Below are 72,089 nucleotides of genomic sequence, written 5' to 3' on the forward strand. Positions count from 1 at the left end.
GTGGCAATCTGCTCCTGTAAACATTACAGCCTTGGAAACCCTATGGGGCAGCTCTACCCACTCCTGTAGGGTCGCTATGAGCCAGAATCCACTCCACGGCAGTGGGTTTGGTCACTTTCTACACAAAGGGTTTGCACTAGACTACTAACCTAAAGGTTCGTAGTTGGAACCTACAGAGCAGTGCCACCCAGGAAAGGACTGGTGATCCTTAGTAAAGATTACAGCCAAAAAACAAACAAAAAAAAACCTAAGGAGCAGCTTTTCTCTACAACACAGGAGGTGCCACGAGTCAGAATCGACTGGACGGCAATGGGTTTGGTTTTTGGTTTGGATCATTTCCTACCACTTCATCAAACAAAACTGCGTCCTTCGTGCCCTGGCTGGTTCTAAGTAAAGCCTTAGAGGATGCTTCCTAATTCAGTGTTAAAGGTAATGATGTATCCGCATCCTCACTCTTAAATCCTGCCCCCGGACCTGCTAATCTTCGGTGATTGAAACCTCAGAGCTCCCCTTCTCCCCTCTCTCAGCTCCTGGGAATACCTAAGGAGGTGAGCGCCTCACCTTTCTAGTCCCTCGGTTCTGAGGCTCGGGCATGCGCACCGGCCGCGCCGCTTGGCGGCGACAGCGTGGGTCTCTCGCTGGCACCGCGGCTCCGGGACCAGTCGGGCTGGTTCCGACAGCTGGGGAATTAACCCGTCCCGCCCATTCCCTAGCCTCGAGCCGCGCAGACTCCGCGCCTCCGCCCTTGTTCCTCGCAGCTTCCAGCTCGTACGAGTGAGAGCCTCTACAAAGGGCTTGAATGAAGCGTCCGTGGCTTTAGTAAGTCCTAAACCACCAGGGGATCCCGTCTTCCCACAAACCAGCGTCTCTCTGAGGAGGAGGGGCAGGCGGCGAGGAGGCGAGCCATCGGTGTCGCCGGCGCGCGCAGCAACTGGGGCGGCGGGGAGAGGCCGGGCCACCGCCCCCTTCCCGGCCATGCACCGCCTCGCCCGCGGCGGCTCCAGGCACCGCGCTCCCCGCCCGCGCGGCACCGGCTGTCGCGGCCACCAGCTCCTGTGGCCGCCGGCACCGGCCAACGAGGTGCAGCGCCGGCCCAGCCCCGCGATCCTCTTCCCCGCGGGGACCCGCCGCCCGGGCCGACCCCGCGTCAACTTTGGGCCGGAACAGCAGCAACTTTGACAGTGGCCACAGGTTTCCCACCCCGCTTCTACTCGGCAGCAGTGGCCTCGCGGGTCTCCGGGGCTCATCCGCTCGGCGTCTGGCTGTTTGCAACCTGTTTCCAGCTAGCGGGGAGCGGGAGTGTGGCTGCCAGCCGTCTGGGGGAGGGGGACTTGTTTTTCCTTCCCTCTGGAGACCTCGGCTCGCAACTGGATAAAGCAGCATCGAAAGGATGTAAATAGGCAGAGCAACTGTTACCAGGAAGGCGATCATCCAAGGCAGGGAGAAGCGTGGGGCTGCGTCCGGGCTTTTCCCAGGCGCAACATTAATCAACAGTCAGGTGTTGGTGGTAACTTTTCAAGGTCAGCCACCGGGAGCAGCGGCTTCCTTCTCGGACCCTTGGGGGTACTCAGCGCTCGGATTGGATTTGGAGGAGGAAATGCCAAAAAAGGAAGAATTTTAGGGAGGGTGTGACCCCACGACCCATCCTTCAACCTCCCCTTAGTCTCTGGCCCCCCACTGCCTGAGCGGGGGTGAGTAGTGACATGCGTTTAACTCGCAGCAGTAACTTAGGCTGCGGGTGTCGAGCCTAAGCCTCAGTTGCGCTGCCGGGTGCGCCCACGCGGAGCCATGCGTGTCCTGGGCGCTCCGCTCACCAGCGCCTTGCGGCTGCTGCTTCTACTGCTACTCCAGGTTTCTGCGGCTCCTGCCCTCGGGGCCGCTCCGGAGTCCGGGAATGAAACTTGTGTAGGGGAGAGCTGCTCACCTACACTGACCCAGAGCCACAGCAGGGACGTTTCAGGGACGGGAAATTCTACAAAAGACGTTCTGCGAACCCTTGCGCCCTGGGAGAGGGAGGAGCTGGAGGCAGTGGTGCGCGCGGTGCCCTCCTGGGACCTGTCGGCGGCCCGGGGCGGTGACCCAGGTGTGGCAAGAGGGGCGGAGGCGGCGGCCAAGGGGCTCTCGGGACCCCTGACCAGGGCGCCTGGCACCTGGAGGCGGAAAGGTGTCTGGAACCAGGAACCCCCAGGAGCTCTGGGGAGGGGCTATCCCACAGCCCTGCGGCGCTTACTGCAGACCTCAGAGGAGAAAGGGAAAGGTCCTAGGGGCCCTGGCATTTCGGTGCGCAGCAAAGAGCACACTGTGAGGACAGAGCTCGGAACCAGCGACCTTTTTTACCGGCCTAAGAGAGCCGGGAAGCTCCAGGGTCCCCACCGCGAGCCCCCACCTAAATCTGTCAGTGGACCCGCGGGGCACGAAGGGCGGACACTTGCCCCTCCAGGCAGGGCGCTGGCCCAGAATGGGTCTTCGAGTGAAGGGGTCCTGGACCGCGGCGGACCCCGCCGGGGAAACAGCACGAACCGGCGCGTGAGACTCAAGAATCCCTTCTATCCGCTGACCCAGGAGTCTTACGGAGCCTACGCTGTCATGTGTTTGTCGGTGGTGATCTTTGGGACCGGCATCATCGGCAACCTGGCGGTGATGTGCATCGTGTGTCACAACTACTACATGCGCAGCATCTCCAACTCCCTCTTGGCCAACCTGGCCTTCTGGGACTTCCTCATCATCTTCTTCTGCCTTCCGCTCGTCATCTTCCACGAGTTGACCAAGAAGTGGCTGCTAGAGGACTTCTCCTGCAAGATCGTACCCTATATTGAGGTAATGCCTCCCAGGGGGTCTCTAGCTGCTGGCTTTACCGGTTTCCAGCATTCTAGTATTAAGAAGCTTCTACTGGGCACACCTGCCTTCCTGAACCCTTCACTTTTTCTCGGGATCCCTCCTCCATTTCTCTTTTCAATCATTTATGCACGTATGTATAAAAATAGGGAACTTTCCACAGGCACCTGCAAACTCATCTTCTTCCTGGGGTTGTGAAGAAAAAAAAAAATCACATGATGTATACAATTGTTTGGATTATAAATCTGTCTCTCAGAATATGGGGTTAGGTATATACCTGATGTGTCATCTGTCAGATACTTTAGGGTTAACAGCCAGTCTGCTGCTGTCTTTATCAGAGCCCATTAAGGAAAAAAAAAAAAAAAGAAAGAAAAAACTTCAGCATCTATCTCCTAGATAACTTGTGCTCCAACGTGACTTTTCCCCAAGCAGATTACTGAATTAAGCACCAAGCTGCTAGCTGCATTTTTTCTTTACTTTCTTAAATACCAAAGTTGGAGCAATATGTTATTAAACAAAGGAAATCTGCCTTTCTTGTCAGTTGGCCTCATAATATAGTAATGAACTCCCAAATTAGTTCAACTGTCTTTGGCTGTCTTCCATGCTATCCTATCTAAATTCTTAGGTCATTTCTTGTTTCTTTCTCCTTTTCAATTTCTTCACCATTTTATTTATTTCGTCTGGATGAATGAGACATTGGCCATGCTGGTGCAGCCTGTTTAACGCGCATGAAGTGTGTACTCTATATTTGCCATTTGTTATGGGTATAAGAGACTGATTGTCTTAAGGAATTGACTCTAACATTAGAAAATTTCTTAAGAAGAAAGGGGCATGTGATAAGTTCCAAAGCTTTGGAGATAGAAACCTTTCTAAGTAAAATCTTACTATCGGATCCTACAGCTAGTGCCTGAACTGTTGTTGTGGTGGTTGGAATTTGCTCTTTAAATGGCCTCTCTTTAAACACCAGCTCTTGGAAGGAGCCCAAGTGCTTCACCGCCAGTTGTGTTGTTAGCCAGCTGGCCCCTGATTTTCTCCATTCAGACTGTCCATTTCATTTATGGAAGCAGAAGAAGGGAAACTGTAAATATTCCAGAGCCCCTGATCCTGTCTGGCTCCAGGGCCAGTGACACCATGTTCAACATTGTTCCAGGGCCTAAAGCTAGGGGTAAGTAAACAGAAAACAGTACTGACTTAGAAGGACCCAAGCAGGAGACAGTAAATAAGACTCTGTTATCCTAACAAGAATCAGAGGCAGTAGCATTCCCTGCCTGCTAAATCCGCTGTTGCTGCTTTACCAGGGGCTAGACCTTCTCCTGTTGCCAAGCTGAAGTAGCTCTACAACATCAAATATATTTGGTGGACAGCTCATTTCTGAATTGCGGAGGAGGTAGCTGGATTTGTGTTAGAGACTATGTGTCTATTTACCGGTTGCCTTTTCAAGGTCAATTTCATTTGAAGGTTTCTCTGTTTGTTTGAATAATGTAGAAGAAATTGGCTTGTGCAAGAAAGGGACTAAAAGACTAGACAGTGAACAGGAGAGTTACCCCAATAAAAAAGAAATGCATTGGTTTGTGGTACTGGAAATATACTAGAAATGTAGAAACTTTTGTACATTAGAGTGAAAAAAATAAAAAGGGGAAAAAAAAGAAACTGGGAATTAAAAAAAAAAAAAGCCCAATTCCTTGAAAGAAAATAAACAGGAAAAGATAAAAACTTCAGATAATTTGATGAGATCTATAAATTATGAGTGATGGTATTTATTATGTATGTGTTCTAATTTTCTTTCTAAACATGAATACTTTCTTCCATTTGTATTTACTTTTTAATTTAATTTTCTACTTAAACATTTTTTCACCTTTTCTTTTATTGTTATTATCTTTTTACGCTCTGTATTTTTGTTTAATTTTCCTCCATCTTTATGGCCCTCTCTATTTTTCAATTATTGGTTCTGGGTGTTATTTTTCCTAGAAAAGCAAAGGTTTAGGAGGAAAAATCCACTATCTTTTTCCTTGAAAAACCAGATCATCTTATGCATTTTTACTGTTAAAATAGTGAAAGAAAATCTTAAGATTCCGTATTTCTGTACTCCTATCTAACCCTTATTTCTCTGAAATAATTTTATAATTTTTAGTAGGTGTGTGGAAATATTTTGAGAATAGTAACAGTAATTCCTGATTCCTGAGAACAAGCAACACAGCCTAAATCTCAAGAAAAAGCATTTTTGCCTCCAGGAGGCACTGCTGTTTTCACAGAAATCAGAGGAAGTTTGTGTCTGTCCCATGTTGATGCTCAAAACGCCAGAGCCTGAGATGGAGATGTGTTTGCGGGAAGTTTATTGGGGAGTGCCCTCAGAATCAACACTGTTAGGAAACCAAGGAAGCAGTACCAGGCAAAGAGAAGTTGAACTGTGACACAGTCACAACAAAGACCTTAGCTGACACCTTGGAGAGCTCTGAGACTGGGGCGGCCCAACAAAGTGTCCTGAATTGAGGCAAGGATTATTGTGGTTAGTTGCCATCAAGTAGCCTCTGACTCATGGAGATCTTTTGTATAGCGGAACAAAATGCCATCTTCGTGACCTTTGGTGTGTTTGAGCCCATTGTTGTGACTATTGTGTCAATCCGTCTTGTTGAGTGTTTCCCTCGTTTTCCATGATACTTTACCAAACATGGCTTCCTTTTCTAGTGAGTGATTGGTCTTTCCAAAGCAAGAAAGATGAAGTCTTGGCATCTACCCATCCATCTAAGGAGCATTTCAGTCACCTTTATACTGCCTGTTGGACTAGTCATTAGATGCAGGCTGCCCCCAGAAAGAGAGTGTGGCCTTGGGCTGGGTGGGTATTTTTAGTCAGGGACAATTCCCAGAGAGGGACATAGCTGAGAGCTGCCAACCACCAACAATTGCAGCAGCTGGGGGAATGAGTGCTTCATTGTTGAAGGACTTTGGAGGTAAAGGGAGATCTGGGTGGGAAACTACAGCACCCACTACAATGGCTTTTGAATTATCCTGTTGAATTAGGACCAGGCAGCATTCTCATCCAAACCCCTCCTTTTTTAAAGAGAAACTGTGGGGTTCAGAGAGGAGAAATGACCATCCTACCCATACAGACCTAGGCAGTGGCACAGTAGTTAAGCACTCAGCAGCTAACCGAAAGGTCAGAGGTTAGAACCCACCCACTGCTCCGTGGAAGAAAGACGTGGCAGTCTGCTTCTGTAAAGATTTACAGCCTTGGAAACACTGTCCCACTGTGTCCTATAGGATCGCTATGAGTCAGAATCTACTTGACATCAATGGGTTTTAGTCAGCAGCAACCAACACTTCATGTTGATATTTGCTGATTAGAGAAACATTCCGGGGCAAAGGTGTATCAAGTGAATGTTTTCTTTTTCTCTCTGTTCGTTGGTATCTTTTAAAAAAGACTTTCTATATATACTGGACATGAAAAATAATAATCCCAGTGACCATCATTTGTTGTATACACAATAAGATTTATGACTTCTTTTGTTCTTCAGTTTCATCATCTCATAAATTGGCAGTAAGGTCCATAGTTGGTAGCTCATTAAATTTTTTAAAATTTTAATAATTTGAGGCAACTATACTTTTTAATATTCCAAACATAATTATTTTAATGATCAAATCAAGTTGTATAGGTCACATTTTATTTTCTTAAAATTGCAAAGTATTTTAGGTTGGAGAAGGACATTACAAATATACCACATATGTTCAAACTTTCCCTCAAACCCCCCCAATATCTTTCCTCTTAGTCCCAAGACTTCCAAAAATTATTTAACATTTTATCTTCTTTCATATTATCTAGGTTTTTTCTTGTTCATTTTTACTCATATTTATTTTATTTGTTGGTTCTTCCCATTTTTTCCCCACATACTTATTGACTTATGATGCATGGTTTACCGTTTTTTTTCCAGCTATTTTACCTGTTACAAAATTCTTCCTTTTTAGTTTTTCCTACTTATTTTACATTTTTTATCCATAACTTGTTATTGATCTCTACGATTTTTCTCTCCCATCTTATTTTGTCTTCTTTTTCTTCCTGCCCCAGTTCCCCCCCACCCCCCCCAAATCTTGGGCATTGGCATAACCTGAAGTGAGTAGTAGAATTTTGGGGAGAGTCAAGCTTGTGTTGAAAAATAGATGTTTCCTGAGCAGAAACTATAGACTCTGCAATTTGCATTCAACTCTTTTTATTTCAAATTGTTGGCATAAGACTTGAGGAGAGCACCCAACTTCTAGAATCTATTGCTTGACAGAGAGTTTTATGATATTTAATACTGCTATGAGTGGGAATGTGCTGTGAATTGTAGTTGATAGCTGTTCTCTTTGTATTCCAGGGTTATGATGTCTTTGCGGCCTATTGATAAGGTTTGTGAGGACCAAGGGAAGGTGGAATTATGGGGGATAGGAGAAAAGGGAATCTGGATGGATGGCAGCCATTCTAATGGACACATCATTTAATCTAATTTATCAGATAGTCACCAGGCAAAACTATACTAAATCAATAGTTGTATCTGTAAAGAAAGAAAGAGAAAATGTACATGTTTGTGTGCACATTATTTGTGCATGATTTGGGTGTCTGGATGTGTATCATGATAGGGAATGGTAGAGAAATTTTCTACCACCCATTTCTTTAGGAACCTAACAAATGGGTAAAGCCAAAGAATTCAGGCATTGAAGATAGTAACTGGGAGAGCTCTCTGCTCATACTTGGTGGAATTCAGTGAGTCTTCTAAACCGGATCTGTTGTTGTTGTTAGGTGCTGTCGAGTCAGTTCCAACTCATAGCAACCCTATGCACAACAGAATGAAATACTGCCCGGTCCTGAGCCATCCTTACAGTCATTGTTATTCTTGAGCTCATCGTTGCAGCCACTGTGTCAATCCAGCTCATTGAGGGTCTTCCTTTTTTCCGCTGACCCTGTACTTTGCCAAGCATGATGTTCTTCTCCAGGGACTGATCCCTCCTGACAACATGTCCAAAGTATGTAAGATGCAGTCTTGCCATCCTTGCTTCTAAGGAGCATTCTGGTTGTACTTGTCCTAAGACAGATTTGTTCATTCTTTCGACAGTCCACGGTATATTCAATATTCTTTGCCAACACCACAATTCGAAGGCGTCAATTCTTCTTCAGTCTTCCTTATTCATTGTCCAGGTTTTCCATGCACATGATGTGATTTAAAATACCATGGCTTGGGTCAGGCACACCTTAGGGCCTTAGCACCTTAGTGCGCCTGACCCAAGCTCAAACCAGATCCACCGCTAATATTTCTCCCTGTTTGAAATAATTCGGGGTTTCGGAAGATCTAGGCTCTTCTTCAGTTTAAAGAACTCACACTTTCAGAGTGTGAGGTAAAGTAGAAGGCTTGAAATAGTTCTGAAATAATCTTAGATATAAGTGAGTTTTTTTGTACTGGGATACAAGCATGCAGGAGTGGGGAAGGGGTGAATAAAGGAAATGCATCTTACCAGGGCCTGTGGACCAGGGATGATTTGGGACATTTCTAGAGTCTTCTTGATGAGAAGGGCCAGCTCCTCCAACGGCTTTAGAAAGGCTGATTTTAAGCTAGGTGAAATAAATGGTTTCATTGCCTTAAATTGTTGTTAGCACTGACAGGTGAGAAAGGAAGGGTGTGGGAGGCTACAGATGATACTACGTTACAGGTATTTTCTCTTCACAGAATCTCCTGGAAACCCTACATTCACATAATTTAGCACGTTTAGCATGGTGCATGGAAAATTACTTCAGTGGTGGCTCACCCATTCAGTATTCTGATGATGGACTTTTAAGTGGAAACATACAGTTTTATGAGCAATTTGAAGGTTACTAATGATGTTCTCAGGGAAAATGGACTCAATGTATGAGAAGGGTGCTTAACAAATATTTCATGGCTTCCCATTAATCTCTTTTTAACCGTTTGCTTCATTCCCGTGCAAATGAAAATATTCAGCTGATGACAAGCAGAAAAAGGGAAAAAGCAGGTTTGTGGAGTGTGCTTTTATATATAACTCCATTCATGAAAAGTTGTCTGGTGAAGTTTACTGAGTTGGGGTCCCATTTATGAAATGAAGGTTTTATGAGATTCAAATGTGAAATTCAAATAATTTCCTTAACTTTTGACGGTAATAAAAAAATGTTATCCTTTTGTTAAATAAGACTGTGTGAATGAAGTAAAAAAGAAACACAGATTTTGTTTTCTTCCCCTTCTAGAAATACTCGCTGGCCTTCAGCTTTGAAGGATTATATATAAAACAGCAGCACCCAATAAGTGATTGAGGAAGAATTTGAATAATTCATTATTTTGTATAATCCTTTTCCAGGCATGTCACCATTCATTCATCTGTTTGCCATCCATTCATTCATCAAACATTTATTGGGCTTTTCTTCTATGCTGGGCACTGTGTTAGGGCGGGACAAGACTGGGATTGGGGAGGGGAATAGAGGAGAAAGATTCCAAAGATGAATAACATAGATGAGCTCCTGCAATTAAAGTTACAGAAAAGCAAAAATAGTGTTCTATGGTGTGATGAATGCTTTCATAGAGGTTTACACCAAGTATTTTAGGAGTTCATGAATGGCCCTGCGATGACTCAGGCTACAGTCATACTAGATTATGACCAAAGATGAGAAATTCAAGGGAGAACTGCACTCCCTACAATTCTTTTTCAATTATATTCTTACTCTTAATCTTCATAAATGTTCACAGGCCTAGATGCATGGTGGAAAGTTACAACTATAAAAATCACTTAATTCTTGCTTTCTCGTTTCTTCTGTCTTTCCTGGGATCGGAGGTGCACAATAATAATTGGCAAGATATTTGGGCAGACAGAACAGTCTTAGAATTTTCTTTGAAAATAAGGAATTTATGTTAGTGCTTGATATGACTATCTCTGCTTTGAATTTATTAGCCAGTAAGGACATTAAGGGAGTCCCTGGAGCCATAAAAGTGCTCAGCTGCTAACCAAAACTTGAAAGTTCAAATCCACCCAGAGGCATCTCAGAAGAAAGGCCTGGAAATCTGTTTCCAAAAAATCAGCCATCAAACCTGTATGGAACACAGTTCTACTCTGACACACAGGAAGTCATCACGAGTCAAAATCAACTCAACGGCAACTGCTTAAGGACACTAAGTAAATCAAATTTTAAAATTGTATTTAAATGAATAATTTGTTTAAAATGTAATGACAGTATGCTAAATTGAGTCCTTTTCTTCTGAAAATATTGATAACATACATATTATTGAAGTTGACATTACAGAACCTAGGAAAGGAGGCCAATAGGGAGATCCTTTGGAACCTATTGTAGAGCAGGAAAAAGTGAAGTACAGAGAATGGATTTCTCAAGAATTGGATTCATCTGTGAAGCTCATGAGTCAACCCAAGGCTGAGTGGGTGTAGGCCTACCTTCCCTTTCACCCTTACATTGCATGGTCCTTAATAGGATTGCCCACTATAATGGCATTATTTCTGTGTGTTGCCACCAGATTCAACAGTGTCACATTGGAAGCACGTGGACTTGTGTCTGGGATGTGACTGTTGAGGAGAGGGATGGGCAGACAGCTATATACCTGAAAATTTTCCACATAATTAACTAAGCCTTGTGGCCAAGACTCTCTTTTTTTCCCCTCAGTTTTATTTATTTTGTTTTTATTGTTGAGAATATACACAGCAAAGCATACACTATCAGTTTCTACATGTACATTTTAGTGACATTGATTATATTATTCGAGTTGTGCAACCATTCTCACCCTCCTTTTCTGAGTTGTTCCTCCCCCGTTAACATAAACTCACTGACCCCTAAGATTCCTGTCTAATCTTTTGAGATTCTGTTGTCACTCTGATTTGTTGTCACTCTGATCCCATATAGATAGTTCTTAAAAGCACATAATGCTCAAAGCAGACCTTTTTTACTAGTTGAGCTAAATTATTGTTTGGTTTTAAGAAGACTTCAGGGGATATTTTTGGTTTAAGGTTTTAGAGATTATTTCAGGGCAAGCAGACCTTTTTTACTAGTTAAGCTAAATTACTGTTTGGTTTTAAGAAGACTTCAGGGGATATTTTTGGTTTAAGGTTTTAGAGATTATTTCAGGGCAGTAGTTTCAGGGGTTCATCCACCCTCCATGGCTCTAGAAAGTCTGGAGTCTATTAGAATTTGAAATTCTATTCCACATTTCCCCCTTTTGATCAGGGTTCTTCTATGGAATCTTTGATTGAAATGTTGAGTAATGGTAGCCGGGCACTATCCGTTTTTCTGGTCTCATGACAAAGGAGGCAGTTGTTCATGGAGATAGTTAGCTACACATTCCATATTCTCGTGTTCCTGACTCTCCTTCTTCCTGTGTTGCTCCAGGTGAATAGAGGCCAATTGTTGTGACTTGGATGGCTGCTTACAAGTTTTTTAGACCCCAGGCATTACAGAACACACTAGGAGATAAAACAGAAGCATTAAATATATTATTAGACCAGTCAACGGGGATGTGCCACAAAACCATGACTCTAAACCTCCAAACCAAGGAACCAAATCTCATGAAGTGTTTGTACATAAGCAGCCTCAACAGCTGCTCTTTTTTTTTTCTTATCATTGTTTTATATATCACACAACATTTGCCAATTCAGCATTTTACAGGTGTACAACTTATTGACAGCAATCACAACAATCGGATGTGCAACCCTACCCTTAGTCAAGGTGATTTTTTCATCACTGTTAACCCCCTTTTTTCCCTTCCCTCCTGCCCCTGATAACCACTAATAAACTTGGTCTCTGTACATTTGCCTTTTCTTATCTTTTTGTTTAAGTGAGGTTATACAATATTTGTCCTTTGTGATTGAATTATTTCACTCAGCTCAGCATAATGTCTTTAAATTCCATCCATGTAGTAGCATGTATCAAGACTTCATTTCTCCTGCTGGCTGAGTAGTACTCCATTGTGTGCATGTGACACATTTTGTTTATCCATTCACCTGCCTATGGGCAATTAGGTTGTTTCTACTTTGGGCTATTTTGAATTGTGCTGCAATGAACATGATGTACAAGTCTCTTTTGGAGCCTCTACTTTCAAGTCTTTGGGGTATATACCTATGATTGGAATTGCTGGGTCATATGATAGTTTCATTTTTAGTTTTTTGAGGAACTGCTGCCACACTGTCTTTCACAATGGCTGTACCAATTTGCATTCCCACCAGCAATGAATAAGGGTTGCAATTTCCCTTTGATCCCTTTGTAAGGGTTACATCCTCACCAATATTTACAAATTTTTTTTTTTTTTTTTTTAATTTTAGGCATCCTAGTGGAAGTGAAATGGTATCTCACTGTGGTTTTTTGATTTGCATCTCTGATGGCTAATAACACTGAGCATCTTTTCATGTGTTTGGTGGCCATTTGAATGTCTTCTTCGGTGAAATGTCTATTCAAGTCCTTTGCCTATTTTATGGTTGGATTATTTGTCTTTTTGTTTTTAAGTTGTTGAAGTTTTATATATATTTTGGTTATTAGATTCTTATCAAATATGTGGTTTCTGAAGGTATTCGCCCAGTCTGCAGCTTGTCTTTTACTTTTTTGGTAAGCAAAGATTAACTTTTAAGTATCCTAATTAAAACAGTATTCTTTGTGCCAGAAGAGATGATCTCATACAAAATTTCCGGGTGGAATGGCGAATTGGATTGCTGCAACCTCAACTGTAGAATCATTCTATTTGGAAAATATGGGTAGATACTTTTCATAAAACTTCCATAAAGCACAGGATGTAATTATAGTGCCAAGAATATCCTTGAGACAGAATACTTTTAATTTTTCAATTTATGATAGTTTTCAGTCTTATTTGTCATCACAGTTGAATGGTTCATAGCATTAATGAGGCCAAGGTCATTGATTTGATCTCTGCATGGAATGAGTCATTTTCATTAGGTCTATGACTATACCTACGGCTGCTGTTTTTAGCACAGTAGTCCCTCCTCCATTACTCATCATCAGGGCCTTTCCTCTTACCTTTTCTGTCTTCTCTTTGGTTCGAATTCCTCCTGTACAGGAAAAGCATCTGGTTAACCAATTTATTGCAAATATGAGATTAGAGATATTTGCCTTTTATGAGAGGATTGAATGAAGAAAGAGCACTTCCTTAACAGAATACCAATGGTGCAATTTTAGTTTAAAGCAGAGAAATTTTGTCTTAAAATGTGGTTTCTCTATATCATTCAAATAGTAATTAACCTCATTGTTGTCAAGTCACTTCTAACTCATAGCCACAAATGAATGAGGCTAACTCTAATTTTGGTTTTAATTTGGGCCCACCATCATGCGAATCAATATCATTAGTCACAAGGAAAAATAGATGAAAATGTGTAACTTTTCTTTGGAAATTCATCTGAACCTCTTTGTGAACAACTGAAATTTCAGTCACCTTGAGAATGAGTGCTGTTGTCTTTAGATGCTGTAGAATCAGTCCTGACTCATAGCGACCCTATGTACAATGGAATGAAACACTACCTGGTCCTGCGCCATCCTCACAATTGTTTCTATGTTTGAGACCATTGTTGCAGCCTCTGTGTCCGTCCATCTTATTGAGGGTCTTCCTCTTTTTTGCAGACCCTCCATTTACCAAGCTGGATGTCCTTCTCCAAGGACTGGTCCCTCCTAATAACATATACAGGAGAATGATTAGGACATCATAATAATACTGAGTATAGAAACCCGGATTTTGGGAGTAATGTTACAATATCTAAATTTCTTAAAAAAAAATTTCTTAAGACCTGTTAATTCCAACAAATAGCTTAATCTGCTAGAAAAAATGATGCTAATCTTGCTTCATTTGCATTTTTATTCTAAGGAGGACTTGACAGATTTATAATTAAATTATAATGTGTTAGACAAGTTGTTAAATGATTTTTTTTAGTACAAAAAAGAATGTATTGTGCTACAGAAGTCGTAATTGATAGGAAAATTTAATTCAAGGTGGGACCATAAAGGTAAAAGAAAGGATTTACAGAATCAAGACAAGTTTTGGGATGATATGATAGCCTTTAAATAGTCTTAATTGGTTATAAAATAAGCAGGAGCGTGTTAACAAGATTAAGCAAGAGGAAGGTGAAGAATGAGGCAACAATGGCAGCCAATGCCCTCAAAATATTTTTTTTCCCATGAAATTGGAAATCGTGTATAAATGAAGTAGGCTAGGTATAATTGAAATAAATGGATTTAATGAAGCCAAAGGTATGTGGTTGTGACAGATTAAATCTGACATTAATAAAGGTAGGAAACAGCTCTCCATGACTTTGGATGAGTGGCTGAGAAGAGCTGTTTCCTTCCAGAGATGTGTGAGTGCTTGTAGGGGCGAGACACACGTCTCTCCTCCTCACACTAATGGAAGTGCGTCACTGCCATCTAGTGTGATTTGCTCTCCCTTTGAAATGGAGACCTTTGGATAAAGGTCATCTCATTCGCAGTGGTCTGATAACAGCAGCTCTGATAAACATGGCCTCCCCACTGGTGCTCACAGTGTCTATTTGGTGGAGAAGTTGCCCAAAGTGCTGTAAGAATAGGGATTATGGAAAATGCAAGAGGAAGTGAAAGTTATACAAACTCAAGCCACTTGGAGTTTCAAAGGAAACTCTACCCTGTGCTCATCCTGCCTTTTTCCTGACTGATTGTTAGTCCTGTAACCACTGACTTACAATAGATTATCATTCATGGCCCAAATGAATGGGCTTCTTTAACAACAATGCCTTTGTTTGGAGGGTTACTTGTATACAAAGGATAGCACATAAATAGATGTCCTTAACATTTTTTGAGTTAAAATATAAGTTAGGCTAGGATGCAGTTGTCATGAATCTGGGTAGAAATTTCCCTATTATATAAAAAATCAGTTTATTCCAGTACCTTCACTGTACTTAAGCAAGTAGATTCAATTTCATTTGAAGGAAATTTTGCATGGAAGTAACTTAGTCTCCCCCACCTTTCCCTGCACCCCAGCAATGTTATTACTGATTTGTACCAGAACGTTAGCAAAAGATACTATTATTTACTCAGTAGAAGTCATAGATTATGTGATTTGTGTTGGTCTGTTTCACATCTGGCTTACTCTTATAATTGTTTCTTCTTTCCTTGTTCTTTCCTTGTTTGTCTGCAATAGCTTCTGAGAAATGGAACAGTAGCTAAGGCACGATCTGAGCGGATTAGCATTTTTCATAAAGCATTGTGTGTTCTTACTTCATATCATTTTGAATGGACTGGAACTTAACATTTTACTTGTGGAAACAAACTAAATATGGTGACCCAGGTTTCCTCATGGCCTGATATTTGTATTGAGTTAGTAGCTTGAACTGTGGGGAGAATGGAACCCAGTTGTACCTTGTTTTATACTGTATCCTTTCTTCCTTAATTATTGTTTTGTCTTAAAGTTTCTTGTTTTTTTGTTTGTTACACTTTTAACAGAAATCTAAGAGCGCATTGGCCTTGAAGTTGACTGGCGGTGGAGCCCCATTTCTTCTCATTATGGAAGAAGACTGATAGTTTCCCTTTGGGTTTTTTCTTAAAGTCATTGTTGCCACATACCTTGCTTGGCTTGGTGGCATAAAGTAGCTCTTTTAAAATTCTGAACATAGTTGCTGAGCAGGAATTTGGGATTCATAAAAGTAAGTTTAACAAAAGAACAAAACATTCGAAACCTGGGGTGTATCTGTTCTCCTCATAACCACTAAATGCAGTTTTGTCAGTGATGACAGGGGCTAGGGAAAGAGCCATACCATTTCTGTGCAGGTGGCTACATTTTGTCTACTCCGTTACCCTGATCAGGCTGCGTGCGTTTTGTTCGTTTGTTTCTGTAACAAAATTTAGAAGCTAAATCTAGAAGCAATTTATAAAAACTTTGATTATTTAAAAAAAAAAAATATTCTGTATCTTGTATTTTTTTTCTTCCCAGTGGAATTTTTATTTTTATTGTGCTTTAAGTAAAGTTTACAAATCAAGTCAGTCTCTCACACAAAAATTTATATACATCTTGCTATATACTCCTAATTGCTCTTCCCCTAATGACACAGCACACTCTGTCTCTCCACCCTGTATTCCCTTGTCCATTCAGCCAGCCTCTGTCCCCCTCTGCCTTCTCATCTTTCATCCAGACAGGAGCTGCCCACATAGTCTTACGTGTCTACTTGAGCCAAGAAGCTCACTCCTCACCAGTATCATTTTCTGTCCTAAAGTCCAGTCCTAGCCCTCCCTGTCTGAAGAGTTGGCTTTGGGAATGGTTCCATTCTTGGGCTAACAGAAGGTCTGGGGACCATGAACTCTGGGGTCCTTCCAGTCCCAGTCAGACCATTAAGTCTGGTCTTTTTACGAGAATTTGAGGTCTGCACCTCACTGCTCTCCTGCTCTACCAGGGATTCTCTGTAGTGTTCCCTGTCAGGGCAGTCTTCCCAGTGGACTTTAATGGTATATTGTTTTCTCAGAGTCTGCGATAGAGGAAGAGGTATATTTTACACAGCTCCTTATAAACTGTCTGAGAAAACTGAAGCAAGAAGATGAAAACTAACTTCTTATGGTATCATATGTCACTTGAAGTAACTGGGCCATTAAATTGAGTCAGTTGCAGTTTGATTGTAATTATTATAAACCTTTCCTGATTACTTCAAAATTAAGTCTAGTTTGAGTTTAGTAAAACTTTTAAAGTATAGGATATAATGAATGATTTTGCAGTATGAACAATTTAAGCCCTTAGGAATTATTTTCAGATACTTTATGAATCTCCAAGTTAGCAAATATCTCTACAACATAAATTCGATCCTTAAAATTCATTACAATATAACAGAAAATTTAAGTAACCCTTTTAAACAGTACATAATCCTATATATGAATAAAGTAATATATAAAGCTGATGAAATTCTTTACTGGGCCATTTTTTTTTTTGTCCTATACAGGAGCAAACTTTTTACAACTTTATAAGAATTACTGTGTGTGTCGAGAACAACAAAAAGCACACGGAAATCTGAGTTCTGGGTGGTCCCCAAGTTGTTTTGGTTTTGTGCCCCATCCTTGCATCCCACAGATTTAAATATGTGCCTCAGTTTAAAATATAAATTACTACTGTCCTGAGTGGCTAACAAATAGTTCAAACTGCCAATCCCAAGGTTATCCTATTCTAATAGACTAAATAGGACAAAGTTGATTTGCAGTGAATTAGATTATAGCCCTTGAAATACAACTACATCGTGGGAGATTTTACAGTTTTGCCAGCATGTAAATCTAGTTAGATGTCTGTAGCAGTTTCCCTTAGAGACATTTTGAAAGTGTGTTTACATTTCTTCCAATCTCATTAAATTAGTGGTTCTCAACTATAGTGTCCGGTCCTATACGGATGAGTCCCAGATCAAGGAAGTCACAGCAGGCAAGCCAGGAATTGTGCATAGTGAGTCTCTCTGTATGGTAAACTGTCATGAGTCGTTCCACCTGTAAGTTAGGGAGTGCGTGGCAGCAAGTGGGGGTAGTCATGAAAGTCTGCCTTGGATTTCAAATCTCTTGAGGACAAAATCTACATTTAATCATCATTGTTGCCAGTAGCCAGCATAGATAGTATAGATAGTATGGAGTATTTTATAAGTGTTCTTGCTCTCACTCTGTCTCTCACTCTTGCTCACTCCCTCACTCTCTCCTCTTCTCCCCTCTCAGTGGTTAAGCACTAGGATGTTTAAACAAAAGGTAAGCAGTTTGAATTCACCCACCAGCGTCTGGCAGGGGTTGAGGGGGGTGGAGACGCAGCAATCTGCTCCCATAAAGATTACAGTCTAAAAAACCCTACGGGGTAGTTCTACTCTGTCACATGGGATCACTGTGAGTTGGAATGGACTTGATGGCACGCAGCAACCACTATATATATATGTATGTGTGTGTGTATGTATATATTTATATAATATATATGTGCGTATGTATCTATATATAAGCTGTATGTATCTGTATCATTGAACTAATCTAGTGTATGCGCCCTCGCTCTCTCTATATGTATCTATATACATACGGATGTATATAGATATGTATATACATGTAGTCCCTGGGTGATGCAAACAGTTAAGCACTCAACTACTAACTGAAAGGTTGGCAATTTGAACTTGCTCAGAAGTGCCTGAGAAGAAAGGCCTAGTGATCTGCTTCTGAGAGTCACAGCTACTGCAGACCCTATGGAGTACAGTTCTACTCTGCCACAAATGCGGTCACCATGAGTCAGAATGGACTCGATAGCAACTGGTTTGGTTCTTTTTGATAGGGCCGCTGTGAATCGAAATCAACTGGATGGCAATGGGTTTTGGTATATACATATATACGACCCACCCACTGCCGTCGAGTCGATTTTGACTATATGTGTGTGTGTGCGTATACGTGTATATGCATATGTACACGTATATATATATTACATATACAACCTGTTGCTGCCGAGTTGATTCCAACTTATAGTAACCCCATAGGACAGAGTAGAACTGCCTCACAGAGTTTCCAAGGAACAGCTGGTGGATTCAAATTGCTTATCTTTTGGTTAGCAGCCTCCCTCTTAATCACTATGCCACCAGGGCTCCATTCCAAGGCTGTAAATCTTTACGGAAGCAGATTGCCACATCTTTCTCCCATGGAGCAGCTGGTGGGTTCGAAGCACTGACCTTAGCACCACCAGGGCACCTATATATATGTGTGTGTGTGTATGTGTGTGTGTGTGTGGCAATGATTGTGTAGATGACACAGGACTGGGCATTGTTTCATTCTCTTGTGCCTAGGTTGCTATGTACATAGGTTGTATACAGTTGTAAGGTGCCGTCATGTAGCTTCTGACTCATAGCAACCTGTGTACAATGGAATGGAACACTGCCTGGTCCTGTGCCATCCTCACAGTCATTGTTATGTTTGAGCCCATTGTTGCAACCACTGTTTAATCCATCTCACTGAGTGTCTTCGTCTTTTTCACTGACCCTCTACTTTACCAAGCATGATGTCCTTCTCCAGGGAATGGTCCCTCCTGATAAGATATCCAAATCATGTGAGACAAAGTTTCACCATACTCATTACTAAAGAGCATTCTGGCTGTTTCTAAGGTAAATTGGGGTCCTGGTGGCACAGCGGTTAAGTATTTGGCTGCTAACCAAAAAGTTGGCAGTTTGAATCCACCATTTGCTCCTTGGAAACCCTGTGGGGGCAGTTTTACTGTTTCCTATATGGTTGCTATGAGTCGGAATCAACTCGATGGCAAACAGGCTTGGATTTAGTTTTGGTTTGATTCTGGCTGTACTTCTTCCAAGACAGATTTTTTCATTCTTTTGGCAGTCCATGGTATATCCAAAATTCTTCACCAGCACCGTAATTCAAAGGCATCAATTCTTCTTCAGTCTTCCTTATTCATGGTCCAGGTTTTGCATGCGTATGAGGCAATTGAAAATATCATGGGTGGAGTCATGTTCACCTTAGTCCTCAAAGTGACATCTTTGCCTTTCAACACTTAGGTCTTCTGCAGCAGATTCACCCAACTCAATAATATATCATTTGATTTCTTGGCTGCTGCTTCCATGGACATTGGTTGTGGAGCCAAGTAAAATGATATCCTTGACAACTTCAGTATTTTTGCTGTTCATGGTGATGTTGCTTACTGATCCAGTTGTGAGGATTTCTTTTATGTTGAGGTGTAATGCACACTGAAGGCTGTAGTCTTTGATCTTCGTTAGTAAGTGCTTCATGTCCTCTTTGCTTTCAGCAAGCAAAGTTGTGTCATCTGCATATTGCAGGTTGTTAATGAGTCTTCTTCCCATCCTGATGCCATGTTCTTCTTCATATAGTCCAGGTTCTTGGGTTATTTGCTTAGCATACAGATTGAAAAAAGTGTGGTGGAAGGATACAGTCCTGACTCATACCTTTCCTGATTTTAAACCATGATGCCCTTGCTCTCTTTGAACGACTGTCTCTTGGTCTAGGTATAGGTTCCTCATAAGCACAATTAAGGGTTTTGGAATTCCCATTCTTTGCAGTGTTATTCATAATTTATTATGATTCACACAGTTGAATGCCTTTGCATAGTCAGTAAAACACAGGTAAACATCTTTCTGATATTCTCTGCTTTTAGCAAAGATCCATCTGACATCAGCAATGATATATCTCATTCCATGCCCTTTTCTTAATCCAGCTTGAATTTCTGTCTGTTCCATTTGATATACTACTGCAGCTGTTTTTGAATTATCTTCAGCAAAATTTTACTTGTGTGTGATATGAATGATGTTATTTGATAATTTCCACACTCTGTTGAATCGCTTTTCCTTGGAATGGGCACAAATATGGATCTCTTCCAGTCAGTTGGCCAGGAAGCTGCCTTCCAAATTCTTGGCATAGATTAGTGAGTGCTTCCACCATTGCAACCGTTTGTGGAAACGTCTCAATTGGTAGTCTGTCAATTCCTGGAGCCTTGCTTTTTTGCCAGTGCCTTCAGTGCATCTGGGGCTTCTTCCTTCAGTACCATAGGTTCTTGGACATGTGCTACCTCCTGAAATGGTTGAACATCAACCAATTCCTTTTGGTACAGTGACTCTGTGAATTCCTTTCATCTTCTTTTCATGCTTTCTGCCTTGTTCAATATCATTGAATCCTTCCATATTCCAACTTGAGGGTTGAATTTTTTCTTCAGTTCTTTCAGCTTGAAAAATGCTAAACATGGTCTTCCCTTTTGATTTTCTAACTCAAGGACTTTGCACCTTTCATTATAATATTTAACTTTGTCTTCTCGAGTAATCCTTTGAAATCTTCTGTTCAACTCTTTTACTTCATCATTTCTTCTATTCGCTTTATCTATTCTACATTCAAGAGCTACTTTTAAAGTCTCTTCTGACATCCATTTTGGTCTTTTCTTTCTTTCCTGTCTTCTTAAAGAACTTCTTTTTCTTAGGGTATGCTGTCTTTCCTGTCGTTCCACAATTCCTTTGGTCTTCAGACTTTAGTGTTTACTTCATCAAATCTGTTCTTGAGATGGCCTCTAAATTCAGGTGGGGTATACTGAAGGTTGTACTTTGGTTCCTGTAGACTTGATATAATTTTCTTCAGCTTCAATTTGAACTTGTATATGAGCAATTGATGTTCTGCAGTTGGCCCCTGGCCTTGTTCTAACTGAGGATGCTGAGCTTCTCTATCATTTCTTTCCACAGATTAGTCTGTTTGATTCCCATGTATTCCATCCGGTGAGGTCCACAGGTGTCGTCGCCATTTATATTGTTGAAAAAAGGTATTTACAATGAAGAAGTCACTGGTCTTACAAAATTCTATCATGTGATCTCTGGCATAATTTCTATCACCAAGGCCATAATTTCCAACTACCAATCCTTTTTTTCCCCAAATTTCACATTCCAATCACCACTAATTATCAATGTATCTTGATTGCATGTTTGATCAATTTGAAACTGGCAGATGTAAAAATCTTCAAATTCTTCATCTTTGGCATTAGTGATTGTTGCCTAAATTTGAATGAAATTTATATTAACTGGTTTTCTCTGTAGGCATATGGTTATTATCCTATCATTGACAGGGTTGTACTTCAGGATAGATCTTGAAATGTTCTTTTTGGTGATGAATACAATGCCATTCCTCTTTAATGTGTCATTCCTGGCATAGTAGGTCATATGATTTTCAGATTAAAAATGGCCAATACCAGTCCATTTTAGGTCACTAATGCCTAGGATATCAATCTATATGCATTTCATTTCATTTTTGACAGGCTTCCAATTCATAGATCCATAGTTTGTACATTCCATGTTCCAAATATTAATGGATTTTTTGCAGCTGTTTCTTCTCATTTTGAGTCATGCCATATCATGAAATGAAGGTCCTGAGAGCTTTACTCCATCCATGTCATTAAGGTCAGCTCTCCTTGGAGGAGGTGGCTCTTCCCCTGTTATTTTTTGAGTGCCTTCCAACTTGAGGAACTCATCTTCTAGCCCTGTATCAGACAGTGTTCCACTGCTATTTATAAGATTTTCACTGGCCAATTTTTTTCAGAAGTAGACTGCCAGGTCCTTCTTCCTAGTCTGTCTTCGTCTGGAAGCTCTGCTGAAACCTGTCCACCCTGGGTGACCCTGCTGGTATTTGAAATACCAGTGGTGATACTTCCAGTATCACAGCAACACACAAGCTACCACAGTATGAATGACAAACTGACAGACGAGTGGTGGTATATTTATATTTGAACTAATCTAGTACTCTACCACTGACACAGTGTTAAGCCATAATCGTACTGCAATGGGATAGTCTATGGATGATCAAGAACCGTGACACTTAACTCTGCACTTTGGACTGAAGCTGCTGCTTCCCTGCTTGAGCACTCAGGCCTTGACTTCTTTTGTCCATCCTGTACCCTGCAAGAATGCTATAGGTTTCTGCAGTTGCCCAAAGCTTCTCTGGACATTGACTGGGCAGGAAGTGAAGGACCTTTTTTGTTGTTAACTCTGGTCTACAAAGAAAAGCAGAACATCAGTGTTTGAAAGAAAGCTCTTCCTTTGCATCTGTTTTTTGATGCCAATCCCTTCAAAATGCTCAGTATGCCTTCAATATCTTATTTTCTCCAATAGTTAAAAGTGTCTGCTTCCAGCTTTCCTCTGATCTTGAAGTTAAAAGTGTTTACAGTTCTGCTTTGTTGCTGTTATTTATTCCTCCCATTGCAGTTTAATTAATAAGAGATTGCATCTTACTCATTTCGTCTCTCAGGACAATGCTTCAAAGAACCAGCCATCTAAGCCAATGCTTAACAGCTTTACTCCCAAGAGCATATTTCACAGTGATACTGAATTTTAGCCTTCAGATATGGTCATTACATGCTGAAGATCTGGCATTCGCGATACAGTTTAATAATTGGATATAATTGCACCATTCATCTTGGTAGAATTTTTAATGGGCTGTACATAAACAAGTGTATTTAAAAATAAGATGGATGGAAATCTTTTTGTGTTACCCCAACATTTAGTAATTTTAATTGCATGGAGAGAGTTCATATTTGGGTAAGCAGAAATTAGGCTGCCGCTTATTATTCAGATGATTTATATAATTTCTAAGGTGGGCAGCTACTTCTTTACAAATGTTTAAAGCTTTCTATAGGGTCACCATGAGTCTAAATTGGCTTCCAGGCAGTGGGTTTTTGGGTCATACATAATTTGGGAAAGTACTGAGCAGGGCATTTATACTTTTATTGTTCTTTTACGGCATAAAATCTGGTGCGTAAGTGAAATTACAGAAAAATGTCTGAGGCGCTAACTCTGCAGGCAGCGGCAGCTGGCAGGGGTAGATGGCTAGGGCTGGCATCTGAGCTGCGGTTGCTGTTGGTGACTGCACTGCTGCGTTTAGGGAAGCATTTTTTTTTTCCCTGAAACTTCCTTCAGCAACTCCTTTGGCCTCCCTAGACAGTTCACTGTGATTCAGCTGGATCCTAATTGTCAGAAAGAAGTAATGTTTGAAAACAGGAAGCTGGATGCAGGATCTTCTGGTAGTTTGTATATGAAACTGGGTTAAAAAAAAAAATTAGGTTCCCTCAATCCATGATTGTCAAGAGGAATAAAAAAACCAAACCCGTTAGGTCCATTCCAACTCACGGTGACCGCATGTGCTACAGAGTAGAACTGAGCGCCACAGGGTTTTCTTGGTTGCAATCTTTACAGAAGCAGATTGCCAGGCCTTTCTTTTGTGGCACTGCTGGGTGGATTTGAATCGCCAACCTTTCACTTAGTAGCAGAGAACAAACTGTTTACACCACCAAGATTCCTCCTTCAAGAGGGATCCAAAACCCATTGCAGTAGGGTCAATTCCAACTCATAGTGACCCTATAGGACAGAGTAGAACTGCCTCATAGGATTTTTAAGGCTGAAATCTTTATGGAAGATTGATTCCATATTACAAAGAATATTGAATGTACCATGGGCTGCCAGAAGAATGAACAAATCTGTCTTGAAAGAAGTACAGCCAGAATGCTTCTTAGAATCGAAGATGGTGAAGCTTTGTCTTACTTACTTTGAACGTGTTATCAGGAGGGACCAGTCCCTGGAGAAGGACATCATACTTGATTGGTAAAGTAGAGGGTCACTGTAAAAGAGGAAGACCCTCAACGAGGTGGATTGAATAGTGGCTGCAACAATGTTGTACATAGGGTCGCTATGAGTCAGAACTGACTCGACGGTATCAAACAACAACCTTTATGGAAGCAGACTGTCACGTCTTTCTCCCGTGGAGTGGCAGGTGGGTTCAAACCGTCGACCTTTCAGTTAGCAGCCGAGTGCTTTACCACTGCACCACCAGGTCTTGTGCAAAGGGGATAAATCCCCAAGTATTAGAAGACTACATATCAAGCATGTCTAAGGTTCTGATTTGGTACTAAAGCTTTTAGATGATAATGGAAATATGGCTGAAGTAAAACACAGTGTAGAAGAATTCCTGAGGCAGTCGTTGGAGCACATGGTAATGTTGCTTAAATTTTATCCTGGCTTTTGTTATCTTGTGAGATGAAATACACAGCACATAGAAAACAGCTTTTGCCTTTCAAGGGAGTAAACGTCTTCTAATTAGGAGTGGGTGTTCAGCTCAGCCTATGCTGTCTAAGGAGCTGGCAGGCTAACGCTCCCAATACATGCCCGCCCACATTCATTTGTTGTTATCTTTCATGAAATGCTTTGTAACCAACTTTGTGTTAAATATACAGATGCTGGTGATAATTGGTCCAGATTTGAGATCTCAAGATTTAAATTTAGGAAGACTAATAAGAAAAGAGATGCTATACCTTGTGTACTGCGTGCTCTTTGTAAGGAATGATAGAACACTGTGGAGCAGACAGATGTCCCGAGCCTCTCACGGATTGCCCTTCCCCAGAGTCTTATATTTTTATATTACTGAACTTTTCTTTTAATAGAAATGCTATTCATAATTTCAAAAGAACACACAGCATAAAACCTTTGTAGCTTTGTATTTGTGGACTGACTCAGGATGCGTAGCGATAGAGAAGTGTACACAAAGATTGCCTTGGTGACAACTGCAGAAAACGCCTTGCTGGGGATTTGGGTACATCAGATAGAAAAATTTTGTTTGCTTGTTTTACATTCTTGTAGAGAAATGAATCAAAGCATTTGAAAAACTGGTATATAAATATAAAATTTTTTTAAATCTATAGAACAAAATAAAAAACACCGTAATTTTCATATATCGCAGTTTGATGGAGACCTTTAGAAAATGGCAGAGCTTTCTCATATTTTCATTCCAAGCATGGCAGTTACTGACATTAAAAAAAAAAAAAAGGATCGTAGGAGAGTTGCACAATGTGGACCTCAATTTTAGAATGATTTTGAATCTCTAGCATAGATGGAAAACGAATTTCAGTCAAAATGAGTAACTCATTAATTTGAAAGATAATTTTAAGAAGGTGAATATAGAAATAGCTTTTTTGAGACAGTCATCTTACATTGATATTTCTTATACTGTTGTTTATGGGAGACTTCACAAAGACTTTTTAGAAAAGGAATTATGGTATTAAGCTCAGTCATGGCCTTTTTTCTTTGCACTGATTGAAACCTTTGCGAGTTATAGTTTCTGTTCATTTTTGCTTCTCATGCGCTTAACCCCTCATTATACTTTCTTTTCAGACTGTCTCTACTAACAGTTCTGAGAGTTGTTGGGGCGTGGTTGCCATGTTCTTATTTTGCATGTTAGAACCAGGAGACACAGTCTGTTGTGTAGTGTGTAAGAAGGGGTGACTATTTCGTATTGGAACCCTTGTAAACTCCATGTATGAGGCTAGTTGCCGTGGTTCTAGGGAGAGTGACAACTTGAATGAAGCAGATAAATAACTAATATTTTGAGTTTTAAAATTGTTGTGACAAATGGTCTTTCTTCAGTCAACACAATCCTTTTGAGTTCTAAAAAATTACATATGAAAATGATATTTAATTTTTCTTCTTTGCCCCTTTGCCACGACATGACCCACAGCTATGTTCCCTAAACATTCCCACCAGCAGACAGGGGAGGGTGGATACACAGCCCAAAGCATCCCATCCACCTAGGGAGTTGTCTTCAAGTCAGAAGTTTTATCTGAAATGCCATGACCATTTTATATTTTTTTCTTTGTCCTTGATTAAATATATAAATGATAACTACATTTTCAGGTATTACATTACTCTACATTTGATAAACACACTTATTTCATGATAGATGTAATTTATCCTAAGTCTGATTCTGTAACTTCTTTCCTTCGGCACATAAGCTCGTAGTACTCATTGCGTTTTCATATTGGGATTTTTAATTGTGAACTCATGTTTTCTTAAATGTCATCTGTGGGATTTCTCTGAGGCCTGGTTTTTAAGTACATTCTTCCAGAGACAATTTGTGTTTGCTTCTACCAGGTGCCTGGGATGACTTTAAATTGTATATTGGATTTTTTTCTGAGCCATATATATTGTGTGAATTCTGTCCCCCAATACCTTGTAAGTTCAGGCACCTGGTTAGGAATTTGTCCTTTTTTTTTCTCCCCAACTCACCCAGGCCCAAATCTGTAGCACAGACAGGTCTCCCCTATTTCTCTGTACTTTTTTCTGCTACACCCCTGAAGGTGTCACTATTTGGGGAGTTCCAAATTCATAAGGGGATCTTTGACCAGCTCTCCACATATGTTGGCCCTGGTTGTGTCTCCTACCTCTATGTACCTAGTCACTTGGCCCCTATTCTTCTAGCTAAAACTGTCTTGAATCCCTCACCAGGATTAGCAGATGCTTTCTCATTGGTTTTGGTCTCCAGAGAAGTTCCCTTCCTTGTTGTCCTATAAAAAATGCAATTGATAATAAGATTAAAATATTTTATTTGGCATTTAGGAGAAATTGGAGGATATCTCTCGTTACCTAGCCACTTAGAAACAATACATTCTTGAATGCTTGCTCTGCGTCAGTCAGGCACAGTCCTGGTCCCTGCGCTGGAAAACATGGCCATCCTTTTGAGTAATGAAAATGGGATCCACTCAGCTCTCCTTACACCTTGTCTAGATCTCCAGGTGACAGGCACTTTCATGGCAACTGAAGCTCTTGGAATCTCCATGTTCTCATCTATGAAATAATGATATTAGACTAGCTGATCACTGAGCATTCTTCCAGCTCTAACCATCTTTGACTCCTAAGCCACTAAAAACTTTTTTTTTCTGCTTTTATGCTCACAATGGGTAGTGCAAACGGTTAACACACGTGGCTGTTAACCAAACGGTTGGAGGTTTGAGTCCACCAGAGGTACCTCAGAATAAAGTCCTAGCCATCTACCTCCACTGAAAAACATTATGAAGCCTGGTTCTATTCTGACACACATGGGTCACCTTGAGTCTGAATCTACTCCACAGCAGCTCGGTGACACAGGCTTTATGCTTACAGTGATTCAGCTGAGGTCACCAGCCCAGTTCCCCATGCCTTGTTTGTTCCAGGAAATTGTTCTTTCTTTTTTTGTACTGCTTTACCAATCTGGATTTCCTAGTGTTCTGATCTTCCACAGACCACATGAAACAAATGTCTTCTGTGTTCCTCCCACAGGTTGCTTCTCTTGGAGTCACTACGTTCACATTATGTGCTCTGTGTATAGACCGCTTCCGTGCTGCCACGAATGTACAGATGTACTATGAAATGATCGAAAACTGCTCTTCCACAACTGCCAAGCTTGCTGTCATATGGGTTGGTGCTCTCTTGCTGGCACTTCCAGAAGTTGTTCTCCGCCAGCTGAGCAAGGAGGATTTGGGGTTTAGCAGCTGGGCCCCCACAGAACGGTGCATTATAAAGGTCTCTCCTGATTTACCGGACACCATCTATGTGTTAGCCCTCACCTATGACAGTGCGAGACTCTGGTGGTATTTTGGCTGCTACTTCTGTTTGCCCACACTTTTCACCATCACCTGCTCCCTAGTGACTGCAAGGAAGATCCGCAAAGCAGAGAAGGCCTGCACCCGAGGGAATAAGCGGCAGATTCAGCTAGAAAGCCAGATGAACTGCACAGTGGTGGCTTTGACCATTTTGTATGGCTTTTGCATCATTCCTGAAAATATCTGCAACATTGTCACAGCCTACATGGCTACTGGGGTTTCACAGCAGACGATGGACCTTCTGAATATCATCAGCCAGTTTCTTTTGTTCTTTAAGTCTTGTGTCACGCCGGTTCTCCTTTTCTGTCTTTGCAAACCCTTCAGCCGGGCATTTATGGAGTGCTGCTGCTGTTGTTGTGAGGAGTGCGTTCAGAAGTCCTCAACAGTGACCAGTGATGACAATGACAATGAGTACACCACAGAGCTTGAGCTCTCACCTTTCAGTACCATACGTCGTGAAATGTCCACTTTTGCGTCTGTTGGAACTCACTGCTGAAGGACAGATTTGGTTTGTTTAGATTTGTTGATTTGTTTAATTTTAATATCCCGTGACCGTTTTTACTTCCTATTTTTCCTTACAGGGAAAAACATGCAAAAAAATTAACTACTGTAGAACTGGTTTTGCCAATTAATATTTGTGCTTTAAAAAATGTTTCTATTTAGTTATTTAAGGAGAGCAAGGAGGCTAATAGGTTTAGATCATTTTATCTGGTACGGTGCTAATATTTTATTGGAGAAAATTTACTGCACCTTAACCTAATTAATTGCTAGTTTTCTTTCTTGCTTTTTAAAAAAAATATTATCATTGTATATTGATGATAGCCATGTGATTTTACGGGCAATTTTATGTTTGAGTTGTGATTGGAGCTATGTTGTATATGGGATTGTGAGAGGATTTGTAGTTAGATGCATTCACAAAGTAGCACCAAATAAATGACACTTTATTCTTTAACCTTATTGTCAATCTGCTTTTAACCAAGATTCAATAAATTTTTTAATTGCCTTAAAGACGCAATTACTGGTCCTATTCACAATTTAAAATTGGCTTTATGGTTTCATAATTACGCTTTCCTTTAAGGCAGGTAATCACTATGTTATAAAGAAGTTTTCCTAATAGTACTATTTTATATGCATGATTCATAAAACTATATTGTATGTTAAAACGAAACTGTATTTTTAATAATCAGATATAGATGTAAATTACTTCCAGATATTTATAAAATATGAATAAATAGCTGAGTAGGAAGAAAGTATCTTTTTTTTTCTATTATTCACCTCTGAACTAGCATATGGAGCTTCAAGTTTTCCCGTGAGGAAGTATGGACAGAATCAAGGGCTAGAAAACAATGCATGTCAGCAGATTTCCTCTGAATGCTGCCCTATGAAGCATGGTGAATCCTAGGTGAAGCACTCTGAATTCCAACTTTTCTCCTTTTACAAAATGAACTTGATTAAATCTTTATAATTTAATTTCTTTAAGTAGGATGGAAATACAATACCCGGTGCTGTTGAATTAATTCCAACTCACAACAACCCTTTAGGACAGAGTAGAACTGCCCCATAGGGTTTCTGAGGAGCACCTAGTAGATTCGAACTGCTGACCTTTTGGTTAGCAGCCGAACTCTTAACCACTGCGCCACCAGGGTATCTGAAAGTATATGTTTACATGCCTTGGTCGACCAGTAACCAGTTGCCACTGAGTCTATTCTGACGCATGGTGACCCCATTTGTTTAAGAGTAGAACTGCACTCCATAAGGTTTTCAAGACTGTGTGGCCTTTAAGAAGCATATTGCCAGACTTTTCTTCTGAGGTGCTTCTGGGTGGGTTTGAACCACCAAACTTTCAGTTAGTAGTCCAGCACTTAACTGTACCACCCAGGGACTCCTACATGTCTTGGTTAAAACAAAACAAAACAAAAAAAGCCCGCTGCCATCAAGTCTATTTTGACTCATAGTGACCCTATAGGACAGAGCAGAACTGTCCTATAGGGTTTCCAAGCAGCGGCAGGTGGATTCGAACGGCCAACCTTTTGGTTAGCAGCCAAGCTCTTAACCACTCCCACCAGGGCTCCATACATGTCCTGGTTAGAACCTTCAAATACTTAAATACTGCCTTTAACTTGACATTTCATAAACTGCCAATGAAAGACTAACCCCCTCTATTAGAATTATTTGAATCCCCTTTCTCACTTCTTAAAGAGTTCAAGTTGCAGTTATCGTGTAGGATGCCTGCATGGGACGCATGTATAGACAAGATGGCAGAGACAGTGACCTAGTGATGCAATGATATTTAAAGCTACCAAAGAATATGTGTGGTTGTAATGTCTTCAGAAAACTTGTATAATGTCTTCAGAAAACTTGTAGTATGGGGAGCCCAGTTTTGTGACTGAGAACTGCCCTCTGCTTTTTCTGTTTGTCGTTTTCTGTACTATTTAGCATAAATGAGCCAGGGCCTTCTTTCTTCTAGATTATAACATGATGGTATTTAAAACCACTAACCTTTAGTGCGGAAACCCTGGTGGCGTAGTGATTAAGTGCTACGGCTGCTAACCAAAGGGTCGGCAGTTCGAATCTGCCAGGAGCTCCTTGGAAACTCTGTGGGGCAGTTCTACTCTGTCCTATACTGTCGCTATGAGTTGGAATCAACTCGACGGCACTGGGTTTGGTTTGGTTTTTGTTTTAACCTTTAGTGCCAGAAAAATTAAAAATCACTTGACCCAAACTGTTCATCTTCTAGATGAAACCCAGATTCACCAAGTGACGGTTCCCAGACTCCCTCCTTTTTCCAGTCCAGTACTCTTGAAAGAGATTTTTTTTCTGCTCTCTCTGTTCTAAGGGATTTGAGGGAGATTAAAAACAAGGCGCCATTGTCTTCTTTCAGATGCCTGTAATAGGTTTTTGGAAAACTTCTCAAGAGGATATCTTGGCTAGGTTTCGACTGCTGAACAGATCAGCAGTTGTGATTCCACAGTATCTCTCATGGTAGTCATCTTTATAAATCAAGAACCAGTGACTGAGTACATGGTGTAGAAAGAGCTCTGGGCTGCTACCTGTGGCAAGTAAGGGTGAGTAAAGTTCAGTCTCGGGCTTGACAGAACCAGGCAAGAATAAGACAAATACATATACGCCTATAATATAAACCAGGATCTGTTAGGTTCCATAAAAAGATAAAAAGTTCTATGATAGTTAAGGAAAGAGAACAGATCAGAGATCATGAAAGGATTTATGAGATAACAGAATGGGTAGGATGTCAGAAGGCATTGATGAGTTGATAACCGTAGGGTGGAGAGTGGACACTCCTGGAGGAGAGAGTAAATTAAACAAAGGAAGAAAGGAAGAATCATAGGGGACCATTAAAGAATAAATGGGTAGTCCAGTTTGGGTCCTGTATTATGTACTCATAGAAGCCTAGTGGAAAATAGTACTGAAAATACTGAAGCCACATTATAAAAGGGTCATGTTTTGAAAGAAGTTGCAAGGAGTCCTTCAGGAAATAGGGATTTGTTTTTAAGGATTTTGAGTATTGGAGTAGAATGATCACAAGTTGGCAACAGTTTAAATAGGCTGGCGAGGGGGGGGGGGTGGGAGCTGAAAGGGAAAAAACTAAGAAGAAGCTAATCTATGGGATTGAACCACAATGGAGGCAGTGGAAATTTAAATTTCTTTTTTTCCCTCATGCTTGCCTTTCTTCCTTTCAGTAATTGCAACATGTACCTTCTTATTGAACCCTACCTCTGTTAAAGTAGAAACTGATAGCTCAAACAAAGCCTCCCCAAGTATAAAAGGATTTGGAAGTCTTTTCAGAGCCCTGTGTTTTCCATGAAAAGCAAACTCTATAACTACCATGCTTTTTGTGTTGTTAACTTTTTTTTTGTTCCACTTCTCTTCAGTCAAGATCCTGCCCACTGTCTTCCCAGCCTTACTTTAGAAGAAGAAATTCATGTCTAAGATTAAAAAAAAGATTAAGCCCAGTAAAATGTTGATTGATGAGAAAACTCTTGGAATAGTTTTTGAGTTACATTTTTGTAGTTTCAGGATAAATAGTCGATGAAAATCTTTTTGAAACACATTCATCTGTATATACCTGGAGAGTTTGAAGATTCACAATTTTGAGGTCTTTTTCAAATTTATGACTTCATTTACATTCAACTCAAAGTTTATTAAACTTCTTTGTGCCTGACGCCAGGCTAGGTAATGAGAACAGAGTAATTTAACAATTCTTATCCTTAAGATTCCTAACATTGAGTAGCTTATACTCTGGGATTAAGAAAGATATGTAAACAAATAAAATTTAGTATGACAAGTGCAGTGTGCACTAAGGATGAGAACAAAAAATGATAAAGTGATGGGGCGTAAAGGGTTGGGAAGAAGGAGGTAAGGATGAAGGCTTTACAGAGTAGAAATACGTAATGCTCACTGTTCCATTCTGTAGATGAACTAAGTGACTTACAGGATCCAGAATTTGTGTTTATTCCAGGGGAATGCCTATAATTATTTTCTTGAAATATATCCCTAATAAGTCTTTTTTCTTATTATTTGCATCTTTCTCAAAAGATCCACATGAACAATTACGGTGATATTGGTTTTAGTGTATTATAAGAAGTATGTAAGAGGTATTGGATGCTGAGCATTGGTTAAGTAACAGCTTTTCATTATAATATTCCAGGTGATTTATTCCACAAATATTTAGCGAGTGTTGCTATATGTCAAGCAACATATTGTAGGTGCATGTGATACAGCTGTGAACAGGACCTACGAGAATCCCTGCCCTCTCTTTACAAAATAAATTAAATACGTAGTATGTTTAACAGTGAAAAGGAACATGGAAAATAAATTTTTTTTTTTTTTTTTTTTTACCAGGGTATGGTGAGGGGTTATGAAGAAGACCTTACTGCAAAGGTAGTGTTGAGTGAGAACTGAAGCAAACAAGGAAGTCATGTGGATATCTGGGGGAAGAAAAGCAAGAACTGGCAGTGCAAAAGCTCTGAGGAAGGAACATGTCTGATAGATTTCAGGGAAGTAAAGTAGCCAGTGTGAATGGAACAGATGGAGGGAGGGGAAGAGAAATAGCAGAAGAGATCAGAGAGCTAAAAAGAGGATGAATGATGTAGAATCTTGTAAGCTATTGTAATTTTATTCTGAGCAAGACACCGTTGCATGGTTTTGGGTAGAGGCGTGGTGTGAATTTTTTTATAACGATTTTATTTTAAAAATTAAGCTGTAAGTTTTATTAAGATATAATTAATATACAGTAAAGTTCACCCCTGTTAGCATACAGCCCTACCACATCCAATCGTGTAATTGGCACCATACTCAGGGTATAAAAGAGTTCTTTCTATAATCCCAGGTAATTCCTTTGTGCTCCTTTGTAGCCAACCCCTTTCCTCCACCTGCAGCCCAGCTACCGATCTGTTTTCTGTCCTTGTAATATTGCCTTTTGCAGAATGCTATAGAAATGGAATCATTCCGTCGATGCAGCCTTTGAGCCTAACTTCTTTTACTTAGCATAATACATTTGATATTTACCCATGCCGTTGTGTGTATCAATAATTTGTTCCTTTTTATTGTAGAGGAGTATTCCATTGTATGGATGTATCACAGTATATTCATTACCCAGCTGAGGGACTTTTGCATTGCTTCCAATTTTTGGTGATTTCAAATAAAATCACTCTAAACATTCATGCACAGATTTTTGTGTGGACATAAGTATTCATCTTTCCTTGGTAAATAGCTAGGAGTGGGAATTCTGGCTCACATAGTAAGTGTATATCTAACTTGGTAAGAAACTGCAAAACTGTTTTGCAAAGTTACTCTACCATTTTGCATTCCCAGTCCCACCAAAAATGTATGAGAGTTCCACTTTTTCTACATTTTCAGCACTACTTGGTATTGTCGCCTTTTCTTTCTTTTTAATTTTAGCTATTTTTTTTAATAGGTGTGTAGCGGTATCTCATTGTGGTTTTTGCATTTCCCTAATCAATTTTATTTAAAACATTTTTAACCTTGCTTGGGAAGCCATGGGCTTTTGTTTATGGTAAATGTATATATATATATATAGGTAAATGGTAAATGGATATATTTACCATTTCTGGCTTCATTTCTTCCTGAAGACACATGCTACCATTTTGTATCATTTCCCTTCCATTTGAACAACTTCTTTTAACATTTTTTATAGTGCAATACTGCTGGCAATGAATCCTCTTCACTTTCTCAAATCTGAAAATGCTTTCTATTCAACTTAATTTTTGGAAGATATTTTTGGTGGATGTGTAACTCCGGAGTGAAGTGTTTTTCTTTTGGAACTGTAGAAATAGTATTCTACTTCTCTGTTGTTTGATCTCTTTTGTTGCTGATGAGAAGTTATATATTTTCCTATAGGCCCTTGAAGCTCTGTTAACTTTTTTTCCTCAAATGCTTTCTCCGTTCTTCAGTTTGTATAATTTTTATTGCTCTGTGTTCAAGATCACTCAATCTTTCTACTTTCATCACCTTTCTGTTATTAAGTGCAGTGCTTTTTTTTCCCGTAGATGTTATATTTTTTAGTCCTGCAATTTCTTATATTTTAAAAAACAATTTCTATTTATTCCTGAAATTTCTTTCTTTTACTTCATTTTATAGCATATTTTCCTTTCTGCCTTGAGCATAAATAGAATAGCTGCTTTAAAAAATCCTTGTCTGCAAATCTGAAGATTTAGATTATCCAAAGTCTTTCTCTATAGATTGTGTTTTATCTTAAGAATTGGTTTCATGTTCCTGTTTTGTTGGTGGTTTTTTTTAAATGTGTGTATGTTGAAAATTTTCATATTGCATCCTTGCTTTTGAGAATGACATATTGTAGAGACTCTAGATTCCATTACATTACTCGGCACAATGATGGTTGTTTTTTCAGGCATCTGATATTTCTGCGCTCAAACTACAAACTTTGTCACTCATGAAAAGGGACGGAGAGAAGCATCTTAAATCTCAGTTGAACTCTTAGCCAAGAAGCTTGGAGTCTGCCCCACATATGCATGCATAATTCAAATACTTAGTGAAAATGTGATTAGTACCAAGAAAGAAAACTTCAGGGTATTCCGAGTATATAAGGGAAGCTAACCTAGTGGTGGGGTCAAAGAAAGTTCCCTCAAGGAAGTTCAAGGGTTGGGTTGGAGGTGGGGAGGAGGAACAGCCCAGGTAGAGGAAAGAAACTTTACCAAGGCTTTGTGGGGAGACTGAGAAGAGCAAGTGTGGGATCCAAGAGTAGGCAGGTAGGGCTGACATGCAAAAAGCTGGGGAAGCATAGAGTCCCGAGATCAGAGTTTGTATGAAACAGATTCCCGTTTATCCACAGTGGGTTTCTGTTATATAAATAGAATAACTTCACTTTCTCAGTGTTAGACTCTCCTTCTGTGGTTCACAGGAGACCACTCATCACTGATGTTAGAAAACTGACTTCCTGCATATTTGAATGTCACAGCCTCACAATCCTAAGTCCTGATTTTTTACCCTATTTACTAGGTGTGTCTTCCACATTCTCACCCCCAAAATTTGCAATCTGAAGAGGGGTAATAATTCATTGATTGCAGAGATTATATTAAAATAGGAGACAGTTGCTACTTTTTTACTATCATAGTTATGAGATCTTTGATTCCTAGAACACTAGTGTTTAATCAATTTTCCATTGTGTTCTATGGATTTGTAGAAGATTAGAAGTCATTGGGGCTCAAGTGCTCAGACAGATTTTTTTTTTTTAAGTATAGTGTAATGAATCTCAAAGTGATCATTCTTTTGAACTAGTAATATTTTAATCAATTATATGGCTTTTCAATGATATTTCCATTTCCTGTTAGTCCAATTGCTGGACTAACTATTCTAATTGCTGAAATTCAATATTTTCTCTTGAATTTTAAGAGAGATAAAGAATTCCCATGTGGTACCTTCTGCAAATCCAAAACAGCCTTCTGAGTTGAATGCCTTGCTATTCAAACAGGCATGAAATTGGCTTGTTCTACTCTTCTTATATATACTGAATTTATAAGTCAAATCATAACCCAACCCAGTGCTGTCGAGTCGATTCCGACTCATAGCGACCCTATAGGACAGAGTAGAACTGCCCCATAGAGTTTCCAAGGGGAACTCTATGAGTTTCAAATCATAGAGATTTAAAAATTTTTTCTATTTAACTGTAATTTACTTTCCTTAGTTGAAAAGGTTTATTATAATCATATTCCCTTTATTTGTATTTGTATTTATAGGGTTTATAAACTTAGGTCTTCTAGGATTTCTGTAATCAAATAAAGTAGTTTGAACTTGATAAAGTTTGGAATTTAGTCTCAGGCAGATTTTGAAACATAAATTAACAGTTTCTCTGGAGAGTGAGAGAGAACATTTGGAGAGCCCAGAATCAATGAAGAGATTGCGATGGTTGTGAGCAAAATGTTCAAAGGATTTCATGAAAGCAGCATAATCATATTTTGTCTTATAACCTCTTCTACTACAGATATTCCCGAATATCTGATTGTTTCTAGTTCTGTTTACCAAGAGGAGTAGTGATAGAATATTCTGTTTACCAATAGAACAGTGACCTGAATCCTGAAGTGTTTTGGTAATGGTGAAGCTGTGTTGGAAGGTATAATTACGTACTTTGTGGTTGTTAGATGCCATTGAGTGGATTTTGACTCATAGCAACCCCATAGGACAGAGTTGAACTGCCCCATAGGGTTTTCTGGAGCTCTGGTTGCACAGTGGTTAAGAGCTCGGCTGTTAACCAAAAGGTCAGCGGTTGGAATCCACCAGGCACTCCTTGGAAACCCTATGGGGCAGTTCTACTCTGTCCTATAGGGTTGCTATGAGTCAGAATAGACTCGATGGGCAACAGGTTTGCTTTTTTCTTTTTTTTTAGGTATCTTTACAGAAGCAAGTCACCAGGTCTTTTTTTTTTTTTAAACTATCATAGTTATAAGGAGCTCTGGTGGTACAGTGGTTATAGCACTCACTGCTAACCGAAAGATCAGCAGTTCGAACCTACCATCCATTCCGAGGGAGAAAGATGTGGCAATCTGCTCCCATAAAGATTACAGTATTGGAAGCCCTGTGGAGCAGTTCTACTCTGTTGTATAGGGTCGCTATGAGTCAGAATCGACTTGACTGCAGTGGGTTTGATTTTGGTATCATAGTTAATATTGACAGATGCAATGACTATGTCATCTGGGTGGATTTTAACCACTGACCTTTTGTTTAGCAGCCGAGTACTTAATCATTTGTGCCACCAGTCATTCTAAAAACTCATCCATGTATCTTTAAAAACTATCTACATCTTGTTTTTATCACGTCAACAATTCAAGTACAAAGTATAACTATCCGAAGGACAGTTTGTGAAGATGAATGTACTCTTTTGTGAATTATCAGTGTGTGAATGGGAGTGACAATATGAATCCCATCTGAGTCCCTTGAAGTCATATGGCTCATTTTTTCCTCTGCAAATATGCTCTTATACCATGTAATTAGGCTAATATGGGCAGAGTTTTGTTTTATTAATTTTTAGTCTTGATTCTGGAAGGAACACTTTTTCTTGTTGCTGTATGCTTGGCTTTTGCTCTGGTGGCTTGGTTTTGGGCAGCATTCTATCCTGATTCATTCTCATTTGAATTCCAAATTGATTGAACAAACCCCACATTAACAGGTTGTCATTATTTTATGCACATAATACAGTGATTGTAAGAGAAGTGTGGCTTCAAAGTCCACCCAGGGTATCAGACGTAAATGGGACTTTTGTTGGCTTTGGGGGCTGGATTATTTTTCTTTGTCTTGCTGATTTTGAGATTGTTGGACAGAAATTTAACTTTTTTTTTTCCATATTGGCAAAGGATAAAAAAATCTCAAAAATGTTTCTTTAAAAGGGTTCATTGACTTCCGTAGAACTTTGTTTCTGAATTAATTTTATCTCCTGAAAACCTTCACGCAAGACAAACCAGGCATTTATATGGTACTTTGCAACAATTAGAAAGTTCGCTGGTTGGGGCTGAGTTTTGGTCACTCAGTTAAAATAGATGCTGTAATGCCAGATGATTGTCTGATTGTTTAAACCCTGCTAATAAAGGATTTTAGCTGAAAAGTCTTTGTCTTAGGCAGGCCCGAGAGACCAGCTGCATCTGCCCCTGGGAATAAATGCTTTTGTGTAAATGTCCAGGCTGGCTCTGATATCTGATCAGCCGCTCTTTGTATCCCAACCTATTTCTACATCCTTACAGTGTGTATATAGTGCTGGGTTTTGTAACCTGCTTGAGAAAGTGCCTGAAGGCAGGGCATCCCCCTACGCTTCACCTTGGGATTATTGCATCTGGTGGGGGAGAAGCATTGTGTAATTAAAAACACAAAATGACTGACCTCTATCAAACTGAGTTGTGACCATGTCTTTGTTTGCAGGGCTGCAATTCCCTGTCACTCAGGTGAGCTATCTGACTTGGATGCTTTGATTGATCAAAGTATCTAGAAATTTCCTACAAATGCAGCCACAATGTCATCAGGCCTCAGCCACTGAAAAAGGAGAGAAAATATTTTTCGTTTTTAGAGCCTTTTGAAGAGTTAAGAAACTCATACAAAGCCAGCTATGCACATGCACACACACACACACAGACACACATGCACACACACACTACTGTAGACAACGATATGACAGTGCATGGTTAAATGGGTGATACTTTTTCCTCATACAGCAACAGGAAATGCACTTTGAAATGCAATGTCTTTCTATTTAAAATCATGATCTCAGAAAGTCACATTTTCATGTAATCGATCCTCACCTTACAAAGCACTAGGAGCAGTTTTTCTCAATAAGGCTGCTGCTGGGATTTGGGGTGAGACAGTTCTTTGCTGTGCTTGACTTTCTCAAGTATTGCCGCAGGTATAGCACACCTCACCCCAAGACCTACATACCAGTAAAATCAAGTCATTGTGACAGGACAAAACTCTCCCCTCCTGCCTCCTCCCTCTACATTTCCAAATGTCCCAGCAAGGTGTGCAGTGGTGCAAGAGCACACATATTCTGGCGAGTGTCATGTTTTGAAAAATAAAGCGGCATAACCATTATGCATAGTTTGCCATGTTTTATAAAAGTTAGCGTATGAAAAGTGAGAATATTCAGTCCTTAAACAATATTTTGTTGTTGTTGGGTGCGGTTGAGTTGATTCCAACTGGTAGCAACCCCAGGTGACAGAGCAGAACTGCCCCCTAGGGCTTTCTTGGCTGTAATCTTTACCACAGCATCAACAGGTCCTTCTCCTGTGGAGCCACTGGGCTGGTTCCAACGGGGGCCTTTTGGTTAGCAGTGCAGCACTTAACCATTGCGCCACCTTAAAACTGTATTATACATGTTTTGTTGTTGTCAGGTGCCGTTGAGTCAATTCCAACTCATAGCTACCCTATTTACAATAGAAAGAAACACTGCCCAGTCCTACTCCACCATCACAATCGTTGATATGCTTGAGCTCATTGTTGTAGTAAGTGTGTCAATCCATTTTGTTGAGGGTCTTCCTCTTTTTCGCTGACCTTCTACTTTACCAAGCATGATGTCTTTCTCCAGGGATTGGTTCCCCCTAGCAACATGTCCAAAGTATGTGAGACGTAGTCTCGCCATCCTTGCTTCTAAGGAGCATTCTTGTTGCACTTCTTCGCAAGACAGATTTGGCTGGCTGGCTCTAAACAAAAGGGTCAGGCTTCGAAATTGTCACAAGTTGTGGATTGAGGAGGCATTTCAGACATTTGGTATTTATCAGAACCACAGTAGGCACATAATTTATATTGAGGCTCTGTAGAATTGCTCGTGAGTAGAGGATTTCATGTAATATATGCTAGAAATAAAAGCCTCTGGCTGCAATAAAAATATGGTTAGCATCAATAATGAATAAAAATCTACAAAATAAGTCTTCCCTAATATACAAATATTTAAAGAACTCATGAAAGACCTAAGTGAGTCAATAATAAATTTAAATAGGTTGCCACAATATTTTTCATGAGTTTATGATCCTATATTGTTCGTTCTTCTCTCTAGGTAATAAAAATATTGCCCCATCTACCTCCTCCCTCCCCCTTCTATAAACGGTTGGTCACACTCATGTCTTAACCTCAATTTTTTCCCCACTGAATCATTCTCTCCTCAGTTAGGCATTCAGCAAGCAGTCTTCAAGCATTAAACATCATTCACCTCATTTCTGACAGGCCTTATGATAAATTAGAGCCTAGCCAGACGTTAAAAAATACATTGACCAAGAGAAGTTGTAAGACAAGGAAGAAAAATTAATCCATATCCCTCTCTGAAAGCAAAGAAGAAACCACTTTTTGGAGTAGGCCTTGTGCTGAACAAAGCATGGGGTCTTCAAAGTACCTGCCAGTTTCAGTGTCCCTCCTGAGGTAAGAACACTACAGTACATGTTGCAGGTTACTTGCCCACATTCTCCATCTTGGGCAGCCAGGGAGTTTATGGGGATTTTTTCCCTGAGCTCCAGAGGTAGATCCATTCACTCTTATTCCACCCCAGAATAATTTGTTTAGGTTTGGCCACTGTTATGGATTGTATCACGTCCCCCTAAAAAAATAAGTAGCAAGAGAACTAGATGGTACCCAGCTACCACTACCAACCATTCTAATCAGGGCTACAGCAGATGGACTCTGATAGAATAGGAGAAAAAATATGGAACAGAACCTCAAATTCCTGAAATGATAATAATAAGACAGACTTACTGGACTACTTGAGGCTGGGGGACCCCCTGAGACTATTGCCCTGAGATACTCTTCAATCCTTGAACTGAAACTAACTTTTGAGGTTACCTGGTAGCTAGACAACAGATTGGCTCACAAAATAATGGAAATCACCTGTAAGTACTGTGCTCCTTTCAAAAATCACTTTTATGAGATCAAACGGTCAACAATTACTTTAAAACAAAGATGAGAATGTAAGGGGGCAAGGAAACTAGATTAATAGAAATGGAACAACCAGGATGAAAATAATGAGAACATTCACACATTGTGAAGAATGTAACAAATGTCACTGAACAATTTGTGTAGAGATTGTTGAATGAGAACCTAAACAGCTGTGTAAATCTTCACTGAAAACCCGAGAAAATACTATTAAAAAAAAAAAAAAAAAAGATATGTCAGAATACTAACCCCTGCACTGGTAAATATGGCCTTATTTGAGGAGACAGCGTTTTTCTTTCAGACATTATTAATTAAGGTAATGGAGTCACACTGGAGTAAGGAGGGTTCTAATCCTGGTTCCTTCAGAGTGGCATCTTATAAAAGAGAAGGACAGACACTGAAACAATCACTCACCGGGGAAGATAGCATGTGAGGATTCTCCTACAAGCCAAGGAATGCCAAAGAATTTCTGGGGCAGCCAGACACTGAAAGAGAAAAAGGATTCACCCCCAGAGCCAATAGAGAAAGACAGAGAAAGCATAGCCCTGCTGATGCTCTGAATTCAGACTAACTTCCAGAACCGTGGAAACAATAAATTCTGTTCTTTAAAGTCACCACTTCATGGTACTTTGTTATGGCAGCCCTAGAGTCTAAGATAGCCACTTGACTATGCCTAAGCCAGTCAGCCCATGGCATTTCACTTGCCACTGTGACATGTTCAGTCCAAAAAAAAAAAAACCATATCCATTACTGTTGAGTACATTTTGACTCAAAGTGACCCTATAAGACAGAGTATAACTGCCTCATATGGTTTCCAAGGAGGGCCTGGAAGATTCGAACTGCCAACCTTTTGGTTAGCAGCTGTAGCTCTTAACCACTACATTACCAAGGGTTTCTGACATGTTCAGTGGTGGATCTAAATTTGTCCAATGAACATGAAACCCAGTGTATTAGTATTTTGTGGTTGCTGTAACAAATTACTATGAACTTAGTGGCTTAAGCAATATGAATTTATTATCTTACAGTTCTGTAGTTAGAACAGTAAGACACTGATGTTACTGAGCTAAGATCAAGGTGTCAGCAAGGCTACTTTCCTTTCTGGAGGTCTTTTCTAGCTAGAAGCTGCCCCCATTCCTTGGCTCATGGCTATCTTCCTCCATCGTCAAAGCCAGGTATGTTGCATCTCTCTGACGCTTCCTCCTTAGTTTCATCTCCTTCTGACCACAGCCAGGAAAGCTTCTCTGCTTTTAAGGACCCATGAGAGTTGAGTGGGCCCATGTAAATAATCCAGAATAATCTCTCCATCTCAAGGTCCTTAATTTAATTGCATTTACAATGTTTCTTTACCAAGCAAGGTAACATATTCATAGGTTCTAAGGATTAGGATATGAACATCTTTGGGGGCTTTATGTTTCCTATCATGTCCAGAGTTTTATCAATGGTGGGGAACCTGACTTTATCATGGACAGATTTGTTTGTGAATATGAGACCTGAACCAACAATAACTAGTTTGGTATCCTGAGGGAGGCCAAACTGTGTATAAAGCCCACATGGAAGACAGCAACAGAGTTGTGATAACATTGAAGAAATTAAGTCACACTTTATCTTGAGACTTTTCAGTATGTGAGCCAATAAACATCCTTTTCTATCTTTCCCTTTCCCTACTTTCCCTTCAGTTTCTTCTTCTTCTCTCGTCTTCCCTTCCCTACCCTGCCTGTCTTCCTTCCTTTCTCCTAATGAAAGACCTTATATTTACCCATATGTAATTTTGTATTGTTAAACTTTGCCTATTTTTCCATTTTCTTGAAATGTGTTTGGATACTGATTGTGCTATACAGCATAGCTACAATTTCTTATCTTCTTGGGATCTGTGAATTGATTGTATGCTGGCAGCCAGCTAACAAAACAACTTCTCAAATACTAGGAACACAACAACCTTCCAATCTAGCAAGAAGAATCTAAAAAAAGAAGAATCGAGAGAGATTATTGTCAATTTCATTGATTACTCAAAAACCAAAACCAAACCCATTGTTGTTGAGCTGATTCCAACTCATAGCGACCCTATAGGACAGAATAGAACTGCTCCACATGGTTCCCATGGAGCACTTGGTGGACTCAAACTGCCAACCTTGCAGTTAACAGCCATAGCCCTTAACCACTACGCCACCAGGGTTTCTTTGTTGGTCACTAGAATCAACAAATTTTTCTTTGTATTTGTGCAACTCCATTTAAAGCAGTTACCAAAACTGGGTGGGTAGTCACAGCCTGATGATGGCATACATGGCCTGAGCTAAGTGTAAAAGCATGCATGTATTCACTCATTTATTCAGACATCTAATAAATGTTTACTGTGAAAGGCCCTGTTATGGATTGAATTGTGTCCCCCAAAACTTTGTGTCAGCTTGGTTAGTCCATGATTCCCAGTATTGTGTAGCTGTCCTCCATTTTGTGATTGATATAGTTTTCCTCTGTGTTGTAAACCCTAATCTCTGCCTGTGGTTAATGAGGCAAGATTGGGCTATGTTAAAGAGGATTAGAGTGGGATGTACCACCCTTACTAAGGTCACATCCCTGATCAAATGTAAATGGAGTTTCCCTGGAGAGTGGCCTGAACCACCATATATCTCTGAAGAGATCAAAGGAAAGAGAAGTGAGCAGAGAGTGGGGGAGACCTCACACCACTAAGAAAGCAGCACTGGGAGCAGAGTGCGTCCTTTGGACCTGGGGTTCCTGTGCAGAGAAGCTCCTAGACCAGGAGAAGATTGATGAGAAGGACTTTCCTTCACAGCTGACAGAAAGAGAAAGCCTTCCCCTGGAGCTGGCACCCTGAATTTGGACTTCTAGCCTCCTTGCCTATGAGAGAATAAACTTCTGTTTGCTAAAGCCATCCACTTGTGGTATTTCTGTTATAAAAGCACTAGATAACTAAGACAGGCCTTGTACTAGAAGGACACAAAGATAGGAATTTTAGTTTCAAGGAAATTTCCATAGAGAGCATTTTAGGAATATATATGTATATAAAGTATTCAAAGTGCATGGTACCCATCTTGTACTATAGATAAACAGGAAGAAGGTTCTGGAGTTTAGAATGTGAACTGACATTATTTTCCCCTCTAAATATTCTTCATATCAAATTGAGAATAAAATTTATGCTAATTAAGGCTACTGGTTTCTTTATGGGATCATAGCACTAGTTACTGTATTTCCAATACACCATTCTTTCAGGTCATCCTCTTACTGGTTCAATTCTATATCCATGGCAAATGTAACAGTCCCTCTTCCCATGACCATGAAAATTAGAAATAAGGAAAAAAAAAAGCTTGTCTGTCATTCAAGGAGGAAAATATACAATAAAAAATGAGTAGGAAGGATTAGTTTTCAATATACATTATGCACCATGAGACAAAACCAACCAAACGTATTTTCATGGTGTCATTTGGGTTATAGAAGTTCTGTTGAAAATCCGGCATGGTTTGGCCTGTTTGAATGAACCTTTGAATAATAAAAGTAACGATAATAACAAAAATGAAAACAACTACAACTAATACTACTGCCGTTTTTAAATACCTACTAGGAGCCCTGGTGATGCAGTAGTTAAGAGCTCAGGTGCTAACCAAAAAGTTGGTATTTGGAATCCACCTGCCGCTCCTTGGAAACTATGGGGCAGTTCTACTCTGTCCTATAGGGTCGCTATAAGTCATAAGCCATGGTTTGTTTGTTTGTTTTAATGTGCACGTTAATATGATTTCTTACAATTGTCAAAGAGAAGCATTAAAATATCACTAATAAACTGAGATTTAGGGAAATGAGGCAACTTGTTCAGGATCAAAACAGCTAGTAAATGGCTGAGCTTGAGATTCAACTATTGACAGGTCTCTATTTTGTGCTTTTTCCACTATGTCACGGGTTTGCCTTTTGGGAGAAGAAGAATGGAATGAAATTTTTAAAAAATTGGTTAGCTCATAATAGCACAATGGGTTACAGCAGTGGAAGATTTTTCCAGTGAGCATAAGCAACAGAATAAATTTGTTGCAAGGATTAGGGAAAGCCTACATCATCAACGAACAAGGCGTTCGAAAATACAGGAACCACACCAGCTTTGGAATCAAAAGGCTGTTTCAGGTAGCACAGTGGAGATTGACATGGCTGAATGGTTTTTTGTACCAGCACCATCCTGCTCAAAATTCATCTCTTCAATAGAGTTTGACTGGGCTTGGTTGGGTAATGTAGCCACCCTGTGACTTGGGGCAGGGCACTGTGATTGACAGCTCTGCAATGACTGCTATCATGGGATTGGAGTTGACTGGGTAATTCTCTAAAAGGAAATAGAGATATTATTACCAAGAGGGGGCAGAATAGACCCTGGGCAGACAAAAACAAGAAAATGTCCACTCTGCTACATTCTAGGGTTGTTGGGGAAATTAAATAAGAACCATGATGTATCTGAGACATAGTGCTAAAAAAGTAGTAGTTATTATTATTATTGTTCCTGTTGTTATTACTATTACCTCCACTTAAGTGAAGCTCAAGAGTCAGTGCCTGACACATCAGGCATGCAATTTGAGAAAAATCAGTAATATTAACCAAGTTCTCTATCTGGGAGACATGTTCACCCCAAGGAGGCTGATGCACACACGCCTGCATAGTCAGAGTTGTCAGGAAGAAGCCTGCCTGCCCTCCTTCCTTCCTTCCTTCCTTCCTTCCTTCCTTCCTTCCTTCCTTCCTTCCTTCCTTCCTTCCTTCCTTCCTTCCTTCCTTCCTTCCTTCCTTCCTTCCTTCCTTCCTTCCTTCCTTCCTTCCTTCCTTCCTTCCTTCCTTCCTTCCTTCCTTCCTTCCTTCCTTCCTTCCTTCCTTCCTTCCTTCCTTCCTTCCTTCCCTCCCTCCCTCCCTCCCTCCCTCCCTCCCTCCCTCCCTCCCTCCCTCCCTCCTTCCTTCCTTCCTTCCCTCCTTCCTTCCTTCCCTCCTTCCCTCCTTCCTTCCTTCCCTCCTTCCCTCCTTCCCTCCTTCCCTCCTTCCCTCCTTCCCTCCTTCCCTCCTCCCTCCCTTTCTTCCTTCCTTCCCTGTTAGACTTCCCCCACAAAACTATCCTGGAGAACTGCTCTCTGAGTAAGATTACTGCTGGGTTTCTTTGCAGTGGCTTACACAAGAGGTTCCCTTTGTGCTCTGTTAGCTTTTTGCACACTGAAAATTTTGGCCTCTGGGTGTTTTTCCTCCAGTAGCTAGGCATTCCCAAATGACACCATGCTAGCTAGAAGATTCAAATTAAATCAGATGTCATCGTGTTGGCAGAGCTTCACCTTCTGCGTAGTGTTCTACAACACCTAGCCTAGCCCTCGGGCAGAGTAAATTCTTCCTGATTGATTTACCACAAGAGTGACCTTACATAAAGCAGAAACAGGACTGTGTGAATAGGTTGCTTTGAAAGTTCCTCAAAATATCTCCTCTAGTTATCTTCCCCTTTCAGCTTGTTAAGGTACTTAAAGTTTATATTATCACTGTTGTGAGGTTTCTTCTGAAGATAAAATATAAATTGTTGCCAAAAGTTGTGTGTATTATTCTCTTAGCTCCTATTATTGTTAATTATTAAACAATTATAAAATAAACTGTAAAATTAAAAGGTGATACCAAAGGAACCCATTCTGGGCTATGACTACTGAAGACAAGAGAAGGACCTTGGGTCTCCAGGAAGTAAGCGAAGCTCACTAGGAGACAAGAAGAGGCTGTCTGAAGGGAAATTACATCAATGAATATTTGTTTTCTATTAAAGTTTGGTCAAGATTTTTGGTCTTAGCATAGTTTCCAGAGGATTGGGAATCTTCAGAGAATTCACCAAGGCTCACATTACATCTCTAGTTGTTTCCAAAACAGTCTGAAACCTGAGGAATAGGTAAGAATAAAAGCTCAATACCAATATTTAGTATCCTCTAGTTTGCGATCATTGGGAGCATTGGTAGTTCTGTGGTAGAATTCTCCCCTTCCATGCTGGAGACCTGGGTTTGATTCCTGGTTAATACACTACCTGCGCAGCCACCACCATCTGTCAGTGGAGGCCTGCGTTTTGCTATGATGCTGAGCAGATTCCATTGGAACTTCCAGAGGAAGACAAACTAGGAAGAAAAGACTGGCGGTGATCTACTTCCCAAAACCAGCGGATGAGAACCCTATTGAACAATAGCCTGATCCACACCCAATCACAGGGATGGTGCAGGACACTTTATTCCATTGTGCATGAGATCACTATGAATCGAGGTCAACTGGACAGCAGCTAACAGCAGCAACAGTTTGCAGTCAGTGGATAACTGAAATCGTTGAGATTTATACCCTCTCCATGAGTCAAAATTGACCAATAGTTTTATACCCTCTGCCACTGACATCACCTTCAGTAAACTCCAGATATAAAGGATGAAGACTACTTCTAACTTTAAATAGGTTTCTTGAGAGTGTGTGTGTTTTAATAGAGTATCTAAAAAAACAGTGTGGGACATTTGAGTTGAATGTGCACTGTAACCACACACCAGTTGTCACATTCCAGTGGGAGCAGACTGTCGTAAATGGTTTAATAGAAATTGTAAACATTATCAGCAAAGCTGTCACACCTCATAATTAGTCATGGACTATGCTTTGTTTCCTCAGTTCTACCACTACCCAGTAGAGGTTCCTTAATAACCCTAGAGACTCAGGACCATTTTCTGCTGTCATGCCTCTATCTTCTTTCCATATGAACACTCACCTTTGGCGTATTCAATCTTAAAACCTATGAAATGGATAACTGATGAAAATCCTCAGGTTTAATAATTCTGTAGTAGCTTATATGTAAAAATATGATGAACTCAGAGTTAAATAACTTTCCACGAGTGAGTTTTTTGTTTGTTTTTATTTCATTTTTTTTTTTAGCAAGCATCTGTGTGTTTCAGAGCTGCACTGGTGGGCTTTCCTGGAGCCTAATTTGTGTGTGAGATACAGATACTATTTCAACTAATAATGGAGCTCTGCTCTACACCTGAAAATGCTGGTGGCATAGTGGTTAAGTGCTATGGCTGTTAACCAAAATGTTGGCAGTTCGAATCTACCAGGCACTCTTTGGAAACTCTACGCGGAAGTTCTACTCCTTCCTGTAGGGTCGCTATGAGTCAGAATCGACTCAATGGCAAGGGGTTTGGTTTTGGTTTGGCTCTACACCTGGAGGCTTGCTTATGGAGTTGCAAGTCACAAGTGAGATCATTGTGGAAACAACTGGTAGAACTTGCCAATACCATTAACTTAAAAAATGTAAGCTAGCCTGGAATAAGACTGGACTCTATCATGTGTGTTAAGATCATATCAAAGGAACACATTGCTGGACAGAGCAAATCCAAACTGACGTCATGTTGTTGTTGTTAGGTGCCATCAAGTCGGTTCCGATTCATAGTGACTCAGCCCTGCGCCATGCTCACAATCGTTATGCTTAAGCCTATTGTTGCAGCGACCACGTCAGTCTATCTCCTTGAGGGTCTTCCTCTTTTCCACTGACTCTGTACTTTACCAAGCATGATGTCCTCCTCCAGGGACTGATCCCTCCTGACAACATGTCCAAAATATGTAAGTAGCAGTCTCACCATCTTTGCTTCTAAGGAACATTCTGGTTGTACTTCTTCCAAGACAGATTGGTTCATTCTTTTTGCAGTCCATGGAATATTCAATATTCTTCACCAACACCACAGTTCAAAGGCGTCAATTCTTTTTCGGTCTTCCTTATTCATCGTCCAGCTTTCACATGCCTATGGCGCGATTGAAAATACCATGGCTTGGGTCAGGTGCACCTTAGTCTTCAAGGTGACCCCTTTGATTTTCAACACTAAAGTTTAAAAAGAGGTCCTTTGCAGCAGATTTGCCCAATACAATGCATCTTTTGATTTCTTGACTGCTACTTCCATGGGTATTGATTGTGGATCCAAGTAAAATGAAATCCTCTACAATTTCAATCTTTTATCTGTTTGTCATGATGTTGCTTTTTGGTCCAGTTGTGAGGATTTTTGTTTTCTTTATTTTTTTAAAAAAAAATTTTTTTTTTCTTTTATGTTGCGGTACAATCCATACTGAAGGCTGTGGTCTTTGATCTTCATCAGTAAGTGCTTCAAGTCCTCTTCACTTTCAGCAGGCAAGGTTGTATCATCTGCATATAATAGCTGTTAATGAGTCTTCCTCCAATCCTAATGCCCCGTTCTTCTTCATATAGTCCAGTTTTTTGGATTATTTGCTCAACATACACATCAAATAAGCATGGTGAAAAGATACAACCCTGACACACACCTTTCCTGACTTTAAACCATGCAGCATCCCTTGTTCTGTCCAGACAACTGCCTCCAGATCTATGTACAGGTTCCTCACGAGCACTATTAAGTGTTCTGAAATTTCCGTTCTTCGCAATGTTATCCATAATTTGTTACGATCCATACAGTCGAATGCCTTTGCATAGATAATAAAACGCAGATAAACATCCTTCTGGTATTCTCTGCTTTCAGCCGGGATCCATCTGACATCAACAATGATATCCCTGGTACCATGTCCTCTTCTGAATCCATCCTGAATTTCTGGCAGTTTCCTGTCAATATACTGCTGCCTCTGTTTTTGAATTATCTTCAGCAAAATTTTGCTCGTATGTGATATTAATGATTTTGTTTGATAATTTCCGTATTTGGTTGGTTTACCTTTCTTGGGAATAGGCATAAATATGGGTCTCTCCCAGTCCGTTGGCCAGGTAGCTCTCTTCCAAATTTTTTGGCATAGACGAGTGAGCACTTCCAGGGCTGCGTCGCTTTGTTGGAACATTTCGATTGATATTCTGTCAATTCCTGGAGCCCTATTTTTTGCCCATGCCTTCAGTAGGCCTTGGACTTCTTCCTTCAGTATCATCTGTTCCTCATCATATGCTACCTTTTGAAATGGTTGCACATCAACCAATTCTTTTTGGTACAATGACTCTGTGTATTCCTTCCATCTTCTTTCGATGCTTCCTGCATTGTTTAACATTTTCCCCACAGAATCCTTCACTATTGCAACTCAAGGCTTGAATTTTTTCTTCAGTTATTCCAACTTGAGAAATGCCAAGTGTGATCAACTCTTTTGGTTTTCTATCTCCAGCACTTTGCACATGTCATTATAATACTTTACTTTTTCTTCTCGAGCCCCCCTTTGAAATCTTCTCTTTAACTCTTTTACTTCATCATTTCTTCCTTTTGCTTTAGCTACTCTACAGTGAAGAGCAAGTTTCAGAGTCTCTTCTGACATCCATTTTTGTCTTTTCTTTCCTTCTTGTCTTTTTAATGACCTCTTTCTTTCTTCATGTATGATGTCCTTGACGTCATTCCACACAACTCATTTGGCCTTCGGTTAACAGGGCTCAAAGTGTCAAATCTATTCTTGAGATGGTCTCTAAATTCAGGTGGGATATACTCAAGGTCATACTTTGGATCTCGCGGACTTTTTCCAATTTTCTTCATTTTCAACTTGAACTTGCATATGGGCAATGGATGGTCTTTTCCACAGTCAGCCCCTGGCCTTGTTCTGACTGATGACATTCAGCTTTTCCACAGTCTCTTTCCACAGATGTACTCTATTGATTCCTGCATATTCCATATGATGAGATCCATACAGTCACCATTAATGTTGGCGAAAAATGGTATTTGCACTGAAGAACTCTTTGGTCTTGCAAAATTCTGTCATGCAATCTCTGGCATTGTTTCTATCACCAAGGCCATATTTTCCAACTACTGATCCTTGTTTCCAACTTTCACATTTCAATCACCAGTAATTATCAATGTATCCTGATTGCATGTTTGATCAATTTCAGACTTCAGAAGCTGGCAAAAATCTTCAGTTTCTTCATCTTTGGCCTTAGTGGTTTATGTGTAAATTTGAATAATAGTGGTATTAACCGGTCTTCCTTGTAGGTGTATTGATATTATCCTATCACTGACAGCATTGTACTTCAGGATAGATCTCAGAATGTTCTTTCTGACGAGAATGCAACACCATTCCTCTTCAAGTTGTCATTGCCAGCGTAGTAGACTATGTGATTGCCGATTCAAAATAACTAATACCAGTCCATTTCAGCTCACTAATGCATAGGATGTAAATGTTTATGTGTTCCGTTTCGTTTTTGACATTTTCCAATTTTCCTAGATTCATACTTCGTACATTCCAGGTTCTGATTATTACTGGATGTTTGCAGCTGTTTCTTCTCATTTTGAGTCATGCCACATCAGCAAATGAAGGTCAGAAAGCTTTACTCCATTCATGTCATTAAGGTGGACTCTGAGGTGGCAGCTCTTTCCCATTTGTCTTTTGAGTGCCTTCCAACCTGAGGGACTCATCTTTTGGCATTACACTAGCCAATGTTCTGCTACTATTCATAAGGTTTTCACTGGCTAATTCTTTCCAGAAGTAGGCTTCTGGGTCCTTCTTCCTAGTCTGTCTTAGTCTGGAAGCCTAGCTAAAACCTGTCTGCCATGGGTGACCCTGCTGGTATCTGAATACTGGTGGCATAGCTTCTAGCATCAAAGCAACACGCAAGCCCCCACAGTATGACAAACTGACAGATAGGTGGGGGACCTGATGTCATGACTGTTGGCAAATGCTCTACCAGTGATGAGCAGATTCCAGGATTACAGAGAGTCTACATGGCTGAATAAACAATTTTATAGTGCAATTGATATTTCTCCAATAATAAATATTAAATTATCAACTATTAACTGATCTATATAAATCAATTAATTAAAAGGAAAAATTATAACCATTATTAAATAATACCTTTTTTTTTTAGTCAATAGGAACTGAAGAAGAACTGATTCCTTCGGATTATGGTGCTGGTGAAGAATAATGAATACAACCTGGACTGCTGGAAGAGCGAACAGATCTGCCTTAGAAGAAGTACAGCTAGAACGCTACTTAGAAGAGAGGATGGCAAGACTTCATCTAATATACTTTGGACATGTTATCAGGAGGGACCAGTCCCTGAAGAAGGACATCATGCTTGGTAAAGTAGAGGATTAGAGAAAAAGAAGAAGACACTCAATGAGATGGATTGATTCAGTGGTTGCAACAATGGGCTTAAACATAGCAGTGATTGCGAGGATAGTGCAGAACCAGTCAGTGCTTTGTTCTATTGTAGGTAGGGTCTTGATGAATCAAAACCTACTCGTGTACTTAATAACAGCAAAAACAATCAATAGGAATCCATAAGAGGTGCAAATGGTTAATGTACTGTACTGCTAACTGAAAGCCCAGAGATTCAAGACCACCCAAAGGCACCGTGGAAGAAAGGCCTGGTAATCTACTTCCAAAAAATCAGCTGTTGAAAATCCTATGGAGTGCAGTTCTACTCTGACACAATAAATGAGGTTGTTGCCAGATGTTAGAACTGGCTCAATGGCATCTGGTTTTAATAAATCTTCTTTGAGGAACTGGACAAAACTATAATAAGAGCACTTATACTGCACCAGTTTCCAGAAACATTTCATTTAATCCCAACTACAATGTGATGGAGACATTATTACCTCTGTTCTGTAGGGTTTGCACTGTCTCCGGAAAAGACAACATTTAGTGCAGTCAGTGAGATAGGGGCATAATACACTGAGCATGCTATCTAATTTTAATCTGGATTTCTAGGCTAACAGCTATGTTTTTGAGAAAAACGTGTATCTTTTTCCTTGGTGGTCAAAACCAGAATGTGAAACCATATGCCCTGAGGGGTCTTAACCAAGTGACCATCTGCACCCCTCAAAATACCCGTACTCAGGAAGCATGCTGTCTGGGTACTGATGCCAGTATGATATTTTTGCAAGATAGACAAAAAATATATATATGTAAGCATCTCGTGACCATGATCTGAGCATCTTGTGCATTAAATCACAGAGTTGGTAGTGGCAGAGCCAGTTTTAACATGGCGTCTGACTGGGTGCAAATCTCTCGGCCCCTCCACTTCCAGTGTTCGATCCTGCTCAGTGACTCAGTGACCTCTCCAGTCATGCGGCAGCTAGGACACGGAAGCCCTTCCACCTTTCAGCAGGACAAAAATGATGATCTATTTCACACCTGAACCAGTCTAGGCTGCATCTATCTATTTTCCTTCCTTTGAAAAAGAGCTTGTCCTTGGCTGTCTCCTGAGTAAAGATCGAAGTAGTCAGAGGAGAACTTATCCCAGTTTATTTAGAAAAAACTAATTGATCGATATATTCAGGAGCATATACAGGAACAAACTAAGCAGATATGTTAAAAGACAAAGTTTGTAATATATCTTTTAAAGCCTATACAATTGATTTTAATGAGTGTCCTAGATGCGCTTACTGAGACACTGCATTATTCTATGATACATATATCTTTTTTTCCCATACACATTTCTGTTTGAAGCAAGAAATGATAATAGCATAGGGTCTTACCATAATTCATTTCTTCATGTGACTTTGGGCTTGAATTTGCCCCGGTAATTCCAAATATATTGCATTCAAATAAATCAATTTGAGATTGAAATTAAAAAAGAGTAAAATTGTTTTGTCTTCCTTCTAGGAGATTCGGGTATGCATGTGTCTTTCTTCTCCTTCCCTTTCCTTTCCAACTGTCACCAGTAAATGTGACTATGTGAAGGACATTTTAAACTAACAAACACAGAACTAATAGTAGAAAGATGCTAGGTAATGTCAGTCACAATTTCTTTCTCTGAAGACAATTTTACAGATACATTTCTGTTCTGCAGTGGCTACTGTCATCTTTTCCTTTCTTTTATCTCACTAAGTTTTTATGTCTTGGTTTTTTATATGGAACAAAAAATTAATATGTTTTCATGAAAAAGGCCTATTTAACATATCAAATCAACGAAAAATACGCTTTTGAATATTCCACGAGGGCATAACATTAATTTTAGTTTCCTGTTTTGTGCATCTATCTTCACAGGGCTGGTCATTGTGAGACATTTTTTTAAAAAGGATATTAAGCCCAAAGGTCCTGGCATAAATAAATAGCCTTATGTGTTTTATTTCATGGCTGCAGAGAATGTCAGATAGGTTGTCAGCTGGAATGGTGATTTAATTAACGTATTTCCAAGATATGTTACAATGATAGATGATAACATGGAATTATACGGATGTGACTTAAAATAGGAGTATTATCTAAAGTGAAACTTGGCAAAATATGGCCTGTGGGCCAAAACCAGCCTGCAGTCTGTTTTTGTAAACAAACACCCCCATTTATTCATGTATTGTCCATGGCAGTTTTCATACAACAATGGAAGAACTGAGAAGTTCAAACAGAGATAGTATGGTCCACAGACCATCTCTTGGGTTTTACTTAAGTGCAGATGGAAACGATGGGTGGTGAACCACAAGCTTCCAAGATTTGTAAACCACTTCATTCTTGTCTCCCATCTGTTCACACATATTTAAGCGTCTAGCAAGATTTCTCTTCCCCCAAACTTATACGTTTTTCTCTAACTTGATGGATATTTATTCAGTTCTCTTAGTGTGTACACATTCTAAAAGAGTCCTCAGATTCTTGTCATATTAAATTTCTTTTTTTTTTTAACATAGCAAATAAAAATGCTCACTTTAAACAAAATTAGAGGCAATGACATATATGAACTTAAGATTAATTCTGGAAATTCCATGGTATGTAAAGTACACAAGACTTCAGATCTCTCAAAAGGAAGATATTTTAATTCTGTTGATCACTGTGTCCTCAAATATTAGTAAATATCATTGTATGTGGTTTGTGTTTCTCACTTTAGGGTTGAGATTTACAACTTGAAATATGGCCCAAATTAATTGGATCCCTGTTCCTCTGTTTAGTTTTCAGCACTTCAATATCAACCTAGGTCCTTCATTAATCTTACACTTTCCTTCCCCAGTATTCAATTCAGAAAGAGCTTAACCATCTGAAACTAAAAATAGCTGGAGTTTGATTAATATCTTGCAGGTGCCCGAAGGGGCGGTATGTAGAGACCTGGCTACAAAATGGTGTCCAGAATTCATAAGTCTTCATCCTGCCATAAGAGTAGATCAATGACCACCACCAATGGCCATGTGAGCATGGGCCTGACAGTTTTCTATTAACACCGGGTGTTATAGATGATGCCTTCTTACATCCAAATATTCATGCACTTCACAGTTGGAATCTTGCTGCAGATTGATGGCCCAATGTGAAATGATAGGGTTGTAATGGATTTCACATATGACTGTTGTGACTATTTCACTTAACATTCTTCTCTGGTTAGATGTTTCCCAACTAGAGTCGTTGGATTGCTTGAATGCAACATTTCAAATTTGTACACACTTACCAGCCATGTCAAAAACTTCTCCTATCTGAAACTGTGAAAAAAAAAAAAAATTGCCATTTTTTTTCTCTCTACCCAGTTTAAATTGTTTTGTTTTGTTTTTTTTCCCTGTATCTAAATCTCTGAGTGACTATTTAAAGTTTGGGTTAATTATGGTATATGTTTTATAATTTTAAAAAATTTCATGTAACATACTAGTCACAAGCTAGTCATAAATTCCCTTTCTTAATTGTTTAAAGGATGATAAAAGAAGACAAACAACAATTGGAAGATAAACATTTTGGAAATTGTGATCCAGAGTTCAATATAAATGAAAACAGAGGTTTAAACTCAAGGAAAAGAGTTTAGTAAAACTTGAAGATTTTAGCTCCTGGTTTACTGTTTTTTTACAATGCTCTTCCTATTATGATTCTTGATTGATTTCAATGTACACATACTGGATACCTTAACCTAACAGCTCCTTGACTTTCTCTCCATCATGTCCTCTATACGACCTCCTAGAGTAAAGCTCACCCAAATTGGTGTATTTCTGTTTCTTCAATTACAACTATCTTGTAAGCGTTGAAGGTCATATGAAGATGACTGAAACGCCAGATCACGTCATCTTGTCTGTACCACTTCTGAGACACAGGTGGGACTTGAGGGACTTCCTACAGAGTCCAACTCCACAAAGGTGGTTCGCTCTCTTAATCTTTTCTTTGTCTTCATCTCATACTCGAGTGGACCACAATGAAGAGGTTCCTGATGTTGTAGCACCAGCAGGGACTAAGAAACCAGAGAACTGAGTATCAGAGTCAGCTCTGCCTTAGTTATGACATTGGACCAGTGACTTAGCCTTTTGGAGAACCCGTTCACTAAATTACAAACCGGTAGAACTGGACTGTGTGATAGATAGTGAATGCCCTTTCCTGTGCAAAGGGTCCATACTTCATCAATGATGTGATAATTTTTCCAGGAATTAGTTACATAATGATGCACTGATACAAGGTTGGTGTGGTTCAGAGGATGGCTCCCACAAAGCCATTCCTGCTTAGCCTCCTCAGGGCTGGAATGCCTTTTCACAGTCATTGAAGTCCTCCCACTTCCCAGCTGAAGCCTCCTGTCTTCTTTGAAATATGTCTTCTCAGGTCCACTCTTCTTCAGTTCCAAACCATATTTCAGCTTCTGTCCCTGGACTCTTTTAGACACTGAAGAAACCAGTTTTTCTTCCCTGGTTCTTTATCTCTCCAGGTGGACAAAGCAGACCCATTGCCGTTGAGTTAATTTCAACTCATAGTGACCCTGTAGCACAGAGTAGGACTGCCCCATTGGGTTTCCAAGGAGCTGCTGGTGGATTCGAACTGCCAACCATTTGGTTAGCAGCTGAACGCTTAACCACTTGCCCCCACGACAAAGCACAGTTAATTCTTAAACCTCTATACCTGCTACATGCAGCTCTCTGTGAGCCCAGTGGGATTAGAACTCCCCAGTGTTTCTCTTTTTGTTTCCACCTTTTCATTCTTCTTTCCTGGTCTTTTATGACCACTTGTGAGTCATTTCTCTCTTCTCTCTCTCTTGCTGTTTATTTTCTATCCATCTGTATCAGCCAGTTTACAAAGTCAGGTATCTTAACCTTTACAAATTACCATGTTTGAGCTGCTTCTTCTCTAGAGAATATATATTTATGTGCTGACTACTAGCAAATTTAAGGGCATAAAAAGGGTCTATCTTCACTCATTTCTACACATCAATGATCAAATAAATATTTTATGGGCTTTGGCTGTTGAAATGTTTCCAGATTGGGAATGAGAGGATGGATGGTCAAGCTATTTGTATTATCTTACTGAATACTAATTAAACAGCTCATCTGCAATAGTAAGAGTAATAAATTTTTTTATCTGTGGTATCAGAAGACACTGAAGTCAGCTAAAGACACCATGTGTTGTGAAGTTCAGGAACTTTCCAAGGACTAGTTAATCTGTTTCTGCTATGTTAACCTAGTCACAACTCTCTCCCAATGATAATTCACAAATGTAAAATTGGAACTAGAAAAGAATATTTCTCTTGAGTGAACCCTTTTCTTGTCTACTTATGAGATGTATTCCAGACACAGCCTTGTACACAAAGTGTGGTGCTTGAACAAACAACACGATCATAGCTACGAGACTGCTAGATAGAAATGCATAGTCAAAGGCTTTACCTCAGACCTAGTCATCTGATTCTGCATTTAAATAACACTTCCAGACAATTGTTATGTACATCAAAGTTTGAGAAGCACTGCTCTAGATAGGATAAATATGAAAAAGTACTAGGAATTTTTAAAATCGATTGTCGGTGGTGTTTCATGCTATGGAGTTGATTCTGATTCATAGTTACCCCACTTGACAGAGTAGAACTGCCTCATGGGGTTTCCTAGGCTGTAATCTTTACCATAACAGATCACCAGGTCTTTTCTGCCGTGAAGTGGCTTCTGGATCCCAACCCCCGACCTTTCAGTTAGCAGCACAGCACGCTTAATCACTGCACCACCAAACAAAAATCCAAACCAAACCCGTTGCCCTTGTCGATTCTGACTCATAGCGACACTGAAAAATCTATATAGGTATGAAAATGTACAATTTTTTATTGGCAGATTTTAAAAACTTACAGGTAAAATTAGATTCATATTTATAAGTAAAAATTGCTCAGATTTATAAATACCATAGTGTTTTATATATCATTTTTTACACATCATAACAGACAATCCCGATAGTATCCGGGTAAAATTAAATTTCAGAGCTAGAGCTACTTACATAAGTTTTCATTTGACCAAAATATAATTTCAAACAAAACATTAAAGGAGCTTCTGCTCGGAAGAAGGTGAGATGTAAGGAAATTCATTCTGCTCTGCAGTCATATAAGTAATATAGGTAACATGAGAAACACTGTGTGCCAATGAAAGAAAGTCGCCTTTATTCATCTCCATTTATTTCTCTTTATTGGGACCCCCACTTCCATTAAGGGAGTTTTCACAAAGGCTTAATCCACTGTTCTTTGTGTCTCCCATGTAATTATAATCACGCTACCCTATTCAGTAGAGAGCTAATTGTTTCAAAATAGAGTTCTGAAGCCAAAGCCTCAGGTGTATAGTTAAATGAGGTGTTAATTGGATGGCAGATGCATTCATTTGGGAGTAAGAAAATCACTGCTCTTGTGGTTACCAGCTCGGGGTAGAAGGCCAGAGGGTCATTTTAAGGATTAGCCACTCCATTTTAAAAAGGTATGCTATTTACATATTTTTGCAGTCCTGGGACCTGAAATTGAGGAGCAGTCTGGGAGAAATAAGACTGTGGCCAAGTGATAACTGTGATAAAAAGAGGATGTGTAACTCATTCCTTATTATGGTATTTGTGTTTCCTTGTGCAGAGTAGCAATCCAGTTCAGGAATCCCAACTGCCCTGCTTCCTCTGCCAGCACCCCCTTCCTATTCCATCCAGACCCATCTTGGTGGGGTGTTTGCTGGCTTCCCCCCATCTTCAGAACCCTCTCTCCCCAGTCCACATACAGTTCTGTGCATCCACCAGTTGTCCTAAGGACAAGACCATTGCCCTGTGGTGCAATGGTTAAGAACTCAACTGCTAACCGAAAGATCGAAAGGTCAGAGATTCAAATCTACCACCTGCTACAAGGGAGAAAAGACCTGGCTATCTAATCCCGGAAAGACTACATACAGCCTTGGAAACTCTATGGGGTAGTTCTACCCTGTTCTATAGGGTCAGTATGAGTCAGGATTGACTCTACATAACACAATTAGTTGTCCTAACCACTTCCTTATCACACAAGTGTGCTGTTTACCTGTTTCCTAACCTTACTTCACCACCTAGCAACTGTCGTGATACATCTGCCATGTACCCTCCCCTTAGGACACAGGAGAAGGGTGAATTTTGGGCCTGGCAAAGGAAAAGTGAGTTAAAAATAAAGAGAGGACAGGAAGAATCCAAAATGACACCCTGGGCATAAGAGGATTCCCTCCAATCCTGCCCTGTGTACCCCTTTCAAGACCCAATTATTTTCTCCTTTGAATGTTTTGTTGATACTGTTTTCATTTATGAAGCCATGCTGATTAAAGGACCAATTCTGAATTTTTATTACGAGTTATGGATTTTGATACCCATTATCTGAGATTACATGTGTCCCAGCAGCCTCTGGATGACATAAATCCTGCCAATATAAGTCAATGATAAAATCGGTTTATTTATTTTTATTTCTCGAAAATTTGCAAACCATGAGGTAAAACATGAAAGCTCCTGGCAATGTTTTACATACATTTTATTCTGGTCTCCTTAGTCTTTTTATTATTTTTCATGAAAATTTTCAAAACATGGCACAATACATTCTTCGTACTGCAAACAGTATTTACAGCTCAAGTAAATAAAGCCAAGTGATTTTTTCTTTTTGAAAATTATCACTGCAATGTTTCTTCATTACTGCAAAAGCAACACCTAAAGGCAAAATAATAAAAACTAAAGGAATTTGAATCCCAGGAAAACTACCACTGCTATATATTCTTCATTACAACAAAAGCAGTACTAACAGCTAAGAAGCAGAAAGAGCTGCCCTGGAATACTGCAGAACTGCTCACAGCGGTGCATTCTACCTGCTACACATGGAAGTAATGATTGGGCCCTAAGACTGAATGCAGGGTAGGAATAACTTATAGGAGTTCCAATCTCTCGAAAAGTACCACTGCAATGCATTATTCTTTATTGGAAAGGCATAAGTTACTGTTCAGAAGCTAGAAAGAAGGGATCCAATAACACCTGGAAGCAATGGATGGCATAAAGGAGAAAGCGACCACTATGACTGAATGAAGACTGACAACAGCTTATTCTCACGATAAATACATTCTCGAGAGAACATAGTAACTGGGAAACATAGTGAGGAGGCTCATGTCACAGAAGTAAAGACAAACCTGTCAAAAGTTTCAAAAATTCACACATCTGAGAGGCATCACCTATGACAATGCTGAATCTACACAAAAATGAGGCTCCCACTCAGGATGTTTGAGTTTCACAAATTTGAAAAGGTTCCCACATTAAAATCAGGCTATCCCCTTTCCAAAGATCTCCAGAGGCCTAAGAAGTGGGTGGATATCCTATGTCCCACAGGTCTTGAAAGGAGTATCTCTCTTTTGATAGATAGCTCATGTGGTTGCTTTATCTTGTTAAAGAGAACAATATATGAATACCAGTTACTCTCCAGTCAATTCTGACTTACGGCTTGTCAGGGTAGAACTGTGCTTTATAGGGTTTTCAAAGGCTGATTTTTTGGAAGTGGATTGCCAGGCCTTTGGGTGAACTTGACTCTCCAATCTCTCTGTTAGCAGCTGAGCTAGTTTAATCACGCAGACCAACACAAACAAACAAAAACAGTTGCCGTTGATTCCAACTCATAGTGACTCTATATGACAGAGTAGAACTGACCCACAGGGAGCAGGTCGCCAGGTCTTTTCTCCCACGGAGAAGCTGGTGGGTTTGAACCGCTGACCATTTGGCTAGCAATTGAGTGCTTAACAATTGTGCCACCAAGGCTCCTTCCTGTTAGCCATAGGTAAGGCAGTTCCCTGCCAGTTATTATTCCCTGCCTCTAGGAAAAAAAGTAGTGTGCAAATAAAATCCCCACCTATTTCAGCCTGTTCAAACAATGTAGAATTTTTAGTATGAGAAAAATAGGTGTGTAGGGTAATGCCATTCAGCTATATGCATCCCCTCCTAATGGAGTCAGCTTTGCTCTTCCCTGAAGCATGCTGAAGATGAATTCGGGATGGACTCGGACTAAGGTACAAGGCTGGGAGTGGCATGACTGGGCTGGTGGCCAAGACCAAGGAACACCTTAGCAACAAGAAGAAAAACATCTGGGCCTGGACATGAAGTTCCTGGGAACGCTGGCTGCCCAAGGACTTGGGAGAAAAAACAATAAGCCTTAGCCCCAGCTGGAATGGTATATAAGCTTGTGTCCCCTGCTAGGTGGTTGTGGAGTACTAAACTGATCCAGTCACTGCCCTGGGCTGTCCGGTAAATAAGCTCCCGTAATAAACCACATGTCATGATCCCTGGTTCTGGAGTCTTTCTTGGTCTCTTGGAGGCATGGCTAACCTTGGGTCCAGACACCTCCAGGTTGTTACTCCACAAGGTGAAAAGAGTGTCTGCCTTATGTTTGTTTGTTTAAACTTTACATAATTGCTCAAAGTGGGATATGCTTAAAGGCTATTCAGCAATTAAATAGAAATATAAAACATCTACTCAGCATCTACCCTCTATAAGTGAACTCTATAATTGAAAGGAAATACAAAGGTAGGTTAATACCTGTGCTATCATCTTCTCATGTTTCATTCACATAAATACAGCCTGTAGGATAGAGGTGGTAAGTATCCTAAAAAGAAGCCTTCTGTATTCATATGCCATGATATTTGCTAAATATAGGCTGCATGGAAACCACAAACACCAATAAGACCACAGTAGAACCTGAATAGTTGAAAGAAAATGGAAAATTTGATGAATGTGAGTTCCATTTGAGTAAGCAGTTAGAGATTCAATCATAGTTACCTTTGGGGGCTAATTAACAAGGTCCATAGGGTGAGGCTGGTACCAGCGAATGCCCCAGGATACTGAAAATGTATTAAGTATTTCTAATTTAAAAGGCAAGTTAGGTATTTAAAATAGGTTTATTTCTCTTGGTGGTCCGAAATACACTTTGCTAACTAAACTCTGTTGATTGCCAAAATACTACTGCTAAATACTAAAACTTATTTGCATGATCATGTAAATTGAGATACTTTTTATTTTTATTCTCTCGCTTCTCTTAAGAATATGCAGCAAACCACAGGAGAGTATATATATGAGACATTAAAACTTATTAATTTCTTATGGAAGTTTCTAAGTATGTGTGTGTATAAAAAATGTTTTTAACAAGATCACTAAAATGTTACTGTTTTCTGTACAAAGGATATAACATGGTCAGTTAGACAAATGCAAAAAAAAAAACTTTTATTACTGGCACTGTGAAGATTCAAAGAGTCTGTCACTGGTTTTTATTAACTGATAGCTAAGTGCCTTTTGCAAATTGACTTCAAAATTTTAACTGCCAGATTGAATTATGTCCTACTGAATCTTGGAAAGAAAAATCATAATGGCTTTCTAAAAGTTTTTTGACATTAATTGTAAAATCATTTATATCAATCTGTGTATCATTCTTAGAGGATAGAATTGGTTGACTTTAGGAAAAAGCTTCATGTATTAGTCATTCCCTTTATGTAATAATTGCACAACTGTATGTTTTAGCCAAACTTATTGAGGCTTATTCAAAGCAAACATAAATTTGAAACAATTATACTTACTACCTACCACCAAAAGCCTTGCGGGAATCTGAACACCCACTTGGTTTTGTCCTTATGCCAAGTATATTATTAGTTAAAATACTTGTATTTAGTAATCAGAATGAGATTGTTTGCCTCACAAAACAATTCATGTATAAATTTTTGAATGAGAGACTAATTTGTGTTGTAAACTTTCACCTAAAACACACACACACAAACACACAGAAAGATTGTATTTCTATCTGAGGCAAGGGTTTTCATATGTGTATTTTTACCTTCCATGTCATTACTCCATATTGGTTCATTGCTCTGTAAATTAATAGTGTGAGTTATCTAATTCTCATTTGGTTTAAGCTTTATTTTGTTAGAATGCAGCAAGCGTTGATGTAGAAATGCTGCCTCTGTACAGCTTCAAGTAAGTGGCTTTGAAATGATTTTTAAGCTGTTCTTCATTACTTGGTCCCTCTTCTTCCTATTTTTCTATTCTTTGTCTAAGACTAGAAAGGAATATAAAGGAATGTTCTAGGTTATGGAAATATTCCTTATCTTGATTGGGGACATGGTTGCCTAGGTGTATACATTTTTCAATACTCATTGAAGTATACACTCAACACCTGTGCATTTCACTGTATGTAAATTATAACACAATATAAAATACCTACATACATGCACAGATACATAAATGAAAAGTACCATCTCTGGATTTAGAAAGCCTATATTTGAATCCTGGCTCTACTACTTCTTGGCTGTTTGACCTTAAAGAACTTACTTTATTTCTCTGTGCCTTATTTTTCTAAAACTATATTTGAAAATAAAAGGATGTTGTGAGGGTGAAATAAGTTAATATGTCTAAAGAGCATAAGAGTGCCAGGAGCATGGTAGGTTTGCAGTCACTCTTAAGTATTATGACTTTACCCTCCTGAAGCATGAGGACATTAATTTGAGCCTAATTCAACAATAGTTTTCTATTTTACGTACACCATTTATTTTGGCCAGCAAAATAATTTACATACCAACTACCATGGTGTGCTTTCTTGTTATTCACTTAATGATTTTTTTCTTGTAAAAATGAAGATACCAAGTGATTACTCAACATTGGACAGTGTTGAACAATCAGCTAGGTCCATCCACAATTAACTTGCATAATTTTAGCCTTTAGGGTGGCAGGCGCAAAACCAAGCATATCACATTTAATTGAGACCACTGAAAAAGTTGGTCCCACATTATTTATTTACTTATTTTTTAATATTAAATTATTCAAACATTTTTAGTTTAAAGAACCCTCTGAATAAAACTCTTGGATACTTTCACATAGCAGGTGGGGAGAAAACCATAGTTTTCATAATTGAAAAAATAGAATTAGTTCAAGTGAAGATAACTCCCAGTTCATCCAATCCACTGAGTAAAGCTGCTTTAAAAATACCAGGAGGAAAAAAAAAAAAAACTTTAATAATTTAAATAATCCTTTCCTAGGATTTATCTGTTAGTTGAAAAGGTCTTGAATTTCCTATTAGGAGATAAAGTACCAAAGGCATCACGGATGCTTGAGCCTGCCTGACCTTAATATCTTCCATTGAGCTCTGCATATGTGAGCAATAAGGAAGTCACCCTGTCATCTCCCAGGACAGCTGTACTCATAAGGAATGACCTGGGGAAAAATCAGTTTCCCTGACTGAATCCATTCATTATTGCTCACAATTTACTTCTAAGGACGCTAAAAAGTCTTTCGTCACATTGTTCGTTCCTTAGAGAGCAGTTAGAACGGCAATAGGCTTACCTGGTGGAACGTGAAGTATTGATTCCTATGGATTTCAGAAATATCTTCCTCTTCCTCTCGTAAACTGTAGTCTCAACAGATTTTTGGTTTAAGGACTCGTTAATTTAATGTAGTGTATCTAATTTTTTTCCTCTTCTGTTCAAAGAGATGGATTACCTTTAAGAAAAGGTTAAGGCCTCCTCGATGTGTGAAATTCTTGGGTCCATTTATATCTAATCTGTTAATGATATGGAGCTCTGGTTTTAGTCCCTCTTTGGGGAAGTTCATGTCATTTCACCAGCTGGTCATAGATCAGTTTGTAAAAGGGAAACAGTATGGAGGCAGGTTCGCCATTACTAGAAAAGAACTTAGGATGGGGTGAGATCATTAGCATTTACGCAGTGCCGATTATGCACTAGACGTGTCTTAGTCCTCCAGTGCCACCATGACAGAAATACCACAAGCGGATGGCTTTAACAGAGAGAAATTTATTCTCTCACAGTCTAGCAGGTTACAAGTCCCAATTCAGGGTGTCAGCTCCAGGGGAAGGCTTTCTCTCTCTGTCGGCTCTGTAGAAAGAGCCTTGTCCTCAATCTTCCCCTGGTCGAGGAGCTTCTCAGGTGCAGGGATCCCGTGTCCAAAGGATGCACTCTGGTCCTGGTGCTGTTTTCTTGGTGGTATGAGGTCTCCAACTGTCTGCTTGCTTCCTTTTCCTTCTATCTCTAGAGAGATAAAGGGCGGTACAGGCCACACCTCAGGGAAACTCCCTTTACACTGGATCAGGGAGGTGACCTGAGTAAGGGTAGTGTTACAATCCCACCCTAATTCTCTTTAACATAAAATTACAATCACAAAATGGAAGATAACCACACAATACTGGGAATCATGGCCTAACAAAGTTGGCAAATATTTTGGGGGGGGCTCAATTCAATATATGACAAGGTGCTATGCTAAGACTAAGAAAAATCAAACCCATTACCATCGAGTTGGTTTCGACTCATAGTGACTCTATAGCATTAGGCATGCTTTATCTAATTAATTTATTTTTCTACACACTTATTACTTTAAATGATAACAGTAAAGTCATTTTTCTCAGTTGTAAGGACTGGTTGGGCTTATGTACCTCCCACCCCTACAACACCTTTCCCTGAGTATATGAAGGTGGTTAGACACTGTAGACCCATATGCTTTTCCATGCTTTCTATTAAGTTTATCCTTAGGCTATGCTCTAACTGCAAATTAAATGGTGGCTCTTGACGTCTTGATATCTTCCCATTAAGTCTAAGACTGGAGTAACCCACTCGTTTTGCACAGATAGGAAAAGTCTTCTAGAAAAGAGCTAGGAGAATGGCTGGCTGTGCAAAAACAACTATGACTATCTCACAACACTTCATTAAATACATGCATCCAAATGATACCAGACTCCAACAAGATTATATTAGTCCGAATTTTCTTCTTTCATCAGTTGTCAGAAATGTCAGGATTTCCCTGTAAATATTTCTGACATCCTGTCGACAGATTCCTTATTGGATGCAAATTGATGGAGTAAGGTGTCAGAGTGAATAATTAATCCTTCTTGCCTTTTGTCTGTTGGGAGTTTGTTCAGAAAGCTTTGCCAGGACAAACATTAATAAAGGGGCACTGAGGAAGAAATCACTAAGTACCAGGAAAACGACAAAACAAACAAAACATCTGTATGTTGAGCAGGCACTTAAAGCCTCAGTTTGAAAACTGTAGGGAAACTTACTGCAACATCTCTATAAGACTGTTCAAAAATAAAGATCATAATCTTATGCCTCTGTAGGGAGCCTCTAATAATGATGACCTTGGGTTAAAAAATATATGAAAGTAAAATTTCCCTTGGATGGTATCCATAATGCTAAAACTATAATGTGCACTTCAAAATATGGTAAAAGAAAATCAGAGCCTTCATTCAAGCTCCCTAGAAATTGAGGCTTAAAATATTTAATTTTGGAAAATGGAACACACCCTTTTCTGTTCCTGTATTCATCCGTCTTTTGGGAAGCATAAGAGAAATAGTCCTTTCCAATTCTACTTCAGCCTGTCCACACAATGTGGAGGATAAAGACAATGAAAAGAAGAGTAACCCATTAACCTGTTGCTGTTGAGTTGATTCCAACTCATAGTGACCCTATAGGACAGAGCAGAACTGCCTCAAAGAGCTTCCAAGGAGTGGCTGGTGGATTCTAACTGCCGACCTTTTGGTTAGCAGCCAGGCTCTTAACCACTGCACCACCAGGGTTCAGGAAAAAGACTAATTCCTATCAATTTAGTCACAGTTGTTGGCTGTAAATTACAATTAGAAAACTTTATCCTTGTTCTCATAATAACCTCCAAGGGTTAAAAAATTATAATCTTGACTAGTTAAGTATTTTCTATGTTTCAGATGTGTATAATTTACATACATGTATTATCATCTCATTGTTGGTCTATTTTAAGGAACATGGCATTGTTTGGTCTATTTTCTGAGAACCCTCTGATTGTTTACATGAAGAAGGAATTTAGGGTTTTCTTCCAGTCTTCAAGGAACACTTCCCATATCTACTTCCCTTGTGTTGTGGCTAAGGTGGGGCTTACAAACCAGGAAAGAAAGGACAACCTGCGATGCCTGCTATGAGGCATGAACACCAAAGTTGGTGGAACTGAGCCAGCAGCAGAGCCTGGCTGTGGAGGTACAGCTGTGGGGATAGGGCCACAGTATGTGTTACTTTTTGGTTCCAGTCAGAAGAGAGGATTGAAATAATGACTGACACTCAAGAGTCAGCAAGCACACTACCATCCACAAGAATGATCTATTTACAGATTGTAGGTTCCCATTCCAGATCCACCAACAGAAAGCATGTCACCAAAGTCCCCCAACCAGCAGGCTGGAGTTGGTACAGGGGTCCAGGAAAGGGGATTGGGATTCAAGGTAGAGACTATGGCAGACATAGGACATATAAGACTGGCAACAGGTAAAACTGCTCTGATTTATTATAATTACATTAATTAGATCATGATTAGGCCTGGGAAAGGGACAATTACTGTTTGTTGTACATTTTTTTGGGGGGGGGGGAATGGGAAGAATATAAAAAAATAAAACAAAACCCATTGTCTGAGCTGACTTCACCTCGTGGTGACCCCATGTGTTACAGGGCAAAATTGAGCTCCATAGGGCTTTCTTGGCTGTAATATTTATGGAAGCTAGACTTTTCTTCCATGGTGCTGCTAGGTAGATTTGAACCCCCAATCTTTAGGTTAGTAGATGAGAGCAAACCATTTATGCTACCCAGGGACCTAGGATGGCAGTGGTGGGTGGGAGAGACCTAGGAAAAAAATAAACCAAAAAACCAGACCTACTGCCATCTAGTCAATTTCAACCCATAGCAACCCTATAGGACAGAGTAGAACTGCCCTATAGGGCTTCCAAGGCTGTAATATTCATGGAAGCACACTGTCGCATCTTTCTTCCTTGGAGAGGCTGGTGGGTTTGAACCACCAACCTTTCGTTTAGCAGCCAAGGACTTAACCACTGCACCACCAGGGCTCCTTAAAAAAAAAAAAAAAAAAAAAAAAAAAACCAGGGCTCCTTAGGGGGAAAAAAAATAGAATGGGCGAATCTAATAGCAATTTCTTGCTTCAGGCAGAGTTGTCTCAGGTCATAGGATGAGTCTGAGCCTTCTGGTGAGATGTTGGAGAAGAGAAAGGTACAAAGAAGGGGGCAGGAGATAGACACACAACTACCAAAATTTTTAGTCTATGATGGGGCCTTTCCACTGGTGTGGGTGTGCTTGCTTTCTCAGGACTTAAGATAAAACTGTCTGGAGCATGTCTTAGAAAAGTTTTCTTCAGTGTTATAGCTGTTGGCTACCCTTCACAGGTTGTCTGCCTAAACTGGGAGTAAGCTGTGGTTCAAGTAACAAAAAAGTAAGATTCGAGGACTCGATTTTCTCTTTTGCAGAATCTGTGTTGCAACCTATGGAGCAATGTATAGGAAAAATACCCTCGGTGAAGACAACTGGCGCGTTTTCCCGCAAAGCATGCATCTCATAGTTTTGCCAAAGGCAAAGAAGAGTGTAGGAACATGGACACACTTTGATTCTAATGAAAACATGTTAATAAAAAAGAAAAAACTCATAATATCATGTACTTAGCTATTTTCTTGTTGGCTGAGTATTACATGCAAATACGCCTGTAAAATTAAAACATAGCTTTATGTTCTTATCTGTCTGTAAGGCATAATTTGCTACCCAAGTAAACAATTAATATATTTATATGACATTTAACTTGAGGTTAGTACAGAATTTACTGGTTGTTCTTCCCCTCTCCAGATGGCTATTAATGGTATAGCTCTGAAACGTATTATATAGTAATAGCTGGGACAATGGAACAATTAATTGAATGATAAAGGTTATCTCATTGAAATTCAGTACTCTGCTTTGTAGAGAGAAAAGGAGACACATTTGTCTCCAGTGGAAAGTGCCATAAGATATACTGCATGGAGATGAAAACAGAGAGGATCATTGAAAGGAACTCTGGCAGGGGCTGGTACTTGGGATCATATGGGGTCAGCTTACATTGAACGCTCCTTGGGCAAAGACTTTCATGTTTGTTCATGCCGAACTCATCTTCCATGTTCAATAACAAAAAAAGAAATGATGACAATAATTAATTATAAATATATGAAATCAAATACATCAACATGAAATACTGTCAGATTTTTTCTTCTTTGAAGCTACCGCTTTGAAGAGATGTATGTTCAAATACTCAACAGCTCCATCCCAATAGCTGCTTCTGAAATCAAAGAGGAAACCTATAATGTGGCTCTATTTTCATCAGGGTTTTTGTTCATGTGCTTTCTCAGTTTCATGAGACTGACCTGGATAGGAATTGGCTTCCTTTTTAAAACTTATTTCCAGGATTCACAGGTGGGGTCCTTCTGATCCTTCTGCAGAGGTATTCCTGTCATAATAAACTGTGGAATGTTCATCATTTATTCCAAGTGATTTTCAGTAGAATAGTATTTATAGTTTAGCCTTTAGCCCGGATTTAATAATAAAGGTAACAATAGCAATAATACTATTACAAATTTTGAGCCTTAGTGAGTGCCAGGGATCTTAAGTGTTTTATTTTAAATAGAATCTTACTTTATCTTCAAAATAACCTTATAAATGTAGGATTTATTTCTTTAATTTAAAACCGAGATTCAGAGAGAGTAAGTAACTTGTTGAAGACCTTAAAACCAGCAAATAGTAGAGTCTCTGATACCCCAATACTGAATCGGCTATACTCACCTGCCTGAGAATGTCACGTAGAATGGTCACCAAACATCTTCAGTTTTGCCTGCCAATCTTATTTCTCTCAGTTTTCTCAGCCCACTCTTCAGTCTCAAGCCTCCTGGCCCTCCCTTCTACCTTCCCACTCTCGGAAGATGAAACTTCCTCCTATTTCAAAGAAAAAAATTAAAGTAACCAGAAAGGAACTCCCTTAAAATCTGTTATTAAACCCCCACGACTCACCATGTCTGTACCCATTCTTTTTTCTCCCCTTTTGTTGTAGTAAGGAGCCCTGGGGGCGAAGGTTAAAGCGCTTGGCAGCTAACCCAAAGATCAGTGTTTTGAACCCACCAGGCGCTCCGCAGGAGAAAGATCTGGCAGTGGGCTTCTGTAAAGATTATAACCTTGGAAACCCTGTGGGGCAGTTCTATTCTGTCCTATACAGTCACAGGAAGTCAGAAACTGCATGGATTTTTTTGTTGTAGTAGAAGAAACACCCCTCCTCCTATAGCATCTGGACCCCAATCTTGTCCCCTTCACCTCCTCAGGACCATGACACCGTTAAGTACCCTTTCTCTCTCCTGTCTATTAAATGTAAAATGGCGATAATAATCGTGCTCACCTCTCAGGGTTGTTGTGAGGCTCAGATAAGGATATATAAAACTAATGTATGAATAATTGTCTAGAACATGGGTGGTGTTTGCTGAAGGAGGAAGACGATTAGCAGTGGAAAAGATTTTTTTTTTTTTCAAGTACAACAAAATGTTCCTGCTTTGGAAATAGCTGTGGTTTCTAAGCAGGCGGGTGTTTAGAGATTTGAGAAACAGGCCTAATATTCTTTGATTGCCCACACCATTATCATATAAAATGCCTGTTGCAGACCATCTGCCTGTTTTGTGAGCTAATATTATGATGGCGAGAAACTGTAAAAGGGATTTCAGAATCCTTATTGTTGTTTATCCCTCTAGGTTTGCTCCTCTATTCGCTCAGGCTTTCCTGGCAGATGAACTTATGTGTTGCTTTTAGTGTTTCAGGAGAAAATTGTAAAATTTCCATTAAGAGCATCTCTCTGTAGTCACATAATTTTAATGGAGTATAAAATAAGTCCAGTGTGGAAACAATTGCCTGGGAATTTCTTTTCTACCACTTATTTTAAATAATTTATTATTTTCAGTAAACAGTGTAAAAGTATACTTTTATAACAGGCTTTAACCTTTTCAATGATGTTATTTGCAAGTTTTCTTTTTTTGCTTGTTTTCCTAAATTGCAGGCCAAATTGTGTTTTCATTTCTACCTTTACAATTCTCTTTCTCCATTTGGTTTGTTTTAAAATTTAATTATTTTATTTTTTTTTTTACTGTGCTTTGAAAGTTTACAATTCAAGTTGATTTCTCATTTAAAAATTTATAGACATATTGTTTTCTAACATTGATTGCCATCCCACGATGTGACAGGACACTCCCCCTTCCCACCCTGGGTTTCCTGTGTCCCTTTATCCAGTTCCTGTCCCTTCCTGCCATCTCATCCTGCTTTTGGACAAGAGCTGCCCGTTTGGTCTCATATATATTTAATTAAACTAAAAAGCACGTTCCTCATGTGTGATATATTTTTTTTTAACAGGCCTGCCTAATCTTTGCCTGGGAAGTGGCCTTTGGGAATGGTTTCAGTTCTGAGTTAATAGAGCATCTGGGGGCCATAGTTTTGAGGGTTCTTCTAGTCTCTGTCAGACCATTAAGTCTGGTCTTTTTACATGAATTTAAATTCTGTCCTTCATTTTTCTCCTGCTCTGTCTGGGACTCTCTGTTGTTTCCCTGTCAGGTGGTCTAAAATTTAATTTTTGATTTTGACATGACCCACCCTAGTGAAATAATAATAATAAGCATTTTTATTATCCCTTACAGTGGTACAACAAATCAAGAGAACAAGAATAAGAGTTGAAAAAAATATGCCTGTTTATTTGGAGCAGGAGAAAGATGTGGCAGTCTGTTTCTGTGAAGATTTTCAGCCTTGGAAACACTATGGAGTAGTTCTACTTTGTCCTGGAGCGTCGCTATGAGTTGGAATTGACTCGAAGGCAATGGATTTGGTTTTACTTGGCGAATGCTACACCTGAAAAAAGAGGTGTTGAGTCTTTCAATGTGAATAATGAGGAAGCTGAGGGTATGAATAATCAGTTATCTTTTCCCCAAGTAACCCCGTTGATTAGCAACAGTGTTGTTGTTAGCTGCCGTTAAGTTGATTTTGACTCATAGAGACCCCATGTGACAGGGTAGAACTGTCCCATAGGGTTTTCTTGGATGTAATTTGTACAGAAGCAGATTGCCAGCTCTTTCTCCTGCAGAACCACTAGGTTAGCAGCTGAGATCTTAACTGTTATGCCAACAAGGCAACAGAGTAAGCTCCAGGCCTCTAACCTCCATTTTATGCTACCTCTCATCCAGTGTGAACTCCAATAACGTAGAAAAATTAAAATATATTTCCCTACTCAAACAAAATTCTGTAAAGCCAATATTCTAGAAACCTTTTTACGAACATTTTCTAATTAATTCATATTTGTTGTTGTTAGTTGCCATTGACTCAGCTATGACTCATGGCCACTTTATGTGTAACAGAAGGAAATGTTGCCTGATCCTGTACCATCTTCAGGATTGTTGATATGTTTGAGTCCATTGTGGAGGCCATTGTATCAATCCATCTCATTGAGAGTTTCCCTTGCCTTCCCTGGCCCTCCACTTTACCAAACATGATCTTCTTCTCCAGTGATTCGTCCCTCCTGATGGTGCATCCAAAGTGAACAAGTCAAAGTCTTGGAAAATATTCC

At 39.7% G+C, this 72,089-nt stretch overlaps 1 protein-coding gene across 1 annotated transcript; it reads left to right on the top strand.

The window, feature by feature from the left end:
- The first annotated feature begins 1,053 nt into the window (after positions 1–1,053).
- GPR37 (G protein-coupled receptor 37) lies at positions 1,054–28,321 on the top strand. The gene is made up of 2 exons (XM_049893171.1): positions 1,054–2,817; positions 27,385–28,321. The coding sequence occupies exons 1-2, from the start codon at positions 1,789–1,791 to the stop codon at positions 28,201–28,203; spliced, it is 1,848 nt and encodes a 615-aa protein (XP_049749128.1). The 5' UTR covers positions 1,054–1,788; the 3' UTR covers positions 28,204–28,321.
- The last annotated feature ends 43,768 nt before the right edge of the window (positions 28,322–72,089 follow it).

Source organism: Elephas maximus, chromosome 8 (assembly GCF_024166365.1).
Source record: "Elephas maximus indicus isolate mEleMax1 chromosome 8, mEleMax1 primary haplotype, whole genome shotgun sequence".
NCBI classification, from domain to species: Eukaryota; Metazoa; Chordata; class Mammalia; order Proboscidea; family Elephantidae; genus Elephas; species Elephas maximus.

Excerpts from the sequence above, each read along its gene's own strand:
- GPR37 (XM_049893171.1), top strand. The coding sequence starts at position 1,789 with ATGCGTGTCCTGGGCGCTCCGCTCACCAGCGCCTTGCGGCTGCTGCTT. Across the intron at positions 2,818-27,384 it reads AGATCGTACCCTATATTGAG|GTTGCTTCTCTTGGAGTCAC; the intron begins GTAATGCCTCCC and ends TTCCTCCCACAG.